This window comes from Rhodamnia argentea, chromosome 2 (genome assembly GCF_020921035.1).
Source record: "Rhodamnia argentea isolate NSW1041297 chromosome 2, ASM2092103v1, whole genome shotgun sequence".
Lineage (NCBI taxonomy): Eukaryota > Viridiplantae > Streptophyta > Magnoliopsida > Myrtales > Myrtaceae > Rhodamnia > Rhodamnia argentea.
In genome coordinates, this window is record NC_063151.1 from 13,668,664 (window position 1) to 13,740,547 (window position 71,884).

At 38.3% G+C, this 71,884-nt stretch overlaps 3 protein-coding genes across 10 annotated transcripts; 2 read left to right on the forward strand and 1 right to left on the reverse strand.

Moving 5' to 3' along the window:
• Nucleotides 1–3,903: 3,903 nt before the first annotated feature.
• LOC115729927 (transcription factor bHLH110) lies at nucleotides 3,904–12,282 on the forward strand. Of its 2 annotated transcripts, XM_030660561.2 has the most exons (8): nucleotides 3,904–3,948; nucleotides 7,513–7,823; nucleotides 8,261–8,930; nucleotides 9,936–10,085; nucleotides 10,183–10,248; nucleotides 10,903–10,968; nucleotides 11,605–11,664; nucleotides 11,857–12,282. In XM_030660561.2, exons 2-8 carry the CDS (start codon nucleotides 7,681–7,683, stop codon nucleotides 12,010–12,012), a joined length of 1,311 nt encoding a protein of 436 aa, XP_030516421.2. In that variant the 5' UTR covers nucleotides 3,904–3,948; nucleotides 7,513–7,680; the 3' UTR covers nucleotides 12,013–12,282. The 2 variants fall into 2 exon arrangements, with proteins under 2 accessions (XP_030516421.2, XP_030516422.2); XM_030660562.2 differs by lacking the exon at nucleotides 3,904–3,948 and having other exon boundaries at nucleotides 7,519–7,823; nucleotides 11,605–11,710; nucleotides 11,857–11,991.
• Nucleotides 12,283–36,014: 23,732 nt separating this feature from the next.
• Nucleotides 36,015–41,585, forward strand: LOC115727373 (phosphatidylinositol/phosphatidylcholine transfer protein SFH6-like). Of its 2 annotated transcripts, none has more exons than XM_030657587.2 (14): nucleotides 36,015–36,202; nucleotides 36,918–37,230; nucleotides 37,824–37,923; nucleotides 38,135–38,401; nucleotides 38,500–38,577; nucleotides 38,714–38,815; nucleotides 38,894–38,943; nucleotides 39,029–39,128; nucleotides 39,236–39,334; nucleotides 39,520–39,633; nucleotides 39,711–39,828; nucleotides 40,308–40,705; nucleotides 40,807–40,872; nucleotides 41,055–41,585. In XM_030657587.2, exons 1-14 carry the CDS (start codon nucleotides 36,181–36,183, stop codon nucleotides 41,067–41,069), a joined length of 1,842 nt encoding a protein of 613 aa, XP_030513447.1. In that variant the 5' UTR covers nucleotides 36,015–36,180; the 3' UTR covers nucleotides 41,070–41,585. The 2 variants fall into 2 exon arrangements, with proteins under 2 accessions (XP_030513447.1, XP_048129871.1); XM_048273914.1 differs by having other exon boundaries at nucleotides 40,344–40,705.
• A 1,148-nt stretch (nucleotides 41,586–42,733) lies between these two features.
• On the reverse strand, nucleotides 42,734–50,171 carry LOC115727374 (inositol-pentakisphosphate 2-kinase-like). 6 transcript variants are annotated; one of them, XR_007197360.1, is made up of 10 exons: nucleotides 49,899–50,166; nucleotides 49,640–49,764; nucleotides 48,544–48,747; nucleotides 47,853–48,000; nucleotides 47,288–47,328; nucleotides 47,044–47,154; nucleotides 45,787–46,386; nucleotides 45,200–45,401; nucleotides 43,777–43,883; nucleotides 42,734–43,205 (listed from the first exon to the last, which is right to left on the reverse strand). XR_007197360.1 is itself a non-coding variant. In XM_048273915.1 (8 exons), the coding sequence occupies exons 2-8, from the start codon at nucleotides 49,739–49,741 to the stop codon at nucleotides 45,246–45,248; spliced, it is 1,362 nt and encodes a 453-aa protein (XP_048129872.1). In that variant the 5' UTR covers nucleotides 49,742–49,764; nucleotides 49,899–50,166; the 3' UTR covers nucleotides 44,969–45,245. The 6 variants fall into 6 exon arrangements, 1 of the variants encoding a protein (XP_048129872.1); XR_007197358.1 differs by having other exon boundaries at nucleotides 43,777–43,882; nucleotides 45,195–45,401; XR_007197361.1 differs by lacking the exon at nucleotides 42,734–43,205 and adding an exon at nucleotides 43,535–43,633 and having other exon boundaries at nucleotides 43,777–43,882; nucleotides 45,195–45,401.
• Between the last annotated feature and the right edge of the window lie 21,713 nt (nucleotides 50,172–71,884).

Sequence of the window (71,884 nt, forward strand, 5' to 3'; positions counted from 1 at the left end):
AGTAATTCGGCTTAGATCAAGCCTACGTCCACTCTTCCGCGCCGACAACCTATAGGCTAGATTCTACTAGATGAACCAAAGAGAGTTTACAACAAGTGATGAAGCTCTTCTAGATAGATCACACTATCTTCTCTCAATTACTCTTACAAAATCTCTCAATGATTATAATATGAGTCTCTCGAAAACAAGTGTATAGAACATGAAATACTCTTTGAACTTTGGAGTCGTTGATTCTGATCCACGTTCATAATAGCACCATCAATCTACTTTTATGCTCCTTTGCCCCCAAACTAGCCGTTGGACAGGTCTTCAAAGGATCGCACTTTAATCTCCGATTGGACGCCATTAATCTTGATTGAAAGAGACTACATAAAGAAGATATGGTGACATTGAATGTTCAATTTGAACCCCTCTTATCTAGTCCCCAATACAACCAAATCTTTTGTTGTCATAGATAGTAGATACCTTCAAAAATGAAAGTTGTCTTGTCTCTAGAAAGGCTGTGATATCCCTAATTTTTCCCCATACTAGAAATAATTAGAGAGTAAAAGAACTTCTCTCGACTATTCTTTAAGAAATTTTTAGAAGAGGTTATTTCGTAACTTCTCAAGAAAGTTATTTTGAAATTTCTCAAGAAAGCTATAGCTTAACTTATTTGGGAAGTTTTCCTAAAAAAATTATATTAGAAAATATAATATGAAGAAATAGTTCTTGAATTGATATTAAATAGCATAAGAATAAAGTCAATGCTAAATCAATTAAGTTAATGGCAAGTTAATTTTCTAAAAGATAATATCAATGTCATTTTCAAGCATTTAATGATATGATAAGATCAATGTCATTTTCAAGCATTAAATGCTAAGATAACGTTCAATAATAACCATACAAATGTACCAATCAAATGAAGATACATAGCGTGGACCAATCAAACATCGATAAATGGCTAATCTAAGAGCCTAAGGATGCCTAGAATTTAAGGTGGACCAACAAGATTTCGATAAGTAGCTAATCTATTCTAGGATGACATATAGGGTGCAAGATGGCCCAATAAAATGGAGATAAGTGGCTACTCTAAAGATAGGATGACATATTGAATAATAGGCTTGCTAGGTGGTCCAATAAAAATATGACAAGAAGCATATGTATTAATGGCATAAAAGACAAAAGCTTTAGGCTATAAAAAGGAGGATGGTTCCCTATTTTGAGACCACGAAAACCCCACCATCTTTTTCTTCTTTTCTCTCTTTATTGCCGACTCACTCTCTCTCTCTCACCTCACATCATTGACGCCGCCACCTCGCGGCGCCCACGCCGCTTCAACCCATTGTCTGTCATCCACTGCTACGTCGTCGTGTGTCGCCCCCATACCGCACCACGTTACACGTACAATTTTAAGTCCTAACAATCAGTAAAGGTAAATGGATCTAAAGTGGTAACATCCATTTGCTACTTAAACGAAGTTTTGCATTAGATTGACATGACTTGTGTGCATTTTGTGTGCGACACGAGTGTTATTGCATTAACATGATTTGAATCACGCTACAATGATATTTTCTTACATTAAAATGATTTGATGCATGCGCCTGTAAGAATATGTTTGTGTAGATCATCCAAGGAACGATGCATGGCCTGGATAGGTAATTATTATGGCCTGGATAGACAAACATTTCCTTAAAGTCTCAAGGGTTCGTATTGTGGATATATTGAGCCGTCGTTCTTGTGAAGGTGGTTATGCGAGACGTTTCTTGTTTGGTAATGTTGAACCTAGGAGTGAGCATTCCCGGGATACGATTTACTAATTATGACATGGATAGAAAAATGTTATGGTTCGAATAGGCAAATGTTTATGGCCCATATAGGCACAAAATTTGGTGTGCTAGGAATGGCCGTTTGTTGTGACTTGCATGAATCGATGTGTTCATAGCATTTGAACAAAAGTTATTTGATGGACTCCACGCATTTGATGATTTACAAATGAAGATTCATGCTTATATTTTACAATAGATCACATGATAGCTTTGTTGAGTATAAAGCCGACATTCCTACCTTTAGGCCTAGTAATTTCACTTGCGGGGTTGCTCGCTCATCTCTTTATTTTTTAGGAAACTGATGGATTCACCACGAGGTCATCTGTTCGGCCAGCCTACCCATATGCATATGTACTAGAGTGACATTGTCGATGTAGAGTCTTGAGATGTGGGTGATAGTAGTTGAGAGAGATAGAGTATGAGAGTGAGTAGTTAACCTCCTCCCTCGAATTTTGCTTGCAAAATAGTAAACGGGAGGTTATATGTTGATGTAAAAAATATTGACGCATATATAAAATTATGTGTGTTTATGTATGGAAGTTGTTCTGTTTGCTATTTCAATTCGCCCACCGTTAAGAATAAAGGTTCCCAGAAAATAATAAATGAATTAGATAAGAGGAAGAATAACGGGATATAGTTCCAGGGTTGTTAGAAAGGCAATCTCCAATAAAGATATTTACTTTCCGTTGAAGAATTATCTTATATATCGAAGATTACAAACTTCCTTCAAGCGAACTTCACAGCCATATATGGCATGTGTCATATGTGGGTCTTCAAACAGTTACTAAGACCTAGATGCAATCATTGAACAGTCTTTAGAAACATCACTAGTCTTTTAGAATCTTAATAGATAGAATATTGAGTTGGAAGTTAATAGAGTTCTTGTTGATGCTCACTTATAAGTCTTCTTCAAAGGTGTAGTTGAATCTACATAAATAACACTTCACTTAATCTGGATAACATAATTCAACTCTTTTAGAAATAGGTACGTGGTATTCTTGCCTTGAGTATGAAAATCAACTAAGATCAATATAAACATCTTCATTCATGTGTTTCACCTGAAATGAAATACATTAAAGTATTGACCAGATTCAATTGGACCAAGGACAATTTTGTCAATATCAAAATCTATTAGAGGAGGTTTTCTTAATAGAAAGAATGTCCATTTTAGGTTTTTATTTGAGAAAATAAGAGCACTTAAAGCCCTTATTGAGAATTTTCCTTAAAAAGCTTCAATCAACATCCTAGTATCAGAGGGGCTGTTGACGAAACTTTGTTTAGTAGAAGCGAGTCTCCAAAGAAGAATGAGACTAAGGGATTCCACAGTTAACTTTAGCATATGCAAGAATTGCAGATCATGATGTAGAACCAGCTTTATTGACATGAATCTTGGAAGGTAGTGAGACTAGAAAATATGGGGGGCTGAAAAAGAATGGAAAATAATTTAAAGAAAGGCATTGAAAAAGATTTGAGAAAGGCAAATGAAAAAGAAAAGAAAAGAAAAAGAAAGAAAAAAGACAGAACAGCAATCGAAATGAATAAAGTAATAGAGAATGGTGGGGATGATGTTAGGGCAAAAGGAGAAAGTGCTACAAGCAAAGTGAAGCCATGCCCATACTCTGACGCTCACATTCTCCCATCATCTTTTCGTCTGACCTCAAACTTCGGTCGGGGCCCGCACCAAGTTTTCATAATTATTAACTCCATCAAACATTTTGCCAGAAGTTGCGATCCCACTCATTTTTATCATCTCTAGAGATGCTTCAAAAAGAATACTCGGATATCATGCTTTAAACTCACTTCTTGAGGGAGAAAGACGAGCTATGTCTTGAAATGCGAAGGATAATTGTCAAATGTAAATGTAAACACGAAAGCGCCGGAATGGCATAGCGAGTATGGAACGTGTTCACGTTTGTGGATTAGGAATGCGATATAGGTTCGACTCGGCTGTCACAACCAAGTACAAATAATTCTTCTTCTAGCTACTCACTTGAACTTTTGGCTTGCTTCTTGACTTATTCATGAGGTTGCTGGGGTCGCTTCGTATGCTCACTGTTTATTACCATCTTACACATATCATGCGTGTATCTATGTAGAGAGAGAGAGAGAGAGAGAGAGAGAGAGAGAGAGAGAGAGAGAGGTAGTATTCTAGAGTTGACGCACTTGGATGGGGCGTGAGGGAAATTTTGATTCAGTTCCGATGACTCAACTGTTCAAATTCCATTAACTGTGTGTCGATTATTCGAGATCAAGCAACATGCAAATAATATGGACTCAAGCGGTTCATGGAACTCTAGAAGATATTACATGGGCTATTGGGTTTCTTGGCGTGGTTTTCATTCTTATGGTAAAAGAACCTTTATTCGTGCCGCTAGAGACTGTGAGAGAGAAATGGCACGAAAATGTACATGACTCACAGAACTCTGAAGCATCACCATAATGGGTCGTTTGAAAATGTAGTTAAAGGAAAAAAGGGCTAAAGGGTTAAAGGAGCTTTAATATGTTACTATCGTTATTTTTTGTTTCACACGAGCGTACTAACCACATGAACTAAAAGTGATCACAGAAAAGCAGGAAAAAAAAAAAAGCATCTAGCTGTGCGAATCTAACCATTGACGGTCTTTTACCTTTACAGTCGTAATGATAAGATATTATAAAAATCCTGACATATGAATCATGTGAAAGATGGTAGTAAGTGTGTTTAAGATATTAACCTCAAAAGAGTATATGAAGAAGGATGAGGCTCTCTCTTCTCCGCTACTGGAATTTTTGTTATTCAAAATAAATACATTTTTGTTCACTTCCTCGAAATACAAGAGACAAATATCGCAGCTCAACTGCAAATTAAGACAAATCCCAGATAACTTTAAAACAAAACAAGCTCTAGATAACAAGAGAAATCATCAGAACAAGATTATGGGTCATCCGCTTAAAGAGCACATTTGTGGCTTCACACCAAAATAGGCGGCCGATCACCGAATCCATCTTCAGTAATGAGCATACACCGAGATTTCCATTTGTTGCTACGATTTTGCTTTTATTCGCCATTTGATGTTGATTAAGCATTTCTTGGTATATATCGTCGAGACAAGGAGAAGTCTCACTATTTTGCTTAAGCTTTGTTGTATTGCACGACAAGGAGAAGAAGAGCGTGCATATTTTTATGCACCAAACCCTAGACATATGTGTAGTATGCTAGAAGGTAGAACATAGATTATACAATGCAAAGAGAGTCCAAAAACTAGGAGTTGGACTGAAATAGAGTTCTCTAGTGGGTTTACTTTGGAGAAGCATTGTTGAAATAGGCCAAAAGAAGTGATGAAAATAACCTTAAAGCTTCAACATAGTTTGGGATGAAGAGCGCTCATGATTAGCATCCCTACCAGCAGCAGCAGCTGTCCATTCCCTAATAGAGTTCGAATAAGTAATTTAGTATTCAACTTTTCTTTTTCTTTTTCCCATGAGTATGTTTGCCAGATTTACGGTTCTTAAAATTGCTTCAGAAGCTCACAAGTAAGACGATTCCTACGGCGTAACATCCCCTAGTTAGTGACAAGAAAGACAGTAGCTGAATAAGATGATCTAAATCAATAAGATTGGCCTTTGATACCTACAGACTCTATGCAAGCGTCGGGTCAAAAGAAAGAGAATTAGCAAGGAGGTGATACAGAACTTTGGCAAGAGATTGTGAAACTTTGGAGAATCACGGTCAATTATTCTAAAAACTTAAACTGTTAGATGAATGTGTTATTTGATACTTAAATGACCAAACGAAAATATGTTTATGAAACAGATAAATTTCCACTCAACCTTCCTTAATTGTGAATATTCGAATGTACATGTAGTGCACGTGTCAGTCACCAAAAGACTGAACATCTAAGCCCCTTCAGTCAATTCCAATCGAATTACCTATTTCAATTTAATTGTTTATTTTTTTTAGCACCAAATCGAGGTTTTTCACCAAAATCCATTTCAACCTTCGTTTGAAGTTTCATGAAAATGGATTGTTGAGACAAGATAATACAAAGAGAAGAGAGACCATGTACGGATATCTTGTTAGAAAGAAGAATCCTAAATGGGATTAACTTACTATCCTAATGATGGAGGACGATAATGCAGCAAAAATAGAGAGAGGAAAGGGAAAGGAGACGCCGATTCTTGGATACAAGTAGACTCAATATCATTCATAAACATAGCAAATAACACCAATGTTTATAATGTATTCAGTGAATGTAGTTTCCCACCCAGATAAACAATAGAAAAGTAACATCATCACCCAGCATCATAATGAGACCACTACAAATTAAGAGTAAAAGGAAATCAGATTTAGATGTAATCTCGGCATAAATCTAATCATGCATTACCTAATCAAGTTACATGTCTTCGCCATAATATTTGGTCAGGAGCTCTCGGAATTCTTATGCATATATTATCGAATGATATTTTTTTTTGCGAGTTGATACCAAACATGTTTTATTAGTCAATTCGCTCCTGTTAATTAAACTTGCAATTGTATTATCATAAAAGGGCGTTTGTTAACGAGAGCTATAGATGCATCAGATAAGATGGAATTGGTCTTCCACCAAGACTTTAAAAGGTTATAATGCAAATTACTAATTGACAATGGCTCCATTTAAAAAGGAGGGGAAGACATTTTGGCGAGCAAATGGGAAGTCCTCAGAAAAAACACTATGGATAAGTTTGGGATCTTGTGACCCAGAAGAATTGCGTGTTACGAACTCTGGTCGTATTAATAAAGCATACACAAGTCATATTTGTGGACAAAACATTTGATTATGAAGGGTCTGTCATTAACATTATAGATTAACTTAATTTACTTGCTCGTAAAAAGAGCACAATCATCAGTTTTTGGGCACTGGACAGGATTCTTTTCCTTCACGATGGTTTCATGGTTACGGTAATTGGAGGTTGTCATGTTTTAATTAAGGTTATTTCTACACTATAGTAATCCATGTATCGTTAGGCACAATTTGGGATTAAGCTCGAGAGTACATAATTGAGGGTGTAATCTTGAGTGGTCTTGAAAACTTTGGGCTATTCTCTTTCTATAGACATCGATCACATCGATCAAATCACCGCTTCTTGTCCTGTAAGGTCCATGTAACTAGCTTGCTTAGGGCGTGGTCTTGGGATTATATTTTGATCAAGTTAGATGAGCTCTTGCCGAAAGTGAGCTGTGATTGCATTCTAACCTATCATGATAAATATGGAGAAGGGTATTGTACAGACCACCACCCTTTATACACTGATAGAGAAGGAGAGAGGAGAGAGGAGAGAGAATAGGATAATTATACAAAGGGCCTTCGTCGACATGTGGGGATGAGAGAGAGAGAGAGAGAGAGAGAGAGAGAGAGAGAGAGAGAGAGTGGATGCCATCATTTCCGTTGGCAGACTGGGTTGAAAGCCTTGGGATTGAAGGCATGGATCTTAATCATGGCACCAGTCCAGCATAATCATCTCCCTGTAATTGCAGTGTGCCAGAAACCAAAGCTGTGTTTGAGAGAGAGAGAGAGAGAGAGGCTCATCAAGCTCTTGCTGAGAAACAGATAAAGGGTCTTCCTGAAAAAAAAAAAAAAAACCCTCTAATTAAAGTTGTAGATGGGCTACATCTACCCTTTCTTTGTTTCTTCCTTTTCAAATTTCATACTTTACATGAAATCTCTCTGAAAGAGTAAAGTGGGAGAGAGAGAGAGTGGAGGACAAGCATCAAGTTCATGTGGGGGTGTCACCTGAGAGACTCTGTTGATCAGCAAGAGATTCCTCTTACGTCTGAGATACTTGTAAGTGTATTAATTACTCATCCTTGGGATTCTCAAGAACTTATTTAAGAAAAAAGGCACTCTTGAAGCCCATGGAACCTGCAAATCTCCATCACCAATATGATCAATTCCAAGATCACCATGCTGGGTCTTCTTCTTCTTCTTCTTTAGACAGCCCATCCTGCTATGGATCAGTTGATAATTCCCATTCTTGGACACGCAACACCAGCTTCTTGTAAGTACACAACCCCTCTCTCTCTCGCGCGCGCAGGTACACAAACAACTTTTGCTTAGTGACATATGTGCCATCATGAAGTTGGTACAGCTTAATCTTCTCGGAATGTCTTCCTTTTCTCTCTTTTTGATTCCCTTTATTTGATGTAAAAATCGAGATTGTATTGGAGAAGTTTTTGATAGTGGGGTTCCCGCTTCCTCGGTTAGCTTGTGATTCTCAGTAAAAAGAAAAGAACTTTCGGACTATTTCTTTGGCATAATGACACTTGTAGTGCAAAACAAGCAGCAACACTTGCTTCATTTCTGTTTCATTTTCACTTTCCTCGGCATAACAATCCATTCTTGGATAAAATAATTGGTAATTTCTCCGTATGGCAACAAGTGTTAATCGTGAATTTGCGCTTAATGTACTTCGTTTCGGGATGCTTATATGGACAGGAATGCTACTGGAAACTTCTCGAACTCCAATGTTATAGTAGCAAACTCTAGAACTGATTCGACTCCAAAACATGGCATTCTCAACCCTCTTCTCCAAAGTTCCTCCATCCAAATTGACCTTGGATCTCACTGGACAAGAGACAACTCATCAGTCGAACCATTCGGCAATAATGTAGACCTCGCATATGGTGTCAAGGAAGAGCTCTCGGACTCCTTAAGATTTACTAACCTGCTCAACAGTGCTCAAACTGGCATTGAAGATTTGCATCTATATCACAGCACAAGACGCGTGAAGAACACTGATGAGGAGACTGATGACTTGAGCGAACTCAGCCAGAAGCTCATGCTCAAGACTTTGACCTCCACTTGCCAAATTAACCTTAATGAGTACTCGCCAGGCCAAGATTTCTTTTATCCAAGCGCTCAACACTATGTTCGGCCGGGGATTTTCAGCCAGATTCATCCAAGCATTGATGTCTCGAATTTGAGTCGGTCGCGGGGTTTGGTGTCAAGCTCCTTGGACATAAATTCTCCAGCATTTGATCTCCTAAATGGAAGATTTAGCGGCAGTGTTGCAAATACTACTCAAGGGACTAATCTTGGGATGCATAGAGAAAGCCTTACTTTTGACCTTCAACAAACGCGGCAATCGGCGCAACATCATGATCCAGTAAGTTAGTATATTTTCTCACTTCTTGGGGTAGTATAAATTAGCTTATAAATTTTCCTTTTTGCATAGTCTTATCATACCTACCATTGTGCAACTTCCTTAATGGTTATTTCACATTGGATACGTTGTGGTATTTATAACATCTTGCCTGTCCTATGAGCTTCTTTTTAAGTTTGCTGCCAATACATAGTTGATTGAAAGACATTAGAATGGACTAGCTGACCCCATTTACTTTAATAAGCTTAAGCGTGGTCCTTTCTTACTGGGCTCTAAATGCAAATTAAGGATATGCATGTCATACTTTCAGTACTTCCAGCAAAATCAAATGCTCGCTCCATGGAACTGATTGCTACCATCTAAAGCGATTCTCCACTTGGTTAGGTCAAATGGATACTAAATTTTCACTGCATTCTTACTGCAAAGTTGCATGTCCTTTACCAAACTTTTCATAACTTGTTGACAATTCATTGACTTGCACCTTCTGAATAAACTAAATGAATACACAGAATGATTGTCGTGCGACAGAGCCCGCTTACACCGCTATCATCCTATCATGCTAACTTTAGTTATTGAAAAGAAAGTCAGCTACAAGGACTTTCCCAACCCAAAAGTAAATAGTGGCTTTAAACTTAACTACAATAATTGTGTAGCTTACATAGCTACACGCAATATGCGCACTTCTATATCTCTGAGCATGCATGGATTATCCATGTAAACATCCACAACCCTACGCATGAGAATGAACGATGAAAAGCCTCGATTCTAGGAATCATGGTTCGTTTGGGGCGAAGCCTTTCGTAGAAAGCAAGCATTGACTATGACGGGATTGGCAATTGGAAGGAAATAGAAAATTTCATTTTTGTGATGTATGCTATTACACATTGGACAGTCATTTTCTTTTTCTGTTTGGGCCAGAACTACTATGCCCTTTCACTGTATAGAATTGTCAATTCCAGTTACGAGTTCCAGCATCTTTTTCACACTTTGCAATTCTTCTGAATGAAGATATCGCCGGTTTTCACCGCAAAGACAACAGAGGCAAAGAGACCCAGCAGTTCACTGGAGCCTAACAAGACTAGTGGCCCTCATCATCAGGTTGCTCCCAAGAAAACAAGAGTAGATCAGTCAACAAGAGCTGCTTCTGCACCTTTTAAGGTTTCCTAACTAATGATGGTAGATACTCTCGGTGAGTTTTTCCCATTCTCATTTCCAGGAAGCTTATACTTTTTTGTGCGACAACAATATGGACCAGGTTAGGAAAGAGAAACTAGGGGACAGGATCGCGGCTCTGCAGCAGTTAGTAGCCCCCTTTGGCAAGGTTAGTGTCGTATGTTTCTGCTTGTATTTAGATAATTGCGGAGGACCTATAGAACCCTGAATAGGATGGATCAACCCTGCAAAATTCTCCCTGAAACTTTTCACGCACATTCAGAAAAATTTGGTGGGCAAGGGGTCGCTGGTCCCGGCCAGTAGTCTTTACGTACCGTGGTGCCTGATGGCGAAGCGACAGACGGTAATATTGTTCTCCTCTCGACCACAGTGGCAACATGTGGGAGAGGTTGTGTGAATCAAAAGTTAATCTGGCGTCATGTGTTTACTCGGCTGCACAAAAGCCATATTTATAAACAATATTACGTGAAAAGACAGGAAAATGTTGGCCACACAGAACGATATTTCACAGCACTGTGCTGCCAAAAGAAGAAAACGAATAAATAATGAGCTAGCCAAATACACAAAACTGATAAAGTAACTTATTAACTGAGTTCCAGCTTCCAAGCGTAGTCAGTTCCCAGATGGGCGTTCAGACCACAAAATCTGTAAGTGAAAAAAAAAAGCACGGTACAAGAAAAGGAAAGAGCATATTTGTAATGCGAGGGTGACATATACTAGCTCTATATTTTTCTTTGAGCTTAGCATGAAACGGCGTGCGTTTTTGGTGCATGTTGCCGGGGGGGGATGGAGAATATTTCAGACAGACACAGCATCAGTACTGATGGAGGCCATTGGATACATCAAATTCCTTCAAAACCAGGTCCAGGTACTTACTTCCCCATTCTCATTCCACTGTACACCTTGTCATTCCGTCTTATAGATTTCCTAACCCATTCACCGGAATCAGCGTCCGAGGCGGCTTTCTACAGTGGTATGCATGGAGACAAGTTCTCTTTCTTTTGTTTCTCTCTCTCTCAAAATAAATTATGTTGGTAGACAAACTAGGCTGGTCTGAAATGTTAATCCAAAAAGTGATTCTTTTTTATCAGTCTCTCTCTGTCTATCTCTCAACAAATATTGTAGATAGATAAACTAGACAGGTCTATAAAGTTCATCCACGAATCGACAGGACATCAAACGTGTATTCCAATAGTTGTCACTGTAAAACGACTAATAGAACCAAACTCAAATAGGTAAATTCCAGATTCATAAAAATACCCTTTAAATTCAAGAGAGACACAGGCCAAAGTCTAGATAGATGGTTCGTTTGGGAAATTGTTTACACTAAATGATGGTACGGGGAATCGAATATGTGTCGTGCACCCTATCCATGCATATATATATTTATGTCTTAGTCATGAAGCTCACCTGTGATGTGTATACACTGTCCAAAAAATAGAGTTATTCTCTCTGGAAATGATTCTCTTAATTAATTGCTAACCCGACAGTTTGTTTCTGTCGGACGCTAAGCGTGCCCTACATGAAGCCTTCCCACAAGGAGGCCAACCGATCGAGGCAACAGGTAAGACATAAGAAATCACTTCCATCTGTAGATCTATTATCACTTTGTAAGGAACTTCATCAATTAGCTATATTCATTCAAGTTTCTCTAGCTAGGTTTTATTTTGATGAACTTTATTGGTCTATTAAGTGGTGAATCAAACCATTTCACACCAAACACTTCATTAATCATAGTCGCATACCAAAATTTCAGGGTCCGAGAGAGGATGAAGATGACGAACAAATGACCCGAGATCTTAAAAGCCGGGGGCTATGTCTCGTGCCACTATCATGCATGTCTTATGTTGCTGCCGAGGGAGGTAGCGGAGGTGGCATTTGGCGGTCACCCGCCGCCCAATTACCTCAGTAGAGAGACTTCACAAGTTGTTCCTCTCCGCTTGGATGGCTTGAGTTCATCATCTAAGGTCCCCTCCTCGTCCATCATGTGTGGAGCAAATTTGGTCATTCTGAAATAAGCACGACTTCAGCGTGGACCAAGTTTGATCCATCGATCTTTTAACCCCTGATGAGAATGTAACTTCAGGTTTTGCCATGCACATTCGGTTCGTGATGAGCAATCATCATCGAAAGGATTCGGAAAATAAATCAACTAGCTTATCACGTGCGGTTAATGTTTAGATTTGTCCCCGTCGCTAATTCTCGCTCTATTTTGCATGACCTATTTCAATTGAATAACATGCACGGATTCAACACACGCGTAATCTGTACTAGGTACATGTGCACATGTGCGCATGTGTGTGTGGTTGGATGGCATACTTCTAAAGATATGTATGCTTAAATCGTTGATAGTTCACATTGGAAAAGGATGATAAAGTGATGCCCCGTTAACAATTGTGGCTTATCTTGTGTGAACCTAAATTGAAGATCTAGTTCAATCAATGTTGGCATATACCCACAATGCCAATAAATCTAATAGAATAATGTAGATAATCATGCGAAATCCTTTCATTTTTAGTTCACTTATTACATGCTTTCTTCATTGGTAAACATACGAGAAACCCTACCTAATCATAGCTTTGTTGCAGAAATTATGTTAAGACGAGTTGACTTCCTATCACGCCTTTCACTCTATTATTGTAAATAACTCTCTCATGATCTCTCGAGAAATTTTATCACAAGGTTTAGTTTTGCTTTGGCCAATATTCTTTAATGTTTTAATTGCATCGGAAAGAATGGGAATTTAATCTAGTGTGAAATTGACCCGAGCATCAGGATAATTGTCCAAAAACTTCCAAACCTATTGTACAATGGTTAATTCAGTTCTAAACTTTTCAATTTTGTTAATTTAGTCCTAAAACGTTTGACGACTTTCCAATTTAATCATTTCGGCCAAAATTGATCGGAAATCTCTCACATGGACACCTGCCATACTACATGGCATGGTTGGCGCTGACATGAACGGTTTTTGAAATTATTCAAAATTTTTCTGAATATCCTTTTCTTTATCAAGGAAGAAAGGAAGAGGTCGGCCAAAATTTATTTGGGGGAAAGTAGTAAAACAAGATTTAATGAAGTGGGAAATAGATTGACGTATGGTTTGTCTTAGGATGGAGTGGAAGAAAGCTATTAATATTTTGGAGGGGCAGATTCCTATGTTCTAGACTGTCTTTTTTAGTCATTTTTTCCTATACATATTTATATATTTTTATTTTTATATAATTATTTCTTTTCCCTCAATCGGTTTTGCTTTTATTTTACGTATTTTTGGGTTCATCGACCGCCGATCCCAACTAGTTTGGGATAAAGGTGATGTTAATGTTGATGTTGACCTTTTCTTTATCAAAAGCTTTAATGCTTAGGCCAGGCTCGAAGAAATGGGAATTCAATCTAGCGTAAAACTGACTCCAGCACCACATAACGATGAACTGGCTAACTTAATACCAAAAGTTAGATCACAAGTTCATATAGGCCACAAAACTCGTCCCAGACATTGGCTTGTCCACTTAATCCAGATATATTAGGGTAGGTGGGCTGTCATTTTAGTCGAAGGTGGACCACAAGTCAGCTAACGATTCCCATGACATATATGTATATGATAATGAAGGGGAATGAAATTGGAGATTGACCCCAGACACAAGCAAAATTATTACTGAATTATGTTAGGCGGTGTTACGTATTCTTACATGATTTCAAGTGGCAAACTATATAATTAGGAGATAATATCTCGTGGATTATAAAAATTTATGAATTGGATGACCATCAAATAATATGTCGGTTCAGAGAGCGACCTAACACATTATAAAAGATATCGTACTAAATAGTAATAACATAGACCACCAGGTAGCTAGATCTCATACCTGTATCAAAGTGTTATTAAAAGAAAAAAAAGACATGACTATAATGAGGTCATATCTCTCAATGAGATTTGCTGCTATAAGGAAATTTCTTTCAAAAAAGACCTAAAGCTATTGTACGGCAACCAATTTAGTTCTAAATTTTTTCAATTGTAATAGTTTAATCCTAAATTTTTTGACGATTTGTAAATTTCTTTGTTCTCCGGGCCAATTTTGACTATAAATCACTTACATGGACGTTGGTCGACCTACATGGCATTTGCTAATCGTAACATGGATGACTTTTGAAAATTTTCTTTCTTAAAAAGATTCTAATTTTTTCTTTTTTTATATTTCTTTTTTTTCCTTTTCTTTTCATCGGTGACAGGTCGCCGACCAAAAGCTAGGGCTACCCTAGTGACAAGGCTGGCCCTCACCCGATTAGGCAAGGGTTCCCCTCGCCCTTGCCCTCGCCCGTGCAAGGCCCAATGAGGGCACCCTAGATTGCGGTCGACAAGACTTGCTCTTGCCAAGGTCACCCTCACCCAAGCTTAGACGTTGCCATTGAAATTTGTCAAATTTTCTCTTATTCCTTTTCTTTTCGCCGGTAGCCATTGGCGAAAAGAAAAGGAATAAGAGAAAATTTTACAAATTTCAAAATCATCCATGTTAGCGCCTGTCATACCACATAGGTCGACCGATGTCTATATTTGCAATTTCTTATCAAAATTGATCGGAATGACTAAATTGATGTATCATAAAAAAAGTTTACGATTAAGTCAGTACAATTTGCATAGTTTATGACAGACTTGGACGACATGCATTAGGATTAGGACTTTTTTTCCATCCAAAACATCCTAAACCTATTGTATTGGTGCCAATTCAGTCCTAAACCTTTTATTGGTGCAAATTCTGTCGTAAACCTTTTGCGTTTGTGCCAATTCAATCATAAACCTTTTAATAGTGCTAATTCGGTCTTAAACCTTTTGCATTAGTGCCAATTTAGTCATAAACTTTTTACATTTGTGCCAATTGAATCAATCGGCCAATTTTGGCCGAAAATTCACTTACGTGGATGTTGTTGTCCTATGTGGCATAGCTGATGCTGACGTGGACTTTTTTTAAATGTTATTTTAATATTATTAAATATTTTAAATAAATTTTTAAATAATTTTTTTATTTTTTTCTTCTTTTTCTATTCTCTTAATTATAAAAAATATTTTAAAATTTTAAAATAATATCAAAAAATATTCATGTCGGCGCCATTTGTGCCACCTAGGACAACCGACGCCCATGTCAATGATTTTTTGCCAAAATTGGCCGGATTGACTCAATTGGCAGAAATTCAAAAGGTTTAGGACTGAATTGTCACTAATACAAAAGCTTTAAGACTGAATTGACACCAATAAAAAGTTTAGGACTAGATTGGTATCAATACAAAAGGTTTAGGATCGAATTGGCACCAATAAAAAGTTTAGGACTAAATTGGCACAAATGCAATATATTTATAATTTTTTTGACACTTTTTTCCTTTTTGGATAATTATCTCACTTCTACACTACCTACTTATAGTAAGCTATTATTAATTAGTTCATTTTCATTGTTGTGGCGCCTAAATTCTTGTAATCCTGAAGTTATCAATCTAACACTTTGGGTCTATGTATCATATTATAGATGATCGGCAATCTTAAATATGCGTTATAGAGTCGCCACTAATTAATTTTGTTGAGTTGATATGAATCTAAATCTCGAATCTTAGAGAGAACCCATTTAATCGCGGTGGGTGGTCCATTTTGGGTAAGAAACTGAGATTGGAGGTCTAAGGATTTAGTTGCCGCGAGTTTTGTTTAGCACGACGCCCTCTCGATATCCCGACTTTTATTTGGTTAAAGTTCTATATTCACTAGTCAGTAGTCATTTGATATCTCAAGCACGGTGCATGGCAGTTTTAGATTCAAAACGGAAGAAAGATTTTACCAAAATAAATTATGCGGTTAATCTATCTATGAACGACACCTATTAAAATAACGTCCTTATTCCGTTCATGTGTAAATATGTGATTGGATAACAAAAAAGGATAAAACGTACGTTGTCATGACCAATGTGGGACATATATAAAATTGTTCAAATAAAACCTGATTATAATAGATTTAAGTGATTTGGCGTTGTGCCTACTCCACTGGAAGAGACTGATAAGATAGTTCCACTACAATTGACAAAGATAAGATTATAACCACTCAATCGCACTCTCACGTAAGGGTGTGTTTGTTTGAGTTAAAGTGTTTTATGGAAATTCATCTTCCAAATTGCCACGGAAAATAACAAATTAACTTAAAACATTTTCTAAGTCAACGAAAATATCCATGCTTAAAATTAGGAAACTAAATTTCCCAATTTGAAAAAGTGAAAACACTTTTCAAAATTGCTCCTCTTGAATTTTTTACTAATTTTATCCATATTATATTTTCCCTAATTTTCTTTTCCCTCAGCCGGTCATTGGGCCTCGACGAAGGCTGGTGACCGGCCACACGAGCGGACCGGCGAGGTTCGAGCTTGCCAACGAGGTTGAGCTTGCCCGATGAGGCTCGACTTCGCAAGTATTGTTCGATGAAGCTCTTCAACGCATAAGTTATGATAAATAATAATTTTTAAAAATGATAAGTCACTGAAACGACGCTGGATTCATAAATCTTAGCTTTCGCCTCTTGTGTGGTTTGAAATCTCGAGTTTACGATTTCACATTCACATAATAAGATTGAGCTTGTTGGAAAGATCTCTCGGGATGGTAACGTGCACTTTAGAGTTTAATCAAGTCTTACAAAAGTTTGACGCAACTTTGATAAATGATTTCTTCATTATTTGTCTGTCGATTTACTTGATTTTTTATGCAATAAAAACCTTAATAGCACCGATATCGACACGCCAACCCATCACTTTTTAAAAAATGAAGAAGTCCTACACGTTTACATACGTTATATATTAAATGTATATTATTACATATATAATAAATTATCAACGGTCAGTTTCTTCTTCTTCTTCTTACGTTAGGAATTCACGTTTAGTTTTTTTTTTTCTAACTAGTTATACTAATTTTGGGGTGACTGGGTATATGATTTAAGTATATATTTTTTGATAGATTTATATTTTAACCCATAATTTATTGAAAATGTTTAAAATTGATCTTGTGCGTGTCAAAATGGTACATCAAGATGCTAGACTCGTGTGTTGCTAGCGTGTCTAAAGCATTGATCACGTGGCGGTGTCCGACACGCTTTCGACACGACACGAAGGCCTCGGAGAGTTTCGATGCTTCCAAGGTAGAAACCTTCCGATTAATAAATTCAAAGTATACACCTAGAATCAAAGGAGTCTCAAACTTCCCCACCATGCTAGAATCAGGCCACCTAACTTGGGGATAAAATTGGATCATTGATCGGACTTATGGGTATACATGACTATCAAAGAGAAGGTCTTGATGAAGGAAACACACCTTGGACCATTCTAGTCATCTATCAAAGTTCATCCCACCATTTGTCAATAGGTTGACTTTTCAAACATTTCTTAGATGGAAAAAATTACCAAAAAAATTCTAAATTTATTGTAATTGTGTCAATTCAGTTCTAAATCTTTTATAATTATGCCAATTCAGTTCACTTGGAAGGCGAACACTAACATGGCCAATTATTAATAATAGTATAATATTTTTTCAAATTTGTAATTTTTTTTATTTTCTTTTTGCTCTTTATTTTCCTTCCTTCTTCCTCCATTTAGCCGTCAAGCCCAATGACCGGCCAAAAGTGAGGGCTAACCGTTAGGAATCGTGCACCAATTCCGTAAAGATAACTCAAGGAAAGAATCCACACTAACAGAATATAATAATAAAAGAACAGAATCGGAAGAACACACTAGAGAATTTGTTATCAAAGTTCACCCAAACTTGGTTGCATTTTCACGTAGAGGCACTTTGCAAATCCACTAGTTTTCGAGAAAAGTTGGAATACAATTGATGATTTTCTCACAAAATCGGTGTACAAAGAGATTGAGAACACTCAAAAACGCCATCACGATTCTCTTTTTCTTTTCTCTCTATTCACTACTTTGCGCTTCGCTATTTTTCGCTTCTCTCTTTTTTTCTTGACGGCTACTACCTATACATCCTAATATATGAGGTATAGTTTTTAACCTAGAAGCAAAAAAGGAGAAAAAAGACAAAAAAAAAAATACTCCCTTAAAAATAAATTTGGCTTCACATACCAACAATCTCCCACTTGAAGACAAATATATTCGATGCACCAAGCAACTTTGCATCCATCCTCTTCAAAAAACTAGTAACTGAAAATTGTGCCTTTGCGATACTCCTCATCAATTAACATGGAGTAATGCCAATAGTAGTAGTACAAAAAGTATGCTTATCTCCGTCTACTACCTTAGTAAACATATTTGTTGGATTCTATCTTTCAATAATGACTTGATAAAGTGATAATGCTTCTTGATATGTCTAGTCCTTAAGTGATAAGCTGCATTCTTTGCTAAGTGCATTGCACTTTGATTATCGCTCCATAGCGTGCTCACTGGCTGCTTTCGATATGGCTTCTTTAAGTAATCTTGTAACCACATGATTTCCTTAGTGGCTTCCGTGATTGCCACGTACTCTGCTTCCATCGTTGATAGAGCCACTACTTTCTATAGTTGAGATACCTAATTTACTACCGTACCTGCAATTGTAAAGATATATCCAATGGTACTATTACCACTATCTCGATCGCCCAATTGATTTGTATCCACACAACCTTGCAATTCTAGAGATGTACCCTCATAACAAAGAGAGTAATTTGATGTACCTGCTAGGTATCTCAATAACCATCTCATTGCATTTCAATGCTCTTTGCTCGGGTTATGCAAATATCGACTCACAACTCTCACTACCTATGCAATTTCTAGTCTCGTGCTCACCATGACATACATCAAACTTCCCACTGATGATGCATACGACTGCCGCTATCTCATTTTTTTAAAGCTTGAGTACTTGGACATATCTCCTTAGAAAATTTGAAGTAACCCACTAGAGGAGTGGCGAGCGATTTTGCCTTAACCATGTTGAATCTCCTCAACACCTTATTCATATAGTCTTCCTACGATAATCATAATTTCATATTTTTTGTCTCTCATGATTTTCATTCCTAAAATCTTCTTGGCCTCCCCCAAGTCTTTCATAGCAAATTGCGATGCTAGCATCTTCTTCACTTCTGCGATTCTCTTCATATTAGAATTGGCCATTAGCATGTCATCAACATATAAAGAGAGATACACAACATCGCCATTGCCATACTTGCAAAAATAAACACAATGATCAGCTTTACGGTAATGCAAGTCCTTTTTCTTCTTTAAGTACCATTGCCGCAGAGCTTGCTTCAAGCTATACGAGCTTTTCTTCAAGCGACACACCATGTGTTCTTTACTTTTGACCTCAAAACCTCTTGATTGCATCATGTATAACTCTTCGTCTAGATCACCATGCAAAAATGCCATTTTTACATCTAACCGCTCGAGATGTAGGTCCTTCATTGCAACTATACTAAGCAAAACTCGATTTGATGTCATCTTCACTACTAGTGAAAATATCTCGGAGTAGTCGATCCCTTCCTTTTTTTAGAAAAGCCCTTTATTACAAGTCAACCTTATATCCGATACTACCGTTAGCTTCATTTTTGATCCTATACACCCACTTGTTTAACAAAGCCTTTTACCAAGTGGGTAACTCGACTAACTCTTAAGTTTTGTTCTAAAGCAACGAGCTCATCTCGTCTTTCATAGCACGCTCCCACTACATGTGAGATGTATCCTTCTTTGCCTCATCATAAGTCTCTGGCTCTCTCAAATCTATATATAAGATATGGCTCAAGATAGTATTAGTTGATAGATCAAAAATTACCTTTGGCTTTCTCACATGTGTAGATCTCCTCAAAATAGATATTTTAGGGTCGTTAGTTTGTTCCAAATCACCGTATTCCTCTTAAATTTCATGCTCATTAATAATGTGTTCATTTTGAGCCCCCCTTTAGATGCATTCTAATATGTTGGAATCATCTTCACGGGAATTGTGTCTAGCTCAACATATTCTAGTTCTATTGTCGTCTCATGCTCTGTCTAACAATCTTTATACATCTTTTCTTCATGGGACACCACATTCCAATTGCGAATGACTTTGTTATTCTCACAATTCCAAAGCCTATATCCATATTTATCACTTTTTTATGGGCAAGGTAAGTATGTATTGAACTTCCAAAATGCTAGATACAAAGGACTTAGCATCAAAAACCATGTACTCACTATGGCCTTCTTTGTCAAGGGGAGTTCAAAGCATATGCAAGATACATCAAAAGGGAAGCTATAGAGGTATGAATAGAATTGGCAACGGAGGGATACATAGGCCAAACAACGCTTACAAACTATTACTGCTAAAAGTCTAACGCAAAAAATGGACTCATGTTAATCAAATAGCCAGCTGGCATCACCTATAGTTGTCCAGGTAAGCACCTGTAACAGGTTACCATAGCAATGTAGTTTCATGCATCTATGAAGGCTCCATGAAAAATAGTCAGGTTCATCCTTTGAATGGCCTATTACCGAATGATCTCGAGGATGTACTAGGAAAAGCTTTATCCTTAATGAGGTGTGAGGCCTTCTCGGCAGAAATAGTTGCTTGTTGCGAAAAATTATGTCATTCCGTGTAGTCCGGATAATGTGCATTATCATATTTCGAAGCTTTTGATGATAACGAGGATTTCTTTTTTTACCAGGTGGTCTTTGCCCATCTTTTGAAAAATCATCCCAAGGTCGATTTCGCCAACGTATGAGGCGGTTGGAAGCCCAAGTATAGGCTAGTTGCCGTAGATAGCGCATCCAAAGAAGAGATGATCGACATAGTCTGGAGTACTATGGCAAAAAGCACAAGAGCCATCATCTATCCTCCGATGTTGTAGAAGTAAGGTTTGGGTAGGGAGGCCACTATATGAAGCTAGCCACATGATAAAAGTGTCCCTAGGAGCGAATGCCTTATCCCATATAAAAGAATGCCAATGAACAATTTGGCCTCTCGGCCTAATAATGTCCCAAGCCGAAGAAACAGAGAAGCATCCGGAAGCGTGACCTTTCCAAGTGAAGTGTACATCCATACTCTCTACTAAAGATGGTGGCGGATCCAACCAAGACTGTATAGTAGTAAGTAAAGTAGAAGGTGGAAAGTGAGAGGAGAAGAAATCCCGTAGAGAGATCGTGCGAGGGATCCCGGCTCGATATATTTCCCCCGGTGTGAAGAACTTGTAAAGAGGGCCTTTCTCATGCCGCCGATCAAACCAGAAGGATGTTGAAAGCCCATTTCCCAACTTCCACTTGAATTGGTCGGAGAATTCTTGGCGAAGGTCAAGGATCTTCTTCCAAGCCCAAGAACAAATAGTAGGTCTAGTAGCAATCCGGAAGTTGGATTTTCGTAGGAAGTTGGAATGAATCCACTTACACCAAAGAGATTTCTTATCGGTGAAGAGAGACCAAATATGTTTTAGCATCAAAGCCTTATTACAATCTCCAAGTCTACAAATCCTTAGGCCACCTTCCTTTTTAGGGCAACATATATTCATCCAGGAGACTTTGGCCCCCCCAACTCCAAGAGTAGGGCCCTTCCATAGGAATTGGCGAAGGATAACCTCAATGTTCTTCAAAACTGATATGGGGAGGGGGAAGACGGAAGCCCAATAGACATGGATAGAATGTAGGACCGATTTCAAGAGTTGTAGATGGCCGGCATAAGATAAGTAACGCTGAACCCAAGAACGTGCTCTCGCCGTAATAGCATTAACTAGGACATTACAGTCATTCTTGCTAAGCCTATATGAAATGATCGAGACTCCGAGGTAACGAAAAGGTAGTTTACCCTCTTGAAATTTCAGCATATGCTAAATCTGCGTTTGTAAGGACGGGGGGCTATCGGAAGCGTAGAACTCGCTCTTGTTTGGATTTGGAATGAGGCCCGACCAAGTGGAGAAGAAGTCCAAGCCATTCTTCAGAAGCTCTATAGAGGGCAAATGGCCTTCCGAAAATAGTAATACATCATCGGCGAAAAATAAGTGGGAAAGCCTTAGGTGTTTGCATCTCCAATATGGTTTAAAACCCGGGGTTGAAGATTTGTCGCGTAGAATTCCGGATAGCACTTCCATAATCAAGGTGAAGAGGAAGGGAGAGAGGGGATCGCCTTGTCTCGATACCTCTTCGCTAGAAAAGAAACCATGTAACTCCCCATTAATAGCGCGGCGAGAATTTCGGTGTAGTAACACATTCCATGATCAGTCCAACAAGAAAGTCCGGGAAACCGAAGGCTTGAAGGACTAGCTTGAGAACTCCCAACGAATAGTATCATATGCCTTGGAAAAATCAATCTTGATAGCACATTTGGGACTATATTGGGGATGGTGGAAGTTCGCAAAGAGTTCTTGAGCAATCAAGATGTTGTCGCTAATTCTCCTTCCTTTAACAAAGGTGGTCTGCGAATGCGAAATGATCGAAGGCAAGAGGCAAGCGACCCTATTCGCCAAAATTTTGGTGATGCATTTGTATATAGTGTTACAACATGCAATAGGCCTAAAATCATTCATCGCCAAAGCATTGGGGGACTTTGGGACAAGCGTTAGAATAGTTGCATTTAGTTCCTTGAGTAGTCGGCCACTTGTAAAGAAGTCCATGATTGCGGAGACGATGGAAGGGCCAATGATGTCCTAAGCCGAAATAAAGAATTCCGCGTTGAAGCTATCGAGGCCTGGTGCTTTACCTTTTGGAAAAGAGAGAAAAGCTGTACGGACCTCGTCCTCAGTGACTGGCCTTGATAGGAACTCCACTTGTTCGGGTGAGAGGGTTCGGGATATAAAGGCTCTGATGTCGGGAACACACGGCCGAGTAGTAGTAGCTTTTGAGTTGAGTAGTGTCTCATAGTGACTAACTATATGAGCCTTCACTTGATTCGGTTCCGTTAAAGATAAGCCATCGGGTCCAACTACCGAAAGAATGCGGTTATGCATTCTTCTCTTATTGACGAAATGATGAAAATATCTAGTGTTCAAGTCCCCCTCTTTGAGCCACTTAATTCTTGACTTTTGTTTGAAGAACGACTCCTCTTGAAGCCTCGGAGTTGCAAAGGTTTGGAGATGTTCCCGTTCACGATCGGCCAAAACGTCATTCATGGGGTCATGTTCCAATGCCTCTTGAATCAATGATAACTCAAATCTGGCTCGATCAAGACGTTCCGAGATATCGGAGAAGGAGCTCCTATTGAGTTGCTTGAGTCGGCATTTAAGTAGCTTCAACTTAGCACATATCACAAACATCGGGGTGCCGTCAAAGGGAGTGGCTCAAACCTGCGAGACTATCTCCTTGAAGGACGGGTGAGTAGTCCAAAAGTTGAAGAACTTGAATGGTTTCTTGGAGTTAGGAGGGGGCAGAATTTTCACTACCATAGGTGCGTTATCGGATATCCCCGGAGCCAAAAACGTAGCTTCAGAGAAGGAGAAAACACTAGTCCATTGTTCATTTACAAGAACACGGTCAATCTTGCTTTATTTCCGATGCGGACCAGAGGAAGTAGTCCAAGTAAACCCGTGGCCTACATATCTGAGGTCCTCCAAACCCGACTAGGATAAGCATTCCCCAAAGTCATTAAAAGCTGGAATTCAAGTAGTGGACCCTCCCACTCTATCCGTATGGTCGCGGATCGCGTTGAAATCACCAGTGACTACCCAAGGGTCATCACATGCACCGAGCCGAAGTAGATCGGACCATAAAGAGCGTCGGGCTACGAATGAGTGGCCTCCATATGCAACCGATAGTAGGCATGAACGATTCAAGGCAATTAACAAGAGGCGTACATGAATCAATTGATCCGAAGTGGAAAGAACTGTTAGTCCGACCACTTGAGGGTCCCACCCCAACCAAATTCTTCCAAGGGGGGAGTAATCATAATTGGCAACCCAACTCCAACCCGTAAGTAGGCTAGAAGATATGCTAGTAAAAGTAGTAGGTTTTACTTTTGTTTCCAACAAACCAATGCAACTAAGACGATGGTTCCGGACAAAAGACCTAATTTCTGCTTGACGAAGGGGGTAAACAAGGCCCCTTATATTCCAAACGCCAAAAATCATATTTACAGAAGTGGAAAAGAGGGGAGAGTTACCATTTCTTCTTATTCGGCCTCCTCTTGGGTTTCCGGGAGTTGGCTTTTGAAGAAGTGGGTATATTATCACCATCTTGGATGGCATCTTCATTTTTAGAATGCTCCGGAAGGGCGTCCTCCAAGGCTTCAGCCATTGGCGGAACTTCCTGTGTCTTAAGGGGGGGCAAACACCATCGCCCTTGATCTAGTGTGAGGCGGGGATAAAAGGGGGAAATCCTCCTCGACATCGTTTGCCAACTTGTTTTCCGAAATCTCTTCTTTATCTCAAGTAGAGTAGCCAGAGGAAGTCCGAGAAGAGGAGGTAGAGAGGCTCCTACTTTGATCGTAAGCGGTACGGGGCGCGATGGACCGTGGTTGTCCGAGGGACTCCACCCGAGAGAGCTCCAAGGCACTCTTAGAATGGGTTGCTGCACTCCCGCATTTGTCTAGAAAACCCAGATTTGTCTGAGAGTGTCTTGAGGTATCCAAGGCAGCTTTAAGGAATTGGGAAGTAGCGGGATGGTCTAGCGGCGAGAGTAAAGCCAGTGTAGCGACCATGCAGGAAGGCTGTGTAGCAGAACCATCCACTATAGCAAGGCGGACTGGAGTATTTTCTTGAGGAGCATTAAGAGATGAGGGTAGGATGCCACCTTGTGCCAACCTGTCGGAAGGGATGTTTGTGAGTAGCTCAGCTGTAGGAGGGTTCTCGTGACTGAGTGATTGCAGCATTACTTTGGGTTGAATGGTGACAGGGGGCAGTTCTGCAGCCACATCTAAAAGGGGACTCTCTACACCAGCAACGTGCACCCCATGTGTATGAGGGGGCCAATGGGAGTCTTCAACATGAGTAACATTCTGTATGGGCAGCAGTTGTTGTGCAAGTGTTGCCGCAATAGTGGTTGTTGGCAAAATAGGTGTGAGTTCGTGAGTTTGACCCTTACAATGTGAATGAGGAGGTTGGAGAAGCTGATCTGACTCTGCAACTGAGGGTCCTCTACCCCGCCCTTTGACTTGTTTCCAAGTACCCTCCGGTTGTTGGTTGGTAGCCGCTTGGTTGGTAGCCGCAAGCTGGGGGAGGGGGTTGGGGGAGGCTTTGCACAAGGGAATTCGGCTGAACCCAATTTGTGGCCAAATGCACCACATGTAAGGCAAGACAACGGCTTCCATTCGTACTCCACAACAATGGTGAGCAGCTCACCTTTCTAGCGAACCTTGATCTCTTTAGGGAAAGGGTGAGTTGCTTCAATCTCAACACAAGCACGGGCGTAGGAGATTCTTCTCATTGAGTCCGTTTGTTCATCAACATAGAGTGCTTTGCCAATAGCACTTGCAATGTAGCCTAATCTCGATGGAGACCATAGAGAAAAAGGCACACATCGTAGCTTTAACCAAATAGGAAAAGTTTGTTGGAGTCCCTTGATGAGCTTCAAGTCGGAGTGCCATTGTTGTAATACCATAGTGCTATTAAAGATGGATATGGGTCCCTTTTCCAAGACCTTCCTTCTAAACGATTCATCCGGGATGTTAAAGAAGTAAAATCCGTCATCATGAAGACGAACATCAATTAGGTATTCCCCCCAAGCCTTTCTAACCGCCTCTTTAGTGGCTTTGAAGTATATCTTTCTACCAATATAATGTCCAACAATGCAGTTTTTCCACATTGGATGTTGCTTCGCCTCGACCTCCGGAGGAATGTCTACAATGAAGTCCCTATCAACCTTGGCTTGCGGAACATGTTTAAGGTTGTAGCCTGTGGAAACCACTTTAGCAACATTAGCCCGGGTTCTTGGCTTTTGTTGCACCGAAGGAGTGGTTTTTGGACGACTAAAGCTTCTATCTGCATCAACCCGAGAGGTAGAAGGGTCCTTTTCTCCTGAAAAACCAGCATTGGGGTTGGCCTTAAGCGGAGGGGGTCTAGAGAGGTTGCTGGTTGCCCCTCTGGTTCGGGTCCTACCTCTACTGCGACTCCTTACGGGGTCCCGAGCAGCAGGACCTCCCAGATTAGATGAGTAAACCCTAACATCGGGAACTTCAACAATAGATTTGCCTTTATTATTAATCGCATCAATGGCAGCAGAGCCAACCATCTGTTGTGCAAGGGGAGGTCGAGGCCGAGGTTGAAGGAGAGGTGGGGGAATAGATTCTTGCAGAGTTAGGGAGTGGGTGGGGGAGTGAATGAGGGGGAGCGGATCAACAGCGCAGTGTATCCATCACAACTAGAAGAAGCTCAAGAAATGCCACTCAGCAGCATCCCGGGGGACTAAAAACTAGCTTGGAAAGATCCAACTAGCAGTACTTCCACCACAGCAGCAATACTCCGGATAGCAAATCAGCTAGAGACAATGTAGTAATGAACAAGACAACAAGTAAAGAATAGATATGTAACAACAGGGCAATAGTCACAAACGATACGGCCTTACCAGCGCGCAATCGGGTGTGCAGCAAAGTCAATCGCCCGTCAGGATGGGTTTAGAACAACGATGAAGATATCCCGAGTCAGAAGGGTTGGGCGGACATGTGAGACCTGACCTCGCGCACTCCTTGTATATTCAGAGGAATCGCGATGGCGAAAGGCGAGCGCTCCGTCCGCGAGGGATCAGGATTGATGAGAGAGAGGCCATGAGTGCCGGCGAGAGTGGCCGGAAACCACAACACTTTGACCGCAGGAACAACGAGCGAAAAAAAAACCCGAGCCCGACGAATCTTCAAGTCAAGAAGTAGGAGAACACAGGGCACGATGGAGGGCACCGTTCGGAGGGTTTGGAGAGGGGGAAGAGGCGAGCAGAACCCCCCCAAGAAAACACTATGACCCCCCCAGTCGCCACCGTGGATGGTCGGAAAAAGCTAGGTTACCGGCGGGTGAACATGAATCGCGGGAGCAACAATCGAGAGCATTTCCGTACGCACGTGAGAGGCACGCTCGCGTGTCTAGCGAAAATGGAAGTTTTTCGGACGCATTTCTCACCACCATATCCAATAAAGACGCATTTCTCGGACTTAGCATTAAGCTTCTTCCTATCTTCTTTGTCAATTAAAGCATATGCAGTACAACAAAAAGCTTTGAGGTATGAATAATTGACCTTTTTACTTGACCACTGCTCTTACAATATTCCTCTATCTAACGTACTAAATGGACTCATGTTAATCAAATATAAGCTGCATCAACTATAGCAGCCCATGAGTGTAACAGGTTACCCGCATGTAGTCTCATGCATCTTACACGCTCCAAAATAGTCATGTTCAACTTTTCACCTACATTGTTCTCTTGAGGAGTATTAGGAATAGTTTTCAATTGGTGTTTGTCTTCTTGGCTCAAATATTCTGCAAATTCATTATTCGTGTATTCATCGTCATTATCAGATTTCAGAGCTTTAATTTGATAACCTATTTCTTTTTTTACCATGGTCTTCCATTTTTTGAACAACTCGGATACTTCTGATTTTTCTCTAAAAGTATAGACCCTCAGCTTTTCTTGCCGCATTATCAATGAAAGTGACAAAATATCTCTTACCACCATAAGAGAGCTCCTGAGCCGGTCCCTAGACATCAGTGTGAACCAACACTAGATTGTGCCCTTTATTTTGTCTCCCATTCAATTGAAAGCTCTCCGCCTTTTATTTTCCATAAATGCAACTTTCACAACAATCTAACTCAACTTTCTATAAACTTGGAAATAATTTTCTTGAGTGTAACTGGTTTACACCCTTTTCACCATGATGTCCCAAACGATAATGCCAAAGAGTAGATAAATTACATGTAGCCATTGTAGTTGCAACCATATCACGGATATTATCTCCTTGGAGAAGGTAAAGTGTACATACCCGTATGCTTTCTCTTCGCTACTACTCTTGCCCCCGATGTTATCTTCCACTCTCTACATCCAAAAGTTGTTACCATTATTTCTTAGTCAATTTTACTAGTTGAAATCAAATTTTTATTCAACTTAGGAATATGTCTAGTTTAACACAAAATTAGATGTCCTCCCACTCCGAGATTTTCACAATCACATTTCATTTTCCGAAAATTGAACACAGTGGTGGGTTGCCCACAACTACTTGCCCAAAATCTCCATTGGCATAATCAACAAATATGTCTATTTGCAAGGTACAATAAAAAGAAGCACCAGAGTCAAGAAACCATTTATGTGTCATCAAATCAAACCTTGTAGATAAACACAAGCTTCTAGCAAAGTTCATCGCTTACCACATTAACTTCTTGATTCTCAGCTCGTTGCTTCTTTTTGTAGGCTTCATGCTAAAATCTGTGGTATCCCATCCGGTGACAAAATCAACACTCACCTTTTGCAACCCTCTCTCCTCCCTTGATTGTGACCCACCACGCCCATTGAATTTTCCTCTACTTTTACTTCTCCCGCGGTTCTCCACCGCTAATGTCGTCGAAGATATAGATGTCGAAAACTTATCTCCACTTGAGACTTTCCTTCGTATCTCTTCATCCATGATATCGCTCATAGCATCATCCAAAGTCAAATCATTCTTCATGGTGCTTGAAATTCCCTATACTCGTGGTGTTATAGCTTTCCAAAAGGGAACACAAAAATAGTAAAACTTGCAACTTCATATCTAGATTTATGCATGCGGATTTTAATCGACCTATTACCCGCGTAAAACCGCCAATATGCTCTGCAACGGAATCTCCATTAGATAATTTCATATTAACCAGCTTCTTTAGTAAAAATATCTGATTTGATGTGGACGTTTTCTCATAAATATTCGTTAGAATATCCATGGCTTCTTTTGTAATCTTTGCTTTCGCGATGTAGTACCTTGTCTTTTTTGTCAGCCTAGATAAATCGCATCTAACACCTCTTGATCAAGAATTTTCCATCCGATTTTGCTATTGGATCTACTTCCGCGAGTTTGGGAACAACAATCAAGTGGTGCATAAAGATTTTATTTTTTTGATAAAGATAGTTCCCTATGTGAAGCTTTTACCATCCGAAATCCCGCCCATTGAACTTATCGTTTATGATTTTATCTTTTCCCACATCGTTTGCTTCAATCTAATGTCCACAAAAAATCCTCAATGTTTTTTGTTAGCCAACCCAAGCTCTGATACCGGTTATTAGGAATCGTGCACCAATTCCAAAAAGATAACTCAAGCAAATAGTCCACACTAGTAGAATATAATAATAAAAGAATAGAATCAGAAAAATACACCCGATAATTTATTATCGAAGTTACCCAAACTTGGGCTACGTCTCCGCGCAAAGGTATTTTGCTAATCCACTAGTCTTCAAGAAAAATAAGAATACATTTGATGATCTTCTCACAAGATCGGGGTACAAAAAGATTGAGAACTCTCAAGAATGCCGTCGTGCTCTCCTTTTCTTTTTTTCTCTATTCACTACTTTGAGCTTCGCTACTTTTCACTTCTCTCTTTTTTTTTTCTTGATAGCTACTACCTATATATCCCTAATATATTAGGTATAGCTTTTGACCTAGAAGCAAAAAAGGAGAAAATTCAAAAAAGCCCTTAAAAATAAATTTGGCTTCACACACCAAGACCGGAAAGTTTGACCTCGCTTGTTATTGGAAAAGCTCGCTCTTGTCGACCATTGGCAAGGGTAAGGTCGAGCCTCGCTCAATCATGGTGAGGTCACATCTTGCCAACCCTCGCCTTTGGTCGATCGTCGAGCCTCGGCAGCTGGTTAGAAGAAGAAGGAAAAAAAAAGAAAGAGAAAAAAGAGGAAAAAAATAATAGAAATAAACAAATTAATAAAAAGCTCGAAAAAATATTAAAATATTATTAAAAATTAGCCTTGTTCGTGCCTTAGTGCTATGTCAGCATCGGCTAGTGAAATGGATTGAATTGGAGCAAATGCAAAAGATTTAGAATTGAATTGGGAAAAAAAGTTCGAATTGATACAATTACAATTGGTTTAAGACTTTTTTGGTAATTTTTTCAATTAGATGCGTTGGCAGTTATAATCCAATATAAAGAAACACAAATTACAAATATTATATAGCCTTACACCGATCTTATCGTAAGCATATTCGTTTTATTTTAAAAAAACATGAAATCAAAAAAAAAACATAATTCTTTTTATTGTAGCATCATTGATTTACAATGGCCTACTTTCATTAGCGGCACGATTCCTCAAGCACCATAGGATGGAAAAATTGTCAAAAAAAGTATAAAACCTATTGTATAGTGGCTAATTTAATCCTAAAATTTTCAATTTGATTAATTTAGTTCTAAATCTTTTGATGATTTATTAGTTCCAGTTCTTCGTGGTAATTTTGGTTGAAAATCATTCATGTGGACACTAGCCGTCCTACATAGTACGGCCGACAATGGACCATGTTGACGTCGACAATTTTCGCAAACTTTTTTAGAAACAAAATTATGGATTTTTATCTTTATCATTTTATTTTTCTTTTTTTTTTGTCCTTATTTCCCTTCGTCGGTCCACAACCACGACAATGGCTCTATGGAGGTCACCGGCCACATGCAAGGCTATTGAGGTTCTCACCGAATACGGGTAAGGGCTGCAACACCTTGCTTAGCTTAGATCTAACAAAGGTGTCGTGGCCATCACTATCAGAAGATTTGGACTAATTGCGGCCCTCATCGGCATAGCAAGGGCTCATAGTCCCTTGCCTAGTGGCGGATGAGGGCATTATGACCCTTGCCTGTGATTGGCGGAGATCATCGATGCTACGAATTGGCGGAGGGAAATGTGTTAGGATTCCACCACAATCAAATCAATATAAAACGTAAAACGAGAAAGAGAAATCGAAGACACGAGATTTTATTCTGATTCACCCTTAAATTAGGATTACGTCCAGCAGAGGATTTCACTATAATTAGCACCTCACATCTTGCGTTACATCATTCAATTATAAGCAAAAAAAAGTATTTATAGTAGTAGCTATTTATGAGCGGGACCCATGTGCTTTATTGTCACCGGGGAGTATGAACCACACTCTAACAAAATAAAACAAAAAATTAAATGGATTGAAAAGGAAAGCAAAAGAAATAAGAAGAACATAAAGAATATATAATTTTATAAACATAGTTATCTATGTCAATGCTGCCTATGTCACTTACGACGGCAGGTGTCCACATTAGGGGTTTTCAATCAAAATTGGCCGAAAATGCTGCATTGACAAATCGTCAAAATGTTTAAGAGTAAATTGATCAAACTGAAATGTTTATAATTGAATTGGCCGTCACATAATAAGTTTCTAATTTTGTGAACAATTATCCCTATATATTCGCCCCCTATGGTTAGTATGTTTCTCCATTATTTTAAGAAATCTAATCCACACACATAAAATTGTAGACCAAAAACTTCATTCAATATCTGGGACTTTCGGAATATTCCGAAGGACGGAGTATTAAATGCACCTCCCTTCTTTTCGCATGTTGTGCAAAAGGGTATCTACCTCAAGATGGTCTCTTCGAAAGCGGAGATCATAATCGCAATTATTAGGAGTCAAGTTCCGCCTAATTAATGATTTTTTGTTGTTGCTGAAAATGAAGTTTTTAGTACTCTTTGAGCACTGTCCAGTCTCTGAGAGATAAATACCGAAATGTCATAGGTGTTGAGAATGGTTCAATTGGATTTAAACCAAATCAAGCCAATTAATTGGATTGCGGAATCGAAATGGTTTCTATTTGCTCCTAAACTAATGGAGTTGAATTTGTTTTCACTCTCTTTTCGTATGAAGTAACTTTTTATCTATCTCAAAATGGCAAATCTAGCCGTTAAAGAACAATGTCACAATCGCATCAAATAGGACCATCGAACCTTGCCATATGGGTTGAAAGAGACTAATTACCCAATCAGTCCGAAAACTATTGTATGGATGTTATTTAGTCATAAACTTTCTAATTTAGTCAATTTAGTATTAAATTTTTGCACGAAATTTCAATGTAGTCATTCGGATCAATTTTCATCGGAAATCCCTAACACGTAGCGGTCCAATTATAACGTAGCGTTAAAATAAGTTTAGGATTGATTGGATAATTTTCTTGAATTGAAAAATTAGTCAAAATCCTTATAAGAGGTAGGGCTAAATTGGAGACAGTTTTTCCTGTGTTTTTTTATTTGGGTGTTGTAAATGGCTTTCAATATAAAATACCCGTGCTTACATTTAAGTAGACTACGACCACAAATAGCTATAAATGGATAGAATCGTAATTTGTGATAATCAAGATTTTAGCAAGTAATCTTGAATGCCTTACCTTCTATATTGGAATTCACAATAATTGTCAAATATTCCATAAATCATACTCGTCTTTCCTTTTATGACTGTTTGGATTATATTAAAAAGTCGGATCTGCATCTTCCATAATATCAGTTCTTGCTTCTTGGGGATAATGACCCCATATATGAGGCTTATCTCCCTGGGGTCACAACGACCCACCCGGTGCTCTCCGGTGGTGGCCCTCACTAGGGGCTTGGAGGAGAGCCTCCTCCGCCGTCCCCGTCTCTCTCTCTCTCTGGTTTTGAAATTTTTCTCAAAATTTTTTTATTATTCCATTAAATCAGCACTAGAAATCTAACGAGAACAGACTGATGATCCACGTTAGTATTTTCATTTAAATATTTAATGGAACAACCAATTTTAATAGTAGATATATCATTTGAGGATCACATCAACAACAAAAAATGAGTACAAAGACAAAATTGAATAAAATCATACGGAATACGACTATGGATAGATCATTATACCTTATTAATTTGATTTTATGCATCATTGATTCTTTTGTTTGTAAAGCATGTGCCCTTTTTCTGGTATTTATTGATAATATGTAATTCGTGATCTCTTTGTTTTACAATATAATTTTGTTAAAAATCTTCTAATGAGTCCTTTTGTGACACTTGGGTTCCTTTTGTTCCACGAAAATTATGAAGTTTTTGAAAAATATTTTTCAAAAAGTCGTTTACTTTATAATATTTTTTTATATTTAGTTGAAACTTGAAAATGAATTAAAATATTTTCCGTTGTTTAGGAAGGAAAATCTCATTTGATTTTCTCCATTGTCGTTTGGTTGAAATTTATTGATGTGGACCCGGCCTTATGTGGCACAGCTGGCGCTAATTTGAATAATTTTTTATAGTTAATTTTAAAAAATTTCAAATTTTTAATAACTTTTTTATTTTTGAATTTTTTTTTTTTTTCTTCCTTTGCCTATCGCCGACCATGGCAAGGGTCAATAACGCAGACGAGGGATGAGTGGCCCAAGGTCGGCGAGGATTGAGCTCATTGGCCTCGGGTGAGCTCCACCTTGTGGCTAGTCATCTAGCGTCACCGTGGCCGGAGATTGGTAGAGGAAGAAAGAAAAGAAAAGAAAAAATAGAAAAAAATTATTATAGTTTTTAAATAGAATAAAAATTATTATAATTTTTTCAAAATCATAATGAAAAAGACAAAGAAAACTAAAACGAAAACAAAAACAAAAACAAAAAAGAAAAAGAAAAATAAAGAAGGTAAATGCTACAAAAACTTCAAACTGTGTCTATTGTGGCACAAATATCCCAAACTTTCATTTGTCACAAAAAAACCCTAAACTATGCCATTGTGACATAAATACCCTCAACTATTTTTTATATTACAAAAAAAAAAAATCCAAACTTATAAATGTGTGAATGTATATCCCTCTATGTCAATTCCATCCAAAGTATATTTGTCACACCGGTATAAGTTGAAAAAATTTTATGCTAAAAAAGTTTGGGGTACTTTTGTCACATCGGCATAATTTAGACTTTTTTGTGACACAAAAAATTGTTTGGGGTACTCGTGTCACAATGGATGTATTTTTTGAATTTTTTGTGGTATTAACTCAAAAAATAATTTAAAAAAGGAGGGTTTTTTTCAATTTAATTATTTTTAAAAAAATTTACAAAATATTTTTTAAAAATAAATATCTTGAGCGGTTGGTGGGCCATAAGAGCCCTTTTTTTTTTTTTATTTTATAAATTTTTTTTAGTGTTTTAATTATTTATATTTATAATATTTTCGTTTTTTAACATGTTTATATTTATTTTATTTATATTTTTTTTTGGAGCTTATTTTATAACATAATTAGTAATAATTAATACAAAAATTATTAAGATCTATAATTCATAAATAATGTTGTAATTATGTAATTAATTGAAAATATTCACATAAGGAAAATCCTCAATCAAACGAAAGAAACCCTAGCCGGTATAAAAAATAGAGCCCAAAAAAAATTTGGGCGTTGCCCCGCCCCCATTTGTTCGCAAAGGAAATTTGTTACTTAGTTGGGCTATCGGCCCACTCTCGCATGAACCAATTCATTTTTCCTCCTTTTTTGCAAAAATATGTCGGGTCGGATCATAAACCGGATTGGGTCATAAATTCAAGACGTATATTTACAATATATGAATTAATTGAAAATATTCATATATAAATTATTTATATTGGCTATATTTGGAGATTTCGGTTCTCAACTAATGGATTTATCGACTTCAGTGTGGCCCCGGATAGGGCAACGATATCTTTTCGCTAAGACCCATCGACCAAACACTTGTCTTAGACGATCGGGACCTGAAATAAGAGGTTATTCGTTGGGCATGGACAAATAATCTTCTCTTTCGCAAGCAAACTAACCATTTGTAGTTTTGTGAGCAAATGCATTTATGGCTTTAGGGACCTTGTATCTAAGTCTTCTATACATGTTAGGTTTTGTCATCTAAACTTGGAATGCACGATTCAGTTTCCACGATTTATGATGCCAAGTGTTATATACTCTAAGAAAGGAAAAGAATCCTAATAGTATTTCCGTCGTGTTGTGAGAGAGGATAATGAGAAGGCGGATAAAGCTAAGGATTTGAAATTTCAAGATGACGTATTAGAATAACTTTCTCAGCTATTCGGTTTCTAGTATTATTTAGGTCATTGTCGGAAATATTGCATAATTACAACATTATTTTATGAATATTTTACCAATTTTACATTATGAATATTTTCAATTAATTTCATATATTGTAAATATATGTCTTATTTTTGTCCGTTTATGTCCGACTATTTTGTGGGCAAAAGGAGGAAAATTGGATTTGGTTTGTGCGGAGGTTGGGCCGTAGGTTGAGCGAATCCCTTTGGGTGACAATTGGCTGGGTTTGGGGAATGCCCCTTTTTTTTTTTTTTTTTTTTTGGTGGGTTTTTTTGTTTGGTATTGGGATTTTCCTTTGTGAATATTTTCATTAATTACATATTACATTATTTATGAATTATAGATCTTATAATTTTTGTATTAATTATTACTAATTATGTTATAAAGATAAGCCGCAAAAAATATAAATAAAATAAATATAAAATGTTAAAAATACGAAATATTATAAATATAAATAATTAAAACACTTAAAATGAATTTATAAAATAAAGAAAAGATGGGCTTTTTTTTTATTTTTAAAAATATTTTGTAATATTTTTTTAAAAATTATTGCCCAAAAAAGGAATGTGAAGAAGTGAGGGAGGAAAGAGAAAGAAAAATGATTTCCTCTTTTCAAAAAAAAAAAATCAATTTCCCCACTTTTAAAGGTATTTTTTGATAAAAATTATTTTTTTATTGTTATAAAATATTTTTCTTGATTAGTTTATTTTTTTATGAATCAATTATTAAAAAATTCAGAAATTTTTTTTATAACAAAATCAGTTAAAATTGCATTTCTTGAGGTTTTTTTTTTTTTTTTGGTCGGAACATTTCTTGAGGTTAAATGAACGGATTGTGACATGACTGCCTTTTCTCAAAAATCAATGCAACAAGGAGGCGGCGTGACTGCGGCCACGCTAGATAACACCAGGCGAGGCGCTCATCCGCCACTTGGCAAAGACACAGGGCGAGAGGGACCCGCCAAAATTCACATATTCGCTCCTCTTCACGAATCTTTCTCAGACACTCTCCCTCTCGGTTGCTTTGGCGTGTTTAAATCGAACAACAGATCTCCGTCACACAACCAAATGAAGTTTCCATAATTCCGCCATGAAACCCAACCCCTTGAAGCTTGGAGTCCATTAGGAATTGGCTCATCAAAAAGCTTCACACGCAGGCCATGTCCGGCTCGCTCGAGCGTGGTAAGTCCCACCTTCTTCCAGCGATTTTACGTTCGCCTGACTTGTCCGAGCTCGTTGGTCGTGAACTGCTTGTGTGCACAACTTTTTAGCATGTGTTTGGATGTTTTTGTCGGAAAAGAGGGCATTCTTAAGGTGGAATTTTCCGTTAACTGCTGTGCGCACGGTTTCTGAATTTGTATGTACCTTGTTGGACTGGCTTCATCTTGTCTTCTTCGCAGGCAATTCATCCTATATTTAGATATTTTTGTTTTGGATTGTGAAAAGGGTTACTTCTTGCATAAAATTGAGCTTCTGCACTGTACCTTTTCTGGTTTTCGGCATATGTGGTCTTTGTGAAACATTAGACAGTAGACAGGTGTTGTATGCAATCGCTTTTCGTAAATGAAGTCTCTGGTGGCTTCTGCTTTCTATGGTATTTGCGAAAGCTCGGACCTCTGAATTGGTTTCAGAGACAGTTATTCTCGTGTAACTAACGAAGGCAATGTCACTATTACCCTGGGTTTGATCTTGTAGTTGCAGCTGCTGGTTGTGAACAATATAAGACCGGGAGGGTGGTTTGTAGCTCATTCCATAGAAAAGGAAAAATTTAGTGGAATACCGTGCGTCAAAAGTTGAATTGTATCACGGGTGAAGAACTTGTTCCAATATTCATAACTGTTGGAAAGAGGGGTGCAAGTAATGAGAGTTTTAATTGGACTGCAAATATATTTTTAAGGTTATGAGGGGATCTCTGATGCCCATGAGGAAAAGAGAGAACTGAAGTGGGATCTCGAAAGTTTTGGAGAGGAGCGGCGGACAAGGATGGGCAGTCTGAAAAAGAAAGCAATCAATGCGTCTCAAAAGTTCAGACAGTCTCTCTCCGTCAAGAGAAGGGGCGAGAGGAAAAGCAATAATAGCCAAGTTATATACTCCCCAATCGAGGATGTCCGGGATGTTGAGGAGCAAAAGATTGTTGATGAATTTCGACAGGCGCTGATTTCGGATGGGTTTCTACCTCCAAGACACGATAATTATCATATGCTTTTGAGGTGATGTTCTCTGTCTAATTTCTCATTCCCCTCTCTCTAAGTCAAACATTCAACCAATGCATAATTGTTTATCATGCCAACGGGATGGGCTGCATGTCATCTCTTTCTCTTCTTCTTTATGTTTCTATTGGAATGTCGGGAAGTGTTTGACCCCACCTAATAATGGGCTGCTGACATAAAACTTTATCATGTATGTAAATGTATTTGTCTTAAGCAGTACCAGATTTAGTCTTCAAGCAATTATGTGGTGGAAGCTGACGTTTAGACATTGTCTGCTGTCGATTTGTCTTCTGAAGTTGAATGTCCTGCTAAATGGTGTTCCATTATGTAGTGCTAAATCATGTGAAATTCCTTAATATGTTAAAGAGAGCCCTCTGTTTTCTTCCTAGTTTTTTTGCGAATGGCTGGCACTGAAATGAACTTAGTGCATCTGGTTTGTCAATACTTAAAATAATTCAGCTTAAGGTCCATCAGTGGCTTTTCAATTTGGTATTTGTTTTAATGTCATCCTTTGAAACTTTTTCTTTTGGTTCTACTAAACGATTCTTTTGAGGCTGAACTTGTTCTTAATTTCTGTACATCATTTTCTTTAGATTCCTGAAAGCAAGGAAATTTGACATCGAGAAAGCAAGACTTATGTGGACTGAAATGATTCAATGGAGGAAGGACTTTGGAACTGACACGATTTTGGAGGTACTTGGATATTTCTCTCACATGTTGAGAGTTTGAATCCTGGGCTAAAGAGTGATACTGTTTATGTTTAGAAACTTCTTTGGAGCTGGCCTATGAGGCTGTTTTCAGGAGCTGATTGCTTAACAATCTGTTTCTTTCTTGAATGTAATGCATGTCACTTTGTAGCTGATTCTGCATCAAATTGACCCTCTTATTTTTCTTCTTTATTCAGGATTTTCAGTTCAGAGAGAAAAATGAAGTTCTACAGTATTACCCTCAGACATATCATGGGGTAGATAAAGACGGAAGACCTATTTATATTGAGAGACTCGGAAAAGTCAACCCTGATAAGCTTATGCAAGTGACTACTATGGATCGCTATGTTAGATACCATGTTCAGGAGTTTGAGAAAACTGTTGCCTTTAAGTTCCCAGCTTGCTCTGTTGCTGCAAAGAAGCAAATAGACTCAAGTACAACCATTTTGGATGTTAAGGGCATCGTATGTTGATTGATACTTTATTGACAGTTCCTTTGATGTCTATCTAGAATTATTATGGCGTTAAAATAATTAACTTTGGTTGTTATACATATCATCAGGGTCTTAAGCACTTTACAAAACAAGCACGTGAACTCATCATGCGGTTACAGAAGATTGACAGTGATTACTACCCTGAAGTATGTTAAATCAATTTGTTCTCCTGATATTCTTGTTCTCTGATAGTTGGTGGCTTGATCAGTTATGGTTTTGATATTTGGCTTACTGGAGATTTCAGATACAAAGTGTTGTAACAAGTAAATGACATGTATACAGACGCTCTCCAGAATGTTCATCATTAACGCTGCTCCTGGTTTCAAGCTTCTCTGGAACACAGTGAAGTCTTTTCTTGATCCCACGACGATTTCAAAGATTCATGTAAAGTTCAATATCCAGTTGAGCATTTAACGGCAAATTCAGCTCTGCCTTATATAAATTTACAGTATTTTTGCGTAGGTTCTTAGTGACAAATATCGAAGCAAATTACTTGAAGTAATTGATGCAAGGTGAGCTTTTGCATTCATTGTGATTGTAATGGTCATTCTCAGTTCGCAGTGTACTTCTAAGCATTAAGACATTCTAGTTTTGCAGTGAGTTGCCAGATTTTCTTGGCGGTGGCTGTACTTGTGCTGACCAAGGTGGCTGCATGAGATCGGACAAGGGTCCCTGGAAAGATCCCTGCATATTAAAGGTGAGACACTGTAGTCCTTATTCTTAACTTTGGCAAAAAAGAGAAGGCATTTTTTTTAATATTACCATGCTAATGATTTTTATCATTCCATGCGCGAGCTATTGTAGATAGTGCTTGATGGCCGAGCACTACCTGACAGACATACAACAATGGGCAAGAACATTAATGAGGAGGTTGCTTCTTGTGATACCCTGGTCCGTCCCCTGGTATGTTATTGCTAAAGTGAGATCTAGACAATTGGATGCTGACAATCATTTCACAAATTTTCATTCATGCTATCTAAGAGTTTATATAAGCTTACCAATGATAAAGGTTTCTCAATGTTAAACTAAGGTTTTATCCTGCTTTAAGTTTATCATTTATTTACAATTTGTGTTCACTGTTGAGTTAGATAAATGATGGTACGTCAGCTGCAGCAGCATCAGGATCTGAGGTGGATGATATTGCTTCTCCCAGAGCAGAAAGAAGCTATGTTGTCCCAGATGTGACTCCTTTCACTGAAGAAGTAAGTTAATTTGACATCGGAATGATATTTATATATGCAATGGCTACAAGTGGTATTCATGGTATTCCTTTTTCTAGGCAAAGATGACAAGTAACGGAACTTCTGTGGGTAACTTATCTGGATATGATGAAAGTAGGCCTATGATTGACGAGGCTGTAGTCCAGGGTTCAGGGAAGACAGACAGCCTTTCTGGAGGTCAGAAATCTCAATAAATTTACTGGGTGATCATCTATGCCCTTATTGTCTTGGTTGTTGGGGCATGCGAGAAAGTTGAGCTTGGACCTTGTCTCCTTTATAACATACTCATCCATGTAAATGAAAATACTTCTGATACCTACTATACGGGATTAAGTAGTCCATAAACAAGTTGGGTATGAAGTGAAATAAACTGTGATCCTTAATATTCAATGTCAATTATGTCACATATCACTATTCATTCAATGTTGTTACACATGGAGGGGACACTTCATATAGATCATACTATAAGAGCATATGTGAGACGGTGACATAATGGTAGTTAGGCACTGAACCTCTTGCACCGTTCTTGTGAAGAGATTGGTTGACTATGGTCCAATTTTGTGGGCATGTAACAATGTTTCGAGAGGATATTTCTGGCACCAGCTAGATGGTGGAATGATTTTGAGGTAGCTTGGATCATGTAATATGTGTTTCAGGGATGTTTACAGTGCCTGGCATTGATAAATGTGGAGGAGGAACCTATACTCAGGTCCATGCTGCGCTAGTGGCCTGCTTTATGCTTGTCCTGGCTTTTTTCCGTTCGGTCGCATACCATTTGACTGAGAAGGTCAGCGGCTCTATGTCCAATTCCAATCGTCATAATCCTGAATCTGTCATTGATCCTGTTGAGGAGTCCCATCTGTCTTCTACTGTTGCTAAGCATAAAGAGGGTAATCTTCCCCCATCTATTTGGAGAAGGCTGGATGAACTTGAAAAGAAGGTAGGAATGCAACATGAAAGGCCTGCTGCAATTCCACGTGAGAAGGAAGAGCTGCTGAATGCTGCTATTTCCCGCATAGATGCATTAGAGGCAGAGCTAATTGCCACTAAAAAGGTAAAGACCAAAATTCTTTCAGGATTGTTTATTGGCTCTTCATTGCATACTAATTCTGGCATTTATCATTTTATTGTAATGATGTCCTTTCACATGAGCAGGCGCTGTTTGAATCGTTGATGAGGCAAGAAGAAATTATTGCGTATATCGATGCGGCCAAATATAAGGTCAGAGGGGCATCTACAAATTTAGCATGTGCATGTTTTCTTTTCTTACCCAATTGAACATTGATGAGTTTGCCAGGTTGGGTCGTGCGCATTCAATTTGTCTTATATTTTGACGCAGAAGATTATTTTTGCTTGCGATCTGAAGATAGCAATTGTTTAATTTGTTCTCGTCTGTGAAGCAGAAGAAGTGCTGGTGAAGATATTGGATCAGCTGGTGGAGAGAATGCCGGGTGGTTTTGTAACACATATTCAACAGTTGAATGTGTGAGCACGTCCATGAGTTGCTTGCATCTGTTAGTGGGACTCCTTGTTGATATCCATTCCGGCCACCAGGAGGGAGAGTACTTTTATTCCTACTCAATTCAATCTGTATCCTCCTTTCTTGCTACAGCTACTTATGTTGGAAAAAATTCATCCGAAGGCAGTTGAAAGAGCTCTCTCTGGGGATTCTTCTTCTGGCCCTTGCCGAGAGTTATAGACGGGGAAATTCAGGGAAAAAGCAAAAGAAATCGACCTGGATGGACTGATCTACATTAGATCGTTGTCAATTCGGAATTGTTTGTCGATGTTTGTCATTTCAATTTCTTTTAACACGGCCTAGGCTGCTGCGCTAGGAAAGAGATAGGCCTTTGGTTGTGGACCCAGCTTTCTTTTTCTCATGTTTTATATTTGTGTATAGTGTGATGACGATGTCACTTAGATACTTTATGACCTAATGATAAAAGTTCATGCTATTTTTTAAGGGGCCCTAATATCTAAAAAATCCTCAATTTTAGCATTTGTTCTAATTATATTCAAATTTTTTATCTCATAAAAAAATCTAACTTTTATTTTTGTCCAAATTTTACGGGTCTAATATTCAAAAGAATACTCAAATTTAACATCTATCTCAATTATATTCTAATTTTTTTATCTCATAAAAAATCCTCAAACTTTACTTTTGTTCCAACTTTGAAATTTGGAAATAACAGGTTTTAAGGACGACTAGATTTGAGATCGTTCATCCAAATAATCAAATCTCCTCGTCTAGCCTTTTTTTGGACTATTGAGTACCGAGGAGAATTTAAAACGCGTTGTCTTGAGTAGCTTTGTATTTATCGGCAATGTGTAGGGGTAGCAGACAATAGAAGATAAGTTGGGGGATTTTTTTCATGATAGTTTTGTTGAGATATAATTCATTAACAATGTGAAAATGTTATGTAGAATTAACTAATAGTGATTGTAGATGGAAGGATTGTAGAATTGAAAAAAAAGTAACAGTTGAAGATCTTTTATGAGACAGAGAAAAGTCTAGTACAAAATTGGGGAAAATGCCAAAATTGAGGATTTTTTTTGGATATTAGGCTAGTAAAATTAAGACAAAAGCAAAAGTTTGAAGTTTTTTTCAAAAACCTCAAATTTTTGGATATAATTGAAACCGATATTAAAGTTGAAATTTTTTTGGGTATTAAGCCTCTTTTAAAGAGACTTCACAGAATGAACCGTCCAAAATAAAGAAGTCATTGTATCTTTTACAAGTATCAGCAGTGGCACAGGAAAATTCTCGGGTGATCCGAGTGGAAGTAAGATCAGTGCACCTTAACCATTAACGTTGGTGAGTTTTACACGAGATTTACGTGATTTAAAGACTGAGATGCACTAAGTTCGTGTCACTGAGATGCACTAAGTTCGCATGCAAGTGGTGATGAACCGCAGAAGGTGTCATTTTACTGACTAATCTACGGAGTGTGCTTGGTATCTTTTTATGAAAATTTGAGGCAAATCATTCCCTTGAAGGCGAAGAAAGGGAAGGGATTCTTCACGTAATTTTCATTTACGTCACTGTTAAAACCCTAAAATTTAAATGTGTTCTGAAAGAATTGATAGATACTTGGTAGTCTTCAGGTTATGTCATTTCCACTGATGAAGCAAAGACCCAGGTGACACGCAAGCAGTAAACACAATTCCGGCCATGCTTTCCGCAACAAAGCGTTGCTCTTATTGGCCCGAACGATGATGAAATTGGCACCTACTTACATTATGGAGCAGTAATTGTGGTAGCCATCTTCTGCAACTACATACCAGACATCGCATCTCCGACAAGTCTTGGGCGTCACATCCTTCTTTTCATCTTTCTTGTCTTCTTTGGGAGGCCCGATGCTCACAAAGCGTGCAGACTTACTGAACTTCCTCACCTTCATTATGATCTTTGCCGGATCAGCTTCCCCAATCACTGTCACAGTGCTCTTTGATGGGTCAAGAACAATGGAAGTAATGCCTTCAATGGCAGCCACCAACTTCATAACCTTGAGGCTGCACTTTGAACACAGCAGTTCCACTGACACGACGGTTTTCTGCGACAGAGAGTGTGCAGTCAGAAGTTGCTCAGACTCTGATTCACAGAAACAGAGCATCTAAGAGCTGGAAAACGTACTGCTGTTCAGAGCGAGCAGAGAGTCGCATAGGGAAATGAGCCATTCAGAAATCACATGCACGACAACTAAAGGCATTTCTTATAGCAGCAAGATGACAAGATTAGAAACTAAGGGAGAAAAGGAAAAACCTTTGACATGGTTACTGACAAATGGAGCAAGATGCTAAAGCTAGAGAATCTGCTACATATATAACTGATGTATCAGTGTAATCTACTAGAGAAACACAAATTTAATCTCCTGAGTTGTACCTGGAATTTCTCTCTCTCTCTCTCTCTCTCTCTCTCTCTCTCGTTGCTAATGGGCCCCATTGGTTGAAAACTAAATGGACTGGCAGGGTGGGTTGGTAACTGGAAGTAAATGTGTGTCAGGACAGTATTAATTCCCAATCAAGAACATCTTCTGAACTTATTTTGGCTGACTTGCACCAGATTGCCCGAACATCCTGTAGGAAATAATAAGAGAGCTATAAGCACATGGACTTTCATCATACCTGGTTTTTCAGAAGATAAAGGTAAGACGAACTCGCAAGGTTTTGTCAGTGGAATGGATGCTTCACTCTCGTGCTGATATTGGCTTGAGGACAGTTCTGTGACCATCTGCAGCAAATCCCAGTGAAGTAGAGAATCAGATTCTTAGAGAGTGCTAATTAGATAGTCATAGAAGGGATCAGATTCTCAGTACAACCCTGATAATAGAAGAACGTTAGCTCAAGAGGTGCATGTCTTGACCCACACTGGAATGCTTTTTCTTGATAAAGCTATCAAGAGACAGAGAGAGTGAAGCCCCACTGATTTCAAAAGCACGTCATATACACCTTGCATTTGGTTCCATCCTGTTCATAAGGACTTCATATCCTTAAACAAACAACTACAAACCACCCAGTTTGTTGGTCTGCTTAATGAACTTATTAAGAAGACGGGCGGGCAGTTCATTCATTTCCAACTACACAACATCCTCAGAACCAAGAAAATAGATTGCTAAATTTCATCCAATATAGAAACCAATCTTGAAAGGATATGTCACATATATTGCGCCAGAAACACAAAAAACTTGCATTTATTAAAGTACTGACGGACCGATAGGGCAACCCTTCATCCAGCACATTTAGCAAACGGCTAAAGAACAAAAAAAAAAAAAAGAAAATTACAAAAGGTCAAGATCCAGCTGGATGAATTAATAAGCCATGTGGTATGGAATGGTATGACCCTTTGAGTAGTTAATCCATCACTTTCTACTGGACTCTGAAGCCATGCCCACAAACTGTCCCATCAATATCAACTTTCTTTTTTCATTTAATTCCTACTGGAAACTCAGTTGTTCACATAACATGTCAAAATTGCATGAGCCTCTGCATAAAAAGGAAAGAATATCGAATTCACATGTGTAGAGAGGTACATATATGTATCTAGATGATACAAGAACCAATACACATCTGAACCACGACCAGCCTTCAGATGAAGAACATCTGGTTAAGCATATAGCAGCAGCTACTTCTGGAAAAGTATGGACTCTCATAGCTCTGGTTCCTTTATAGACGATAAAGGTATTTCAAACCTTTCAGAGCAAAACTATTGCACAACATAATCATAAAGTAAAAGTCATTGAAACCAGGGATCTGGAGCAAGATTAGTTCATCCGGCAGCTTTAGCCAAATACAAATAAATGTAACACTGAACTAGAAGTAATAATCGAAGCAGAATACTGCTTACTCGTAGCTGCTAACATTTGCTAAAAAGAGCTATCATCGATGTAGAGTGTAAGTATTTCCCATCTTGAAGGGACTGAAAATTAAGTAAACAACAGAATCTCTGCCCACAGGTCAAGTCTCTATCCAAACCTTTGGAGAGGTTTCACATAAAACTTTCAAATACTATTACAACCATTCAATGGTACACATGTAACACTTACCACAGAGTCATCAACAACTGTAATCCCTAAGCTAGACAGTAATGTCCTCCATCATTGTGTACTTTCATACAATTTGACAGTATGATCGTTCTCTGTTCCCTGTCCATTTTGCAGGGCCTCGGTGTAGGCGCTCACAATCTTCTTATCTAGTTCATAGTAGTGCTCCATCTTCTCCAAAGGCTTCAAATCCAGGTCAATGAAATGCACCTACATGATTAGGTGAAGCAAGGAAACTCAACATTCATGTTGCAACTACTGCAATACTAGCAGTTGGTTTTTACCCTTTTCGGATGGTAGCTAGGTGGATAATTATGAAGCAGCATCGACCAGAATCCAGGAATTATTTGGCACCAAAATCATGATAGCAGATACTTTATTGTCTATATGAAGAACCTTATTGCATGGAATACACTAGCAACATGATAAAACCCCAGATAGAAAGAGAACATTTGCATACTTTCAAGTAACATCTCATTGTATTAGTTCCTTTTTACCACCTCTAGGCGCATTTAAAGATAGAAAGACTATATCTCTTACAACGTAAGACCAAATCAAGATGCCATTGCGTTTAACTACAAAAGATATGTTTTACCTTATAATCAAACACTTGGTTAGTTGACTCTAGGTAAACCATGTCATATGAAGAATCTGAACCACCATCTTCTCTTCGTCTGAAACAAAACATCAAACTGCAATCTTTAGCAGTTGTAGCTATCAAAAAATTTTTCACAATCTCCAAGCTCTCGTTGGGAGGGAGGGCATGCAAAAAGGTAGCTCTGGGTGACACCTCGTCTTCACCCAACCCTCCACATACCGAACAAGGTTGAGATATAAAATTATAATATGCATGAATTGCTCCTTCTACATCATAATTATCAAGCTTCTGAACATCAAGAAGACGGTCCAATACTCCAGATTTAAAAACTGTCTCGGTGAGAAGCTCAAGAAAACTTGTCATTCGTAAACCATCATCTGCCTCGATGACATATTTAAGTACACCTTCAAGTGCTTCAGCAGTTGCGGAAGTAGAATTGTCTGCAACACCACCGAACCCACCCAAAATGAGAGAACCATCCAGGAACACACGGAAATTGTTCTGCGGGTTGTTGCACAAAGCTTTCAAAGCTTCATGTATTCTTTCCTTGGATCCAGAGAACAGATCCAACGGATCATATTTACTTAGATTTGGTATCTGGAAAAAACGTTGCAACAGGTACTGGTCAGACTTAAGTTACATAACATGGCATACACAATCCAAATAAAAAGCCTGCACGCTTGCTAATACCAAGAGAAAGGAAATCATAGCTCGAATCTACTAAGAGTTACTTAAAAGAAACTACCAAAGTATACTGACAAAGTAAAACAAAAAAAAAATGTAAACTGACAAAGAGAGATGGGACCTCTTTTTACAATTAGTGCATTGCAGCTAACTGAGATAAAAGGGACAAGGGCTTTGTCTGTGATTATTATAATTGTAAGATGGGCTCCTTGGAGAAGAGATCAACATAGACTGGGAATGGATGACTCTTCCTACAAGAGAAAAAGATGACTTAAATGACTTCTCTAGCTGCTCTTTGGCTGATTTTTGGATCGAAAACCAGGAGCTCCTAAAGGTATAGAGTCTTCTTGGTAAAATGAGAAAATATTTTCCACCTCTGCATTTTGGCATAATAGCAAAGCACAACCTCATATATGAGATCCAATAGGTTGACAGATCCAATTAGTTTTACTTCCTTTCTTCTATAAAAGTGGCTACCCCTTTTAAGCTGTTTTGCAAGGTGGCAGTACTATTTGGTACCTGTATAAGGAAAGTAATGTTTGAGATTAAAGAAGAACCTTGAACTATTACCTGTTGTTGACGGAACTTCAGGACTTGGTGCATTTTAAAACGAGTAGTGCTCCTCTTGATTGCATTCTGCCTGGCAATGTATTTGGAGAATGGTAGAAATCCACATTTGGGCTATGCTCCAAAACACACAAAAAAAAAAAAAAAAAAAGAATGCAAAAACAAATGAACAACTTGCAGAAACTAGAGGATTTAAAAAGAAGCAACAAATTAATCATTGCAGAAAGAAGTAGCTAAGGTCAAGCACCTTTATCTCTACAGATATGCTGACATTGCCTTTGAAGATACCTGAAACAAAATAGTTATAATAAGCAAATACTCAATCTTGGAGATCATGCAAAAATTCATCTACAATCTTCATTCGAGCTTGTATTTGCAAGACCCTGTTAATGAACAAGGCGATTTGCTTCTTGGGATAAGTCTGACATCTTAACATTGAGCTCATACAATGTCTCTTTGCCTAATGATGCAAATCAATGAAGCAGTAAAATGGCAAACTTTTGAATAATCTCTGTGTGAAGGATCCTAGAGATAGTGGAGGACATGTACACAGAGTCTTGGCAATTTCATTGCATACATCTTTCCTTTTACACCTAAAGCTTACAGAAGCCAGTTGTGGGGTCCAACAAAATGACATTTATTGGTGAAGATGTTTTATTTAGTTAATAGAGACATCTTACTTCAAAATGTCAAAGTACAACTGTGTAAATATATATATTTTTGGTCAGATAACTGTGTAAATATTGAATAGGAGGAAGTTAGTCAACTACAAAGTCCCAAAATGAGGGTAAAGATTGGACAGAAGTACTCACCATGAGGAAAAAGGGAATGGTCAGAAATTAGGAGTGCAGATTGTTTAAGTGTATCAACCATGGCAGCATCGATTCGCCAATCAGGACGATGACTCTTAATATTTCTCTCAATTTCCTCAAGAAATTCCCTAGATACAAGGACCCGAATCTGCAGTGGGACAGAAATGATGGCAGAGAGAGAAAGAGATATATTTTGCTGTGTATCAATATTCATTTTCCGATCGGCAACGTGAACAGAAAACCAAAGCATAATGTATATATCCTAGAGCAGCTAGAGCTAGGAGATCTTTGATAATGCCATTGTAAACATTCATTATCCAACCAGTAAACAAGTAGGAGCTTTGATGTATACGAAAGCATACAACACTGTACTGATTGAATGGTCCAGAGTAGCTTTCTAGAATCAACATTCACCATTGCAGGATTTTAAAAGGGGGTAAGCATGAATCTCAAAATATTATCAAGCAAATAATCCGGAAGGCTCAAAGATAATAAGGCAACTTAAAAAGCCACCAATTTAATGGCCTTAGACAAAGAGCAATGATCCAGGTATTTAAAAAATTAAAGGATTTAAACTATTCAAAGGCTCAGGAGTAATATAGCATTCTCAAAAGATCAAAATCGATGCAACAGTATAAATCCCGAGAATCAACTCGGAAAAGAACAGCACAAGGAAAAGCACTGCACATACCCCAGCATCTACATGTTTTGAACCTAATAACGGGCTAATCACATGTTGTGCATATTGTTGGGCCGCAATTTCTTTTGTTGGGGACTGTACGAGTTCTTCAAAATCTTTCCACAAGAGAAGTTCGTGCTTGGAAAAGCTCAAGGAACCATTGGAGCAGTGTGTTTCATTTTCAGGAGCCTTTTGTATCCGCAAAACTTTTCCGACCTAGACAAACAGTAGAGCAGCAATCACACCAATATGCTCCAATTAATCACATCTCTTCATCATCTAAAAGAAAAAGTTACTAAAAAGAATCTAAGATCAAATTCCTGTGACCTCATTAGCTGAAAAGGTGAATGTGTACCCATTTATGTGAAGATTCAGCACAATCCTTAGAGTCTGCATGGCAACGATTCTAATATGAAAAAGTGATTTTGATTAGAATTTAAATGGAAAAATAAGAAATGTGGGACTTCATACTATTTTGTATTTATGAAAAGTGATTCTTTTTTTCAGAATCAACTTTTTTTTATTCTTGTTTTTGCTCCAAAACTATTTCCAAAACTAAATTAGAATCATTTACGTTACTAAACACGTTTCTAATCCTTTTTTGTTCCGAAAAACAGAATTAGAAATTAGAATCGTTGCCATGTAGGCCCTTACTATCCTTCATTCATTTCCCAAGACAAAAAGAAAACCCAAAGATTCTGTTTTGTGTTTTTTGTTTGGATAAGCAAAAGCAAGTGAAAGAATGTAATATACAACAACAGTAAGACATTGACATTAGTGGTCAGAGGGTAAAGAGAAAGGGGTCTATTCCTATCAGTACTACTTTCAACGATAAATGATTGCAGTGGTCAGAAAGGAAGATTCCCAGAACTTCTTCGTGGGACTCTTCAAGCATTATCTTTCCCTAAACATTACTAGAACAACGTCCTCGGACTTATCAAGCATTGGCTCTCCCTTCTCCGTTCTGAAACTAAACAGAAGTTGCAGCAGCAATTTCAACGATTATTCAACAAAATCTCACTCCATTTCTCGAGAATTGAGCTTCAATTTGCACAGGCGCAATCTTTAACTTTATGCCCCAAATTCGAAGAACAAACAAACTACTCACGAGTGTTGGAGTGGTTCCAGTGTAAGCGAGGACGATGTTCGCAGCTCCTTCACCTCGGTAAACCCAATCAGCTGCATCCTTTTCCTCCAGAATCAGGTCCATTTCAGAATGCCCTGCAATTGGCACTTCAAATTTACGTCGCACAACCGAAGAGAAGGGAAAATTCAGGCATGCAGATTGTCACAAGAAAAAAACCGAGGGTGCGCTCTGATTGCGCTTGTGCACTTGAGACCGCATGCAGTACAATCGCGCGACTGACCTGTCGATGAAACCGACGAACAATTGAAAGGCAGGAGGCGGTCGGAGAAAAGTGCAGAGATTGTGAGCCGGAGTTGAGACTTCAAAAGGTGCAAAGTGGGAGATGCTGAGCGTGAGTTGGGGGAGGAAATCAGTCAATCTGTAGAGTCCACAGAAAGAGAGAGAGAGAGAGATCGGTGTTGTGCTCAAGTTGTTCAATTTTGTATTGAATTTTCATACCCTCCCGAATATTCCAAACATTTAAGGCAATATATTCCAGTCTTACTTTAGTTTTTCTAGGGAAAAATTCAAAAAAGCCTCCAAAGTGGACCGTCTTTCAATAAAAGCCCTCGACTTAGATATGGCCACGGGCCGGTTTGGACCCGAAACCGGCCCGTGAAATAACCGGAACTGCCCGTTGAACCGTGGTTCGGACTGCCAAAAAAAAAAAAAAGGCTCTTTCCCCCCCTCCCCGGCTAACCGCCATTATACCACCTTTTTTTTTTTTTTTAAATTTTCTATAAATACCATTCTCCCTTCATTTTTTCTCATAATTTCTCACAATTCTCTCAAATTCTCTCAATCCCGGCTAAATTCTGTCAATTTTATGAATCAACTTTACGCTCAATTATTTGATAAAAATGGCAAGTGGAAGCGGAGCTGGTATTAGGGGAAATAGCCCGATGCCGATGGGGATGAGGAAATCCGATTATCTTCAACCTCGTAATCAATATGATCATTGTGAGTTTACGTGTTAGGTAGATGCTGATGATAATATCAACTATATTTCCAATTTCGAGCATGTCCCAAAGCAAGAAAGTATTCATCCTCCTACCAATGTCGAAAAAATGTCGACAGCAAAGGAGCCGAAACGGTAAACTTGGGAGAGTACATCCAACTTATGGCAACACTTTGATAAGATACATATAAGCGGAGACAAGTACAATATAAACTGAAAATATTGTACGAAATCATATAATATTAATAAAGGAGACAGCTATGGAACATATCGTCGGCATCCGACGCAAAAATATGCAACGTAAGCAAGGATCGACACTATACAACAATAAATTTTTAGGTACGCCAATCCTAACATTTTTCCTTTATTTCGTTTCAATGATGAACTTTATAAAGAAACATTAGCTTAATATTTTGCCATTGAACATTTACCGTTTATTACCGGTGAAAAATTTAGTTTGAATTTTTTGATAAACATTGCATGTACTCCGCCAAGCAAAACCAGTTCCTAGAACTACTCTAAACGCGAACATTTTACGGTTTATAAAAAGCAAAAAAAGGCTTTACAAAAAATTTTCACGGATTTCAATGGACGTGTGCATATAGGTAGCAACATTTGGAGTGATCCTTAGAAAATTCATTCTTATATGGGTATCACATGTAATTGGATATGTGACAATTGGAATATTGAAAAAAGAGTACTTGCATTTTGAGTATTTGATGAAAAGCATACCGCCAATAATATTTGTAGAATAATTAGATAAGTTTTAGAAGAATATAATTTGATTAATAAAGTTTTTTCAGTTGGTTTTGATAATGCCGCGTTAAATACCGCTTTCATTCCCGAGTTAGAAAATATTTGTAAACCTTCTTTTGGCGGATAATGTTTTCACATTAGATGTGCTTACTATGTTTTAAATTTATGTATACAAGATGATTTACGAAGTTTTGAGTCTTTTCTCATCCCAATAAAGAGAGCAATTAAATTCTTATGAAGTCGTGCCCAAGTTATGAAAGAATGAGACAGATTTTGTAAATCACATGGACAAAAACCAAAAAAGATTTCCAAACGATGTTCCAACTCGTTGAAATTCTACCTACGAGTTGCTTCATCAATCTTTTGCTTATAAAGATTTATTATGTTCGTTTATTTCTAATAATGTTTCCGAAATTAGTTTACTCTTGCAAGATTGGGTTGTTTGCAAAAAAAAAAAAAAAATAGATTTTTTGAAAGTTTTTAATGATACAACTTATACTTTATCTGGTGTTTATTATCCTACTACGCATTTTTTTTTAATAGAGTGTGTTAACATTCTTGGTGTTTTTGTGAATATGAAAAAGATGTTCATTTAGCTCTGATTATTATAGCAATGAAAGCAAAATGGCTGTATTATAATGCCTACATTCCTATTGTTTATTTGGTTACTATTGTTTTCGATCCACGTACTAAATTAGATGTTTGTATGATTATTTGAATAATTATTATTATGATTGTTTACATTTGAATGAAATAGTAGATATTAAAACTATACAAGTAGAGGTTAAATAAGTTATAGTAGTATTATATAATGAATTTTGTAGTAGATATGATTTAGGTGATTGGTGGATCTTTTCAACCTAGTGCCTCGGAAAGGGAGGAGAGTGGTAGACTTAGTAGATGGTACAATTTGCTTATTAGTAAGCAAAAAAGACAAAAGGGAGCAACACTTAATATTTTCGAATTAGAAAACTATTTAACCATTGCTTTTGAGTCATGTGATTCCGAACATAGCACAGATTTCAAAATTCTAGAGTGGTAGAAGACTCGTTCAACTCAATTCTCAATCCTTGTTCTCATCGCAAGACAGATGTTAGCAACTCCTTCTTCAATAGCTATAGTTGAACAAGCATTTAGCGCCGAAGGATTAATTTTGGACGATCGCTATTCAAGATTAAATCCGGATGCTGTGAAGGCTCAAGCTTGTTCGATGATTGGACAAAGGCTAAATTTCGACAACAATAACTGGATCGAAACAACAAATTTTTCAATAATGATATTGGAAATACCACCGCCACGGGTACTACAGTAGGTAGCGACTATTAACGATGAGATAAGTTGGAGTTATCAAAGGTAAAAGAACTACATGAGCTTTGATTCTTCTATCCCCAAGGAGATATGTATGCACTTAATGATAATTCATTAAGTTCAAGCCTCTTCCCTCTCCCTTTTTTTTCCTCCAAATTTGATTACAATGTACAATTTGATTTTAATTTATAATTGCTAATTTATTAATTTTTTATTTCATAATTTATTTTTAAAATTAAATTTAAAAATTAGAACCGGAACTGGCCCTTGAACCCGAGGTTCCGAATCGGAATCGAGATAGCCCCTTCAAGTGCCGGTTCCGGTTCAAATATGGCCACGAATCGGAACCGGAGAATCGTGGCTTGTGGCCATGTCTACCTCAACTAGTGTTTGTCTCACAAAAGCCCCTACAGTTAATCACTTCGTCTCAATTCAGCCTTCGATTCAAAGGCTCGGCTCTTTGTTAGTAGTAATACCTAAATTTTGTCTAATCATTTTATCATCTATTGCATAAAAAATTACCTTAGTTCCTTACAAAAATATTCATATTAATTTACATTTAATTTTAGCAATATTCATATAGTTTTAGAAAATTGCATATAGTTTAGTTTTTTTTTTTTTCAGTCAATTCATATAGTTTAGTTAATATAGAATACATCTACATATAAATTGGCCCAACATCTAAAACAATCCTTAAACAGACGCGTGGATTAGGCTAGAACCACTTGAAGAATTTAGCTAGCAAAGGGGGGTATGTACTAAAAATTATAAGGCACTAGGGCCTAATTCAAGCTTGATTCAATCCATTAAAAGTCTATTTAGGGAAAAGCCTGTTAATCAAAGGTCCATTAATCAGAAACAGCACTAATTCAAAGTCTACAAGAAGTGAAATCGGCTCGTGTGGACAATGCAAATTTTGGCCAGCCCATGTACTAGACCGGACCGAAATTCAATCAAGAAACGAAGGCCAAATTGATGCAATGTGACCCTTTAGGGACCCAATTGAAAAGACACTAAAAGTTATGGATCAATTTAAATTTTGCAAGTAACAAAAAGTTGGGGCCCCTGACTTGACCTAATTTACTCTATTTAAACCTAGTTACACCTTAGAGATCAAGGACGGATAATTTGACACTTAGAAGAGAGAGAGAGAGAGAGAGAGAGAGAGAGAGAGAGAGGAGTTGTAACGTCCTAGTTGTATCACAACTAAGGACTTACGTTATATGTTTTAATCTTTCGTTATAATTTGGAGCATACGGAAGATTAAGTAATCAAGTTGGCCATACATCACAAGTGCATAATAAACTCCAAACACTATCGCTAGACACGCCTAATAAGGTATGGCTTTTCATGGTTTCACTAACCATATAGCGCATACAATTGCAAGCAAACATTCATAAGATAATTTATATGCGTCGTAGTTCAACCCTTTATTTCATCACACACACACACACACACACACACACACGCACGCACACACACACACACACACACACACACACACACACACGCACACACACACACATATATATATATATATGGGTTTAAACCAGTTTACAACTACGATCAAACAACTGGGAAACAGGATGAAAAGGTAACCACCAAAGCCAGTTAACAACTATATGCATCCAAAAATGGTTAACACCTTACAATCACAACTCCACTATACATGAGCAAGCTATCCCGTTTCCCACACACCACTACATTTCATAACTCACCCCTCGCCATTCTCATCATCACTACCATTAGTAGGGATAAACGACAGAGGACCTAGAAGTACATTGTCCTCACCAACTAGATACTGAGCTACAAAATGGTATAAGATCCGGGCGGACATCGGTCCTACTTCTATTGACAGGGTACTAATCAGTTTCTTGAATCTAATATCAAGGTGGTCCATATCTACATGGTCCTTTCAGGAGTTGATACATTTCCGGGGGACTCCCATAACATAAGGTTGGTGAAGCGGGATTAACCTGGGGCGGTTTTTACTATCCGAAAATCATAATTCAACAACAGTGAGCTAACGCCCCACGAATAAACGTTTAAGTCAATATAATGCATGCATTGAAATCAAAATACCACATCAACAATTCATGAATCCACATGCACACATTCAAGTGATTCAAGTATATAATTTCTTTCAAAACTCATGATATTGTATGCAATGTGGTAGTCCTTGGCTCCTTCATGGACAAACTTCACGCGGGTGTGACGTTCTCCTGGATAAACCTCATACGGCATCTCACTCCGAGGTATCTCGAGTTCATAGGCGGAAGCTTCTCTAATTCAAGTACATCGAAAGCATCCCGATTTTCCCTCTAGCCCTATGGGGCATCGCCAGATAAACCTCACGGCGGTATAACGTCAAATAACCTCACAATGAGTGAATCTCTTATTTCATCATTAAATGCCATGCTATGTATACACAATGTAGTCTTACCCTCGTTGGCATTTAGAAGATTCAATGTAATGAATGAATCATTTGTTTCCATGATCATATTCTTTTCAAAAAGCCAATCAACGTAAAATCGGGCATATCAAGCAAAAATTCAAGAATACGATCAAGATTTCGGGCTATTGATGAATGATTCTAACGCCAATCCAAACAAACTATAAAAGTTAAAAATTCACTTGCCTTGATTTTAGAATGAGCTGAACGACGACGACGACAACGGCAGAGTGGACGGCGTACAACGGCATGTAACTATAAAGGGTGGCGCTTGGCGTGAAGTTTAAAGTGGCGTGCGGGTAGGGTAACGATAGATGTTTTTGACAAGAGCCGATGAAATGAACCGATGTTACCTTCTATTTATAATGGAAACGGGTGAAGGTCGGTCGACTTGGGTCGGTGAGCTTACAATTAGGAGCTTGTAGCTGCTTGCAATGGGAAAACATGTCCCCACCTAATGCGTTTGCTAGCCACGTATCACCATAGTGTGATACGTGGCTTCTGCCTCATGCCACGTATCACCATAGTGTGATACGTGGCTACCACCTCATGCCACGTTGACATGTGGCCTTGGCAACATTTCCTTAGGCAGCCAACCGTGCCTCGCCTCGTCGTGCTTGGTCGCCACTTTGTCCCCAATCGGTCTCAATTTATAATGTACATGGCTCTACCGTGTTCAAAATAAATTATACCATGTCGCCCTATCACCTTATTTACAATCCATAATTATCCTTAATAATTTTGGATAACTAAACTCAAATTTTTGGGTCATCACGGGAGTATAGGCCTCACCTAACGGAAACACGTTGCGGTCGTGTCCCGGTGCCTTCCTCGAGTAGACCTTGCGTAAGACGAGCCGGTGCTACTACCATGACGTTGCCATCCTATTTGTAGGACCCTCCATGACGGAGAGTGTTGATCAAGATAAGGCAAATGGATTGCCGTCATCCAACTCTCAATGAATGAAGTAACACGTAGTCAACTTTGGTGTGGTTGGGTGATATGTGAATAGTGCACATGCCAACAGAGTGTTGTGACCCTCAAATATCATAATCGGGGGCTAATGGATTCTTGTCGTCCAACTATCAATGGATGGACTAAAGCGCGAGCCTTCCCAAGGCCCATACCAAATCGCAACGAAGGATTTCTTTTAAAACGAGGTCGACCTTCGCGTGGTTAAGTGATACGTGCACAATGTACATGCCAAAAGAGTTGCCACCAATCTTTTTTGAAGGGTAGATTAGAAATCCTACTAAATGATTGGGAGATTCTGTTTGGTTCCACGAAAACTAGAGAAAAGGGTCCAAGGACTTAGTTATGCCGATATTTCCATTGACCCCCTTTCGTTGATTAAGTTGAATGATTTTCTTAACTAAGATTTTCATGCAGATGTTTCGAGGTGAGGTAAGCTCTAACGTTTAAAGGGTTCGCGTAAAAGGGAATGATTAGCATATCAATCACAATCATTAAAATAAGTGTACAGATCAAGGAGACAATACATGTAGATAAATTGCATCAAATCATCATATGATATGCCTAGTAAAGTTCTAAAGGCTTGGGGAATGTAACATTAAAGTTCGGGGATGATTTGGGAAAATTTAGGACAAAATGTCTAGAGGGGCAAAACGGTCATTTTTGGAAGTTTCAAGAACCAAAATCAATAAAACGGTTCAAACCAATTGAATGTGGCCATTTTCCATTTTTTGTAATTTTTGAATTTTTTTTGGAATATATTTTATTTTTTTATGAATTTTTGTAATTTTTTAAATATTTTTTCGGACCGGTTGACTCGACCCGCGCCTCTCAAGTGCTCGACCCGAATCGAAGGGGTCTTGGGTTGGCCTAAAAATGACATCGTTTGGCTTTTTTTTTTTTTTTTATTTTTTGAATTTATATTGATTTTCTGAGAATTTTTTATTAATATTTAATCATACGGTTTAGATTGAACTACATGGCTAAGCTACCACCCTCGGATCAGATTAGAAAAATCTACTGTCTAGATCAAATGACGAGACTAATTCTCGACCGTCGGATCAAAATTTATTTTTTTTTTTTTGAAAAATGATTTTTAATTTTTGAAAAACCCCATATCGTGTCACGTGGCTACATCCACCATCCGATCTCATTTTTATTTTTAAATTTTGAAAAACATTTAAGATATACCTTGGGCTAATGTGGTTGCCACGTAGCATGCCACATGTATGAAGACTCGAAAACTCTCACCTACTTATGAGTAAATTATTATTTAATGACTTCAAATTATTGAATAAGTAATAAGGAATTTTTATCCGAACTCTTGTATATTTTTAAGGAATTTTTATGGACCCGATACTATTTTTAGGGACACATATGTTGAAATTAGGTTATATCGTATCAAACCATGAAAGGCCATACCTTACGGACACGTACGGAGCCACATGTTAGCACGTGGCAAGGTGTTTTGCTACGCACGTGGCAGCCGTGGGCCGCTCACTCCCGACACGTGTCACCGCTTAGTCCGGTCCGCAAGCAGCTCAAGCTTTTGATTCGTCATAGGTCGACTCTATTGTAAGCTGCTACAAGCTGCTGATTACAAGCTAATTGGACTCAGCTGACCGAACCATTATAAATAGAAATCAATGTCAGTTCATTTAGCAAATCTTATTAGAAACCTTTGTAGTTACCCTACTGGAACCACTAACCGCCGCCTAACCACCGCACTTCGCCGCTATGTCAACGTCGTCGTCCGCGACCGCCCTAGCACCGTTCGGTGCCATAGTTCGACCGTCCACTGCCTTTGATTGTTTTGGCCGACCGTACGCCGACCTAGTCCGATAATTCATCTTTGTCGTGATCCGATCTAAAAAAAAATCGGGCTAATGGATTGCTAAGCCTCTAGAACGGGCTTCGCACGGGCCCTCCTAGGCCTATATTAAATCACGACGAGGATATATCGAATTCGATCTTAGTGTGATCGGGTGGTATGTGTATGTGTACATGAAAAAAGAAGTCGCCATGGTCTTTGGGGAAGATAGACCGGAAACCTCATCAAGCGATCGGGAGATGCCGTTTGATTCTACACAATTAGATATTAAGGGTTTGTGGACTTGGTTAAGTCGGTATTTCCACTAATGCCCTATCGGTACCAAAATTGAGTGTTCTTCGACATGTTCGTGCATGTGTGAGTCTATCCTATCAATCACAATCAAGACATATTATATGTATAATCAAGGAATCAATATACGGGGATAAATCGCATCAAACGACCTTAGTAATGCCCAAGGAGCTTGAGAATGGAGTAATTAAAGTTTGGAATAGTTTTGGGGACAATTTTCCGAAAGGGACAAAGTCATCATTTTTGGGTTCTCAAAGTCGAAATCCGAGAAACCGGACCAAGTTAGCCATTTCCCATTTTTTAATGATTTTTTTGGAATTTTTTTTATAATTTTTATAATTTTTTCGAATTTCTTTACTATTATCATTATTTTTTAATCTTGGGAAAATTATCCGGACCGGGCCAGCAGACTTGGCCAGCACCAAAGGCACCCAACTCAGGCCTTAAGGGCCCAAACTAGTCTAAGACAGAAAGCCAAACTTGGGCTTAACCCAATTTTCGTATTTTTTTTTAAGATTTCCAATAAAAGGCCAATTTTTACTCAAAAAGCCCAAGCAAACCAACGTAGCTCTCACTTTTTGACCTCACTCATAATTCACGTTTTTCATTCTTTTTCTGTTATATCCTCTATTTATTAATTTCTTTTTGGTCTTCTCTTCTCTTTTCTTTTCTTTTATTTTTCATTTTTTATTCTTTCCTCTCCCACGTCGTCTTCTTCGTGGGTCTTTAGAATGCAAAAATAATTTTTCGGGTTTTTTTTCCAAAATAGGATTAAAAAAAAATTACCAAAATAGGTTTTTTTTTTTTTTTTACCATTTTAGGCCTCGCTCGGCAGTTGAATTGCCAAGTGAGAGCTCACGAGCAGGCCTCCTGTCCCTTCACCGGAGCTACAGCACCAAATTAAAGGTACCGCAATTGTATCGATTATAATGTCCATGGTGATCCTGTATGATATTGACTTAAGACCAGTTGGGAGGGATTAAGTATATAAGCAGAGACGGTGAATCGATATGTGGGACAATCGTGTCAATTATATTGTTAATGGTGATCCCGCAATTGAGCCACTTCACTATCATTCATGATATATGGATTGGTACCGCAGAGATACACAGATGTGGATTTCTATTACGGAAGTCGCAATGAGTGCAATGGTTTGAGCAAACACTTTCAATTTTATTTATTAATTATTTTTTAATAACATAAGTTATTGGCATTTAATAACTTTTGTTAATTTTGATATCATTACTAGGGTGATGGCATCGAACAAATCTTACGTATGATAGATTCCGCCACTCCATCTCGCTAAGCCTAGGTAGCTATGGAAAAGATAGTTAGGGCAATGCTATCCTCCAAGAATGAGGAGAGACGGTTAACATTGACGCCGCTATCCCAACCACCAATTACAGTAGCACCCATTGGGCCCCATGAGGATGACCCACCTAAGATTATTCAGCCGATCTGGAGGACCACTTGAGCTCATCCAATTGGTGATGTCGTCCCCTACCCCTTGAAATATCATACGACATATTTTATGCTTGGGTTCACTTTAAGGTTCAACTAGGCAGATTTCATTTCATGGTTCACCTAGTTTGCCGACCCATTTCATGGGGGATTCACTTTTCAATTTCATGAAAATTAATAGCCGGAGACTCCAGATGCTTCTCCAGCTTCATATGGATCCGATTTTCCTCATCCTTTCCCATGCCCTCCTATAGTAGGATATGTATCATCTAAGCATGACATATTTTCTCACTTTGATGATGCATCTACATCACAAGATATGCCTTCATCATTTACACGTCCTATCGATTCGGATCCTCATCCTCGTCGGTATAATACTAGACCGGCCAAATGACGAAGACCACCTAATTGCATAACATGAGGTCATGTAGGAAGATGACATCATTAGTAGATATAACTGCGGTTAACGATTGTTATTCATTATAAAAATCTCATTTTTTCAATATATCTTACCACTTTTATTTTATGAATATTTTTGTTGATGGTTAGTGATTTCACTTAGAGGGGGGTGAATAGGTGATAGAGTGTGATTTTAAAAAATTTATTGTAGAATTTAGTTCACACAGCGTAAAACGGAGATATCGGATGATGAGGTTAGAGTATATCACAACGAGCAAGTAATTCAATTGATACGGGATATGTAATGGGATCGATGCGCGTTGTTCGTGTGCGGTTTAGCTATCACAAAATATTTAGAGTGATCAGAGATAAGGAAAACCGCACGGATTGATTATAATGGTTCGGCTTTAGTTAAGCCTATGTCCATTTCTTCGGTTGACAACCAATCGGCTGGATTCCACTAGTAATCCGCTCGGAGGTTATAGATCTGTGAGCTCCTTGATACGCAGGACTTCAAACCGAGCGCTCAACACTCGTATGTACACCTCCTCACAATTACAATGGATGGATTAAGAAGTGTGTTTGAAATGGAGTACATTCTATCTAGGAATTATGAACACTTTTTCCTTCTTTACGCCGATCTCTTGTTTCCCTTCGTCTTCGAGATGTCTTTTATACTCTTCCACCTCTAATCTAGCTGTTGCCTGGCATCCAGAAGAGATCTCTCCAAATCTAACCTTTTTGGACGAGATGTTTGCCAAAAGAAGATTTCTTAGCCGTTGGAGATCGCTAAAGCTTGGATCGAATCGCCCATACAATTATGATCCCGGGTTTCCATAGATGGTTTCTTCCATTTGGAAAGTTTTTGTTTGTCTTCTTGGTTCCGCATCCTTGATTGATATCTATCACCAAGAATCTTCAAGAATGATCCAGCTTGATGGCTATTGACACCTAATTTTTGATCAAGTATTTCTTAGTTTTATTTCATAAAATTTACAAAAATTCACAAAAAAATCAAAAAATTGAAAAATCAAGTTTGGTAGCCTTGGCCAAGCATAATGAACCATTTTTGAGCAAAAACTAATTTTTCATATTTTTCACATTTTTTAATATTTTTGAAAAATAGGAAAATACAAGAAAATTCATAAAAAATACTTCCCGAGGTCACAAAAATATAGAAAAATGTTTCATATTTTTATTTTAATTCCATCTTCATATTGACCTCAAGAAAAATTAAAATTGAACTCAATTTTAGGGGTTTCTTCACAACACCAAGGGTTGAATAAGCCTAAAAGATACAATTTGAGTCTTTTTATTTGCAATTTTTGCACATATTGAGTCAAGACATTCAATTTCGGTCCATGCAACTTCAATTTGATCAATTTCTCCCCCAATTGTGCGAATTGCACGAATTGGACAAAAAACCCAAATTTCTTTGCAATTTAGTCCCTTAAATTTCCGATTCTTGAAATTACTTTTAATCAAGAGACTTTCATGGAAAAATTGGACTATCTCCTAAGGTTTTCATATGCTCTTGAATTGATTGGCAGGGATAATTCGATCCAATTTGATCATTTGGGCATTCAATTGAACTTTTCCCCAATTTGCAATTTTAGAAAAATTTGGGGTTTTTGTAGAAATTGATGGGAACTTTTGGACAAAATCACATTTCTATACAGTATTTAGGCCCCTAAGTTCAATTTTGAGGTTTAATTGTAAAAATTCCCCACGGATTTTTATTAATTTTGAAAATTGTAAGTTTGAACCCGGTTCGGACAGTGTCGATTGCTAGTCGGACCTGTCAAACCGGTCCAAACAGTGTCGTCTTCCTCCTCAGAACGCCTGCGCGAATGAACAGTACCTGGATTGATTTTGATGAGAAAATTGACTGGACAATCGGTAATAATTGAATCAATTAACTTGTGTGTTTTGTTCCTCGGGATGATACGCGTCGATTAGGACCAACGACACGACCAATGGTCGTTGGAGGAGCGGCGGCGAGTCAGTCAAAGACTCGGTGCACAAAAAAGTCAACATTCTCAAACCCAAGTGAAATTCGCGCTCGTTTGAGTTCGGCGGAAGGCCTATCAGACTTGGACGGAATCACAACTGATTCCGTCGCTGTCCCAGCGACCCAATTACACATGCAAACATGTGCGAGATAGGTTGGCGAAGCTTCCCCCATGCGCGCCTAAATTCAAAGTTGGTATAAAAGGCTCGGGAAGCTTCACGAATGAGAGAGGCTCATTTTCGTCGCTCGTATGAGATACCGGAATAGAGAGAGAGAGAGAGAGAGAGAGAGAGAGAGAGAGAAGCTCTCGTACAATGCCATTGCCGAAGCTTCACACCGAAGCTTCGCGACTTTAGCCCAGCCAATCCGGGTCAAATCGAGGCGACGGATCATCACCGGAAGCTTGCTCGAGCTAGGAGGAAGCAATCGCACCAGCTCAATTGGTGCGTGATCTCCTAAATCGGTGAGTCGAGCTTGAATCACTTTACTCGTGCATTCATGGCATCGCACCTCCGCGAACATGATCATTGCAATTGATGTGTGCGTTTCGCTTCTAGAACATCACTGAGCACATATGCATTCCTGTTTTGCATTGATTTCGCGTGATTACCATGAGTCAAGCCTCCAATTAGTCGCGGTCTAGTCGAACTTCGGCCGGGCTTTTCTAGCTACTGCGAGCTCAATCAGAGCTCGAGGTAAGTCTCCTGAACTCCCTGTGATGCTTGTGTGTGAGTGAATTAGTCAATTGTGCTCTGTATCGTGTGATCGAACTCCGAGATATTGTTATGTGCGTAGCCCGATACTCGCGATTTAGCCGATAGAATTGCTTGATTCTGAGATATGTTAACCTAGAGTGTTAGGGGAGTTGATTGGTGTTGGTTTCGTGTCATTCCGGCGAGATCTTACTATTAGATCTCGCTGGGAGGGAGTCTCGGCCGTCCATCGCGTCGCTGGCGAGAGATAGAAGACGAGGCTGACGTGGTGGTCGGCGAGTCAACATGTCCGAGGTGTCGCGTTGTGATTGGTCCAACTCGAGTCCAGTCGGCTCGTCATTTGGCGCGAGTAATCCGAGTCGACCCTTATCCGACGGTCATGATAATTAGGTGAGTTTGATTCTAGGCTGTTGGATTGAATTTTTATATTTTCTAATAATTCGTTTATTAGTTAGAAAATAAAGAAAATAAAAAACGGTGCTATTTCACATAAGTGGTATGCGGCATCGTTTAGGGTATAGGCCTGATGCGTCGTCGTTTTGTAGTTTAGGCGAGTTAACGGTCGAGATCTAGTTCGGGTTTAATCGTAGCCGTTCGTTCCGGAGTGATGTGGCGTCATTTCATGCGCGGGGTAGAGTTCATTCAGTGTAGCGAGGCACACGTGAACGCGAGTGAGTCGACTGCCGAGATCGTTTCTAGGATTGATCCTGGCCGTCCATTTATTTTCTGTATTTTCGATTATTAGGAAATTGGTTTTAGAAAAACAAAAAAAATAAAAATAAATAGGATACAGTGTCGTTTTTTTAGGTCGAGCGGGTCCGTGTCGGGTTTGGGTCGGGTTGACCGAGCATTGGCCAGGTTGACTTGGTCCGAAAAATTAATAAAAATTCATAAAAATTTTCTAAAAATCCAAAAAAAAAAAATCAATAGTATTCATAAAAAAATCCATAAAAAATCAATAATATTCATAAAAAATCCATTAAAATTCCCAGATTTTCCCAAAAAATTCCTAAAAAATGTTTAGATCGATTCGGGACTCTTATAGTCTGAATTGAAAAATTTTGAAGTTCCGAGGGTCGATTCATATCAATCCGAAAAATTTCCAATTATTAGAAAATAAACAAAAAAAAAAAAAAGAGAAAAATTTTAAAAAATCACAAAAAATGGAAAATGGCCACATTCAACTGGCTCGACCCTATTTTGTGATTTTTGGGTCCCCGAACCTTCGAAATGATCGTTTTACCTTTCTAGGCATTTGACCCCATAAATTTTTCGAATCACCCCGGAAACAGAATAGGTCTTTTTATGGGCCTATAGGGCCATATTAGGCATGCCACACTTGATTGATTAATTGATTTGATTGAGATTATTTTGATTGCGCCCTTATATTCTTGATTGTGATTGATAGGTTAGTAAATTTCCGTCTGCCTGATACCCTAGATCATTAGAGTCTACCTTGCCCTAAATTTCATCCGCATGAATTTTTAGGTTAGAAAATCACTCAACTTCGGTAATCGAAAGGGCGTCGATGTAAATCTCGGCGTAACCAAGTCCTCGAACCCACTTCTCTGGTTCACGTAGAATCGAACCGTTTCTCCCGACCGTTCGGTAGGGTTCCCAATCATGCCCTCCAAAAATTGATCGGTGGCGACTCTATATGCATGTACATTGTGCACATGTCACTCGACCACACTAAGGTCGATCCCGATATCTTAAAATATTCTTCACATCACGATTTGAGTAATGGGTCATGGGAGGGACCCGCGCGCCAAGATCCATTGCCAACTGGGTGCGAAGCGCGGCTCGTTAACCTTGCTCGCCTCGATATGCAAAAACGTCGAAACAGAAGAGAAGGTCGCGACAATGGCGTCCGTTGATATGCATCAATTAAGCTCAATTTGTATTCCTCTTGAAATTCAGATTCTTGCTCGTGAAATACTTCTCTCGGAGCTTGAGCATCATTCCAACGTCTGAGCTATCCCCGCTCATCGTCTGAGCTCGAACCAGCGTCCGAGACTCTTAGAAACAATATATGAGCCAAATCATTTTGCCAGATTCAATCCCGTGCATCCCCGCACCAAAGGATAATCTGCAAAATAAGTAAATCATGGCATTATCTCAAAACACAAGAGTACTTGGATTGTTTTGTCAACTTCAAAACTATCTAGGGATTTTTCTCAACAATCTCCCCATTTTTTATGATGACAAAATGCTACACAATAGTAATGAGTAATTGAGTTTAGAAAAGGTGAGCAACTTAAGCAAAGTTACTCTATTGAGGATCTTGCTAAGGAATCATTTTAGCGATTTGTTCCTTATACTTTTAGCAAGAATAAGTTCTGAAAAAGAATGTATTTATATACTATGATGAGCAATCTCGGAACTTATGCCATCTCAATTGATCTAAGTGCATATAATTATTGAGATGTGTGATAGTTTCATGTACGAGGCAAGTATGAGGGTTGTAACTCCTCGGAGCATCTCATTCCGTCGGATGCTCGGAGCTTGTTCTGTTTAGCCAAAGCTTTCAAACTTATGTAATCTTGAAAGAAAGAAACTTGTTGACCTGCTTAGCTTAGGAGAAGATAATCCTTCTCAGATGATGTTTCCATAGATCATGCTTAACACGAGATCCTGTTCTTGAAGGATTTTGGCATACATATTATATATTAATCTCACATAATTCAATCACATATTTTTTGGAGTCACATGTCACATCACGACATCATAAAATAGTCATATATCGCACATAATTCAATCACACATTTTTCATTCTCCCCCTTTTTGTCATCAGCAAAAAGGAGTGACCTGCATAGTCAGATATAAATTGTAGAGAAAAAACGTTGCTCCCCCTGAATTCAATGCCTATTTAGGTTATCTATGCAATATACTCAAAACTAGTATTCAAATGGTGAATTATTCAATCAAATGAATCAGAAAAGAATGAGTGTGCAGGATGAGGTTCTTATTCGAGGCAACGAGCTTAAGATGAAGTCTAGACTAAAGGAATTTGGAAGAGTGCTTTAGTAGATTTGAAACATGACAGCTCGTGTCATGTGAGATAGCTTTTCATTGATTGTAGTTGCTAGCTTGTGCAGATTCTTTTCAACCTGTTCGAGCTCGAGGCCTATGAGATGGTATTTGTTGTTCATATTTTCTTTGAGGGTTTATCCCTTCAAACTCAGCTGATCTTTGATCGTAGTCATTTCAATGTTGAATTTCGTGTTGATCTTCCTCAGGTTATCTTTGCATTTATCCTGCTTAAAAAGAATATCCCATAGTTTGTCCGTGTCAGAGATTTCTGGTTTCTTTGTTTCCCAGCGGTGACACCAATCTCCCCGAGTGTGATCATGTTTATCTTGTTGAATCTTCTAGACGATATCCCTGTTTATCTCCGTAGATGGCTTTTCAAGAGCTCGTATTCCGGTCAAGATGTAACTTGGATCCAATTTGCGTTCTTCCACCACTGCACTTGCACATTCCGCTCAAGCAAAGTCTTGCTCATTTTCCTTGCGAAGTAAAAGAAGATCATGAATGTGGAAATCATTTAGATTCAACAAGTTATCGGTTTGAACTCCTTGCGGTGAGGCCTTCCTCAATTCTTCCTTGGTTGGCTTGGTTGCATATTCGATCACTTCTTGCTCAAAGACGAACCCATTGTGCTTTTATTAAGGCTTTCACTGATTCCTCATCGTCTTCTTTCCGTTGAGCTGTAAGAATTATCTTCTTAACAACTTTGGCCGGCCTTATTTTCCTTTCAAGAATAAATGTAGCTGTTTTGGCAGTGAGAGATCTTACCGATTCAGAATCTTTGGTCGATTCCTTCCCTGTTGGTTGTGAGGAGCTGCGTGGTGCTATGGATAGTATGAAGTCTTGTATGAATTTCATTAGCACCAGTTTTGAGAATTCTTCCGACCTTTGGTTGATGGATTCCCGAAGTGTATCCACCGTCTTGGTCAATCTGTCAGTTTTGAAAATGATTTGTCTTGCTTTCTACGAGAGGTCCTGTGCCGGTCTGCCGAACTCTTCCATCCGCCTTTCTCTCATTTCTCCTATCTCCTAAAAGAGCAAATTGTACATTCCAGTGATTTGGTACTTCATCTCGGTCTCGTAGTACAGGACATCCTCCAACAGGCTAGAGTCATTATTCTGACTCATTTCTTCTTCCTCAATGCCTGGTTTTGTTTCCATGTCCTCCCCTTGAGATTTTTCTCCTTGGTTTTCGATCGATTGCGTTGGATCAGCGGTTTCTTCTTCGTGATTTTCAACCGGAGCGTCATGGTATTCTGCCAACATCTCTTTATGATAGAAATCTTCTTCTCTAAGCATTTCATGTTTTGCCTTTATGGCTGCTGTTCTTTCTTTTCTGACTTTTTCGACGAACTCGTTGAGGGAAAGGTGATCATCATTCTCTATATCACTTTGAGAAAGATCAGGGCAATTTGTTGAGAATGAGATTTTTTGGGGTCCATGAGGATTGAGGGCGTTGATAGTTTTAGGAATATGAGATTATGGAAGACTATAGAAGGCTTTGGAGGAAAATAAGTGTGAAGACCACCCCTTTTTAAAGTTGAAGAGATTACTTCGATTTAGAAAGAAAGAGAGATTCTGTAAGAGATGATCCTAATTTTGATAAAATAGGAAATTCTTTTGAAAATTATTTTAACTTGATCAATTTAATCTCAATCAAGGCAATCAAATATTCAATCACAACAATCAGCACAATCACATAATATATGCCGAATATTTAGGAAGATTGTGTTGATGCGTACCTTATTTGTTGCCAAAAATAAAAACGACTTACGCGCCAAGATTTCGAACGATAAAATCTTTTGTCGTATATGCTCAAAAGATATTGTCTTGAGATGATTCTCTAAGTTCCGAGATCCTTAAGTTCCTTCGGATGATGCTTTCAAGCTCTGAAGCTGTCGAAGGTCTTCGGATTATTTTTTGAGGTTTTGAGGCAATTTCTCATGTCTCAAGATCTCAGCTCAAATGGGAATCATGGTTATAGCCAATTCTTGTCTAATGTACTCAAATGTATTTTTGTCAACCGCCTTAGTGAATATATCAGCTAATTGATGTTTAGAATCAACAAATTGAATGTTAACATCACGGTTATGCACATGATCATGAATAAAATGATGCTTGATTTCGATATGCTTAGCTCGCGAGTGCGGAACTGGATTCTTTGTGAGGTTGATAGCACTTGTGTTGTCACATTTGATTTCCACGTTGTGAGCTTCAACACCAAAATCCTTCAGTTGTTGCTTCATCCATAGGATTTGAGCGCAACAGCTTTCTAGTGCTACATACTCAGCTTCGCAGGTTGATAAATCTACGGTGTTCTGTTTCTTAGAGAACCAAGACACCAGCATTGATCCCGAAGTTGACATGTGCCTGAAGTACTTTTTTCTATCCAACTTACAACCTACAAGATCAGCATCTGAATAGCCATGTAATACAAGATCTGATGTTTTGAGATACCATAATCCTAGATTTGGAGTAGTTCCTATATACTTGATGATTCTTTTGACAGCAGACATATGTGATTCTTTAGGATCAGATTGAAATCTCGCACACATGCATACACTGAATATAATATCGGGTCGAGAAGCGATAAGGTATAACAAAGAACCAATCATGCTCCTGTATAGCTTCCGATCAACCTGTTTGCCTTGTTCATCCTTATCCAATTTGGATGAGGTAGACATTAGCGATTCAGTTTTCTTGCAATTATTTTGACCAAACTTCTTCACTAGTTCCAAGGCATATTTTTCTTGATGTATGAATATGCCCCGATTAGTCCGATTTACTTGTAGTCCTAGGAAGAATTTGAGTTCTCCCATCATACTCATCTCGAACTCATTCCGCATGGTCCGAGAGAAGTTCTTACAAAGATGTTGCTTAGATGAGCCAAATATAATATCATCAACATATATTTGGATAAGCAAAATGTCTTTACCTTCCCTTCTGATAAATAGAGTTGTATCAACTTTACCTTTTTCGAAGTCTTTTTCGATAAGAAAATTACTTAACCTTTCATACCAGGCTCGGGGTGCTTGCTTGAGTCCGTAGAGAGCCTTCTTTAATTTGTAAACATGATGCGAGTTCTTTGGATCTTCAAAGCCTGGAGGTTGTTTGACATAAACTTCCTCCTTGATATATCCATGGAGAAATGCACTTTTAACATCCATCCGGTACAACTTGAAGTCATGATGGCAAGCGTAAGCAAATAGCAATCTGATAGACTCCGGTCTTGCTTCTGGTGCGTAGGTTTCATCGTAATCAATCCCTTCTTCCCGTGAGTAGCCTTTTGCAACGAGCCTTGTTTTGTTCCTGATTACTTTTCATTAGTCATCCAGCTTATTTCGGAAGACCCATTTGGTTCCAATAACAGGATGATTTTTTTGGTTTGGGTATAAATTCCCAAACTTCATTCGATCCGAATTGTAGTAACTCTTGTTGCATAGCTTCGATCCAGCTTTCATCTTCAAGAGCTTCTTCGATTCTTTTAGGTTCAACTTCGGAAACTAGAGCAAAGGCATTTATCGTATCCTTGAGTCCGGATCTGGTTCTGACTCCTTCATCTATATTTCAAATGACCTGATTTGCGGGGTATTGGATCTCGTATTTCCGGCTCCTATTTGATTTGTCACGTTCAGTCTCAATGAGATCTTCGTCATTTAAATCTTCGGATGATGTACTTTGCAGAGTATTTTCCATGTTCCGAGAGGTTTCTTTTGGTTACGCTTCTTTAGATGATGGTTTTTCCTTTTCGGATGATGAGTTCTGATTTTCGGATCTTGTTGATTCTTTAGAGTCCATTGTCCGAGTAATCCGCTCTTCTTCAAATTTCACATTCATTGATTCCTCGATTGTTTGAGAGTTCTTGTTGAAGACTCGATATGCTTTACTTATTGTGGAGTATCCCAAGAATACACCTTCATCTGATCTCTCATCAAACTTATCAGTCCTATCACTTGCATTCTTAAGAATATAACATTTGCATCCAAACACATGAAAGTAAGACATATTTGGCTTCCTTCCCTTTTAGAGTTCATAGAGAGTTTTCTCAATTAATGGTCCGAGGAAAACACGATTGATAATATAATAGGAAGTTGAAACACTTTCAGCCCAAAAATGAGGTGGTGCTTTGCTTTCAATTAAAAAAGTTCGTGCCATTTCTTGCAATGATCTATTTTTCCTTTCAACAACTCCATTTTGTTGAAGAATATATGGAGAAGAAAAATTGTGTTAAAAACCATTTTGATCACGGAATTCAGTAAAGTAGTGATTTTCAAATTCTCCTCCATGATCGGTTTTGATGCTTGTAATAGAATAACCTTTTTCATTTTGAACTTTCTTAGAAAAGGTTTTAAAGAATGAGAATGCATCACTCTTGTGAGTAAGAAAGAATACCCATGTGAATCTAGTATAGTCATTTACAATAACAAGACAATACTTTTTACCTCCAATACTCTGTGTTCGAGTTGGTCCGAAGATATCCATGTGCAACGGTTGCAGAGCATGGGTAGTGATAACTTCATTTATGGGTTTGTATGAATTTCTTACTTGCTTTCCAAGTGTGCATGCTTCGCAAAGTTTTGTCTTTTCGAATCTGGCATTTGGAAGTCCTCTCACCAGCTTCTTTTTGGAAAGTTTGTTGATTTGCTTGAAGCTTATATGTCCCAGCTTCCTGTGCCATAGTTCTGGATCGTCTTTCACGGATAAAAGAAATTTTTCATTCTCGGGCGATGTGTCCGGAAGGTACATGTTACCATATCTTCGTCCGGTAAATGATGACTTGTTGTCTTGGATTGTACACGAGCACTTATTTTTTGCAAAAGAAACTTTGTATCTAATATCGTATAATTGGCTAAAACTAATAAAATTGAAGTTCAAACCCTTGACTAATGAAACATCTTTGATAAGTAGATTGCCAATCTTCACGGTTCCTTTGCCGGTAATCGTTCCTTTGTTGTTGCCTCCAAAGGAAATGTTTCCTCCATCAAGTTTTTTAAATTCAATGAACATGGATGAGTCACTGATCATGTGTCTAGAGCAACCGCTATCAAGGTACCATTTGTTTCTTCTTTTGTTCTGAATTTGCAATGATCAAAGATACTCACTTTTTCTTTGGTACCCAAATTTGTTTGGGTCCTTTGAGGTTAGTCGTAGAAGTGTATCTAAGAATGTTTTGTGTTGATCAATTGATCTTTGAGCAGTAGCTCTTGGAATGTTTCGGATCACCACAATTTGAACATCTCGAGAGATGTTGACCTTCGAATCTTACAAATTGTTTCCTAAAGTGACTCACGTAGGCACCTTTAGGGGGTGGCTATTTAAGTCTTTCTTTTACTGTAGGAAAATAATATTTCTCATCACTTTCCTTTTGAAAACCAAGTCCCGACTTGTTATAGTAGAGAACTTGTTTGGAAAGTATATGTTGTAAAGTTTTTGAACCCGATGAGAATTTTTTTGTGTATCTCCAAAACTTCCTTTTTCAAAATAGAGTTCTCTTTTTCGAAAAGTTCTTTTTCCTTTTTCGGAGAAATGTTTTCCTTTTCAAAAGAATTTCTTTCCTTTTTCAAGAAATCGTTTTCCTTTTCGAGAGTTTCCACTCTTGATTTCAATTGCGCATTTTCGCAAGATATAGAGTCAGATTTCTCATTTAGTCGATAAAATTCCCTTTCAAGAAAGCTGATTTTATCTTTTTGTGAAATATCTTTTTGTTTAAAAATAGCTACTTCCTTTTTCAATTTAGAAAGTCTTTTAAGAGTAGATTTGTATTCTAAACATAGCTCATCTATATACGCAGATACTTCATGAGAGATGTTTGGATAAGTTACCTCAAGATCATCATCCGAGTCTAGCATTAGACAGACATTTGCGTATTCTTCATCACTTTCACATTCGGTGTCGCTCCAAGTTTCCGCTTTCAATGCTTTCTTGGATTTCTCATCCTTGCCTTTCTTCTTTAATAGAGGGCAATTGGGTTTGATGTGGCCTCTTTTCTTACATTCGAAACAGATGACTTCTTGTCCTTCATTTTTGGTCTCGGATGATCTTCTT

Coding starts and splice junctions, on each gene's coding strand:
- LOC115727373 (XM_030657587.2), top strand. CDS start 36,181: ATGTCCGGCTCGCTCGAGCGTG. Junction 37,924..38,134: donor GAACTGACACGATTTTGGAG/GTACTTGGATAT, acceptor TTCTTTATTCAG/GATTTTCAGTTCAGAGAGAA. Junction 39,335..39,519: donor ATACCCTGGTCCGTCCCCTG/GTATGTTATTGC, acceptor CTGTTGAGTTAG/ATAAATGATGGTACGTCAGC.
- LOC115727374 (XM_048273915.1), bottom strand. CDS start 49,741: ATGGACCTGATTCTGGAGGAAAAGGATGCAGCTGATTGGGTTTACCGA. Junction 48,748..49,639: donor CTGGAACCACTCCAACACTC/GTGAGTAGTTTG, acceptor CTGTTTGTCTAG/GTCGGAAAAGTTTTGCGGAT. Junction 47,155..47,287: donor GCATATCTGTAGAGATAAAG/GTGCTTGACCTT, acceptor TTTGGAGCATAG/CCCAAATGTGGATTTCTACC.
- LOC115729927 (XM_030660561.2), top strand. CDS start 7,681: ATGGAACCTGCAAATCTCCATCACCAATATGATCAATTCCAAGATCAC. Junction 10,249..10,902: donor TAGTAGCCCCCTTTGGCAAG/GTTAGTGTCGTA, acceptor AGAATATTTCAG/ACAGACACAGCATCAGTACT. Junction 11,665..11,856: donor CCAACCGATCGAGGCAACAG/GTAAGACATAAG, acceptor CCAAAATTTCAG/GGTCCGAGAGAGGATGAAGA.